The sequence below is a fragment of the Peromyscus eremicus genome, chromosome 1 (genome assembly GCF_949786415.1).
Source record: "Peromyscus eremicus chromosome 1, PerEre_H2_v1, whole genome shotgun sequence".
NCBI classification, from domain to species: domain Eukaryota; kingdom Metazoa; phylum Chordata; class Mammalia; order Rodentia; family Cricetidae; genus Peromyscus; species Peromyscus eremicus.
In genome coordinates this window covers 184039918-184100865 of record NC_081416.1, presented here as the reverse complement: position 1 = coordinate 184100865, position 60948 = coordinate 184039918, and the positions used below count along the sequence as shown (strand labels likewise).

Here is a 60948-nt window from a genome sequence, read left to right as displayed (position 1 = left end):
ATGTTAAATATAAATGAAGTTAATTGTTCAAATAGATGTATACCGTCCAGTGAGATTAAAACATTAGCTAAAAATACCCCAATTTTAAAAATGTTACAAGTCAAATGTAGTCAGTACACAATTCTACCAAGCTTTCAAATAAGAGCTAATATTGATATTGCTCAAACTATTAAACAAAATAGAAAAAGAAAGATCATTTGCTTTGGGAAGGTGTTATTACCCTGATTTGAAAAACATACAAACACCCTATCATAAAATGAAGACAAATTAGAGGGCAACAACTTATGAACATAGAAACAAATAAAATGCTTGAAAACTGAACTCAAGAACACACAAAAGCGAATATATACCATGATCATGTTGGCCTCATCCAGTAGATGCATATCTGGTTCAACACCTCTAAATAAATGAATGTAATCCACAATGTAAACAGATTAAAAGATGGAAAAAATGAATCATCTGGTTAAATGGAGAAAGGCCTCTAACAAAAATCCAACATCATTTCATGATGAAAGTCTAGGAGAAAATAGGGACAAGTACAATAAAGCCTGTTTTCTTATCACTTGAATTTAAGGTGTTATTCATCTCCTTTTCTACAGAACCCAGAAACATGAAGAAAATAACATTGAATTTATACGAATCACTAAAAGTATGGGAATGAATTTTAGCACACAAATCAAAGAACTATGTATAAAATACAAACTTAATAAAACAAATCTTTCCAAATATTATGTTATTCTTGTGAAATGTCATAATATTCTTCAATGTGTGTGGAAATTTGGTGGCTCCAGAATGCAAGTTATTTTCCTCACTAGTGACTAATAATAAGAGAATGAGTAAATCGATCAGAAGGTAACATGCTTGCAGTGCAAATATAAGAACTGAGTTTACATTTGCAGGTCTCAAAAGCCAAACAATGGGAGGGAGCATTGCAGTGCACATGTGTAAACCTGTTTATTTATTTATTTTTTGAAAAAAATTAGGGGCAGAAGTAGAAAAATCCAAGTTTGTGTGCCACAAAAGACCTATTATTAAATACAGATGAAGATAACAACTCCCATTTGTAATTTTCCCTAGTTAGTATCATATGAATGCACACATACCACAGAGAAATGTATATACATATTAAACAACACATATAAAAATGAATTGTTATAGAAATGTCACCTACTATTCAGACAGGTTGAATGGCCTGGATTTCCTGAATTAAGCAATGTCTTAATAACTGGTATCTTGATCAAGAAACATTTTATTTTTGTGGTTGTGCAGACTGGAAGTTGGAGATCTGAAGACCTTATTCTAACTCATAGACAGAATTCATCACAGATATAAGGAAACTGAAACTTTGCTCAAAAGCCTAGAGCTCAAGTCATTGAGAGGTTCACATTCAGGGTTTTACATAGTCCTAAAGAAATAAAACAAGATCTTTTTAAGTAATATAGAAACTTAATACAGTACAAGCTTCTCAAAATATATACATTTAGGAAAAAAATCCCAATGGAATCAGCAAATAACAGGGAAGACAAAGCACCAACAAAATATTTCTCACACCAAAAAAAACCTTCCAATTTTGGGATGGGTTAATTAAGATTTTAACAAAACAGCCCCCCCTGAAAATGCCCAAACAATTCAGGCTACTGCCAAAGATATTGGTTGCTCTCTACAAATTGATGATAAAGCCCCATTGCTGAAGACAACAATACCGGACTCATTGAACTTTGAGAAGTTGAGCCAGTACTGACCTAGAGTCTTTGCTCCTATACACTGTGTCCATGGTACTGGAAGGAAGCCTGCATGCTACCAAAGAAGAAAAGTAAACACCAACTTAACTATAGACCATCCGATCTATAATGATGTCCTGCCTGCAAGATACACTGGTGCAAAATGGCTCAAAGCTTGAGGGACTAAAAAACCAATATCTGATTGGATTTTAGGTTCACTTCATGAGATGGAACCCAACACCTCAGCTTGTCAAGAACTTGAGACAATATAGGCCATGGAACCAGGGGGGAAACCAAATACTATTGTTTTGGTAAAGAAAATTAGCAATAAAATGTCTCCTAAGTACATTCCACTATATTAATAGATCATTGTGTCACTCAGCTGTCATCAGAGATGTTCCCTTCAGCAGTAGAATTCAGTTCTAAATGGGATGTCTTCTTAAAGTCCCTTTCCTCAGGGCTCAGGGAACCTGAAAGAAAAGGAGGTGGAAAGATTATATGAGTCAGAGAAAGTAGAAGACACTGAAGAAACAAGACTTTCTAAACATAGCAGGACTGATACACATATGAACTCAAGAGACTGGGAAGGATGCACAGGGCCTGTACCACTAAGACAGCTGGGTTGCCAGCACTGAGAGAGGAAGTGGACATAAGCCCTCATCTTTAATTCAGAAGCCAACTCCAAGTTGTCACAAGCCTCCATCACGAACCCAGTTGCAAATACAATAACTGGTTTTCTTCAAGGGAGTCTCATCGAGTATACAAACAATTCTTAAATGCAGGCCCCATGCTCAGTAGTAGATGGAAAACAAAAAATAAACTTAATAGCATTTGTGGATGTTAAATTTTTTAAGATTACCTGATTTTTGTGCACAATTATTGTTTCTGATTTCTTGTTTTCATGAATTTCTGTGTACGAAAATGTGTGTCTTTTCCTCTCTTGTGTTTCTTGCCTTTTTTTCTTTGGATTATTTCCTCTGTTTGTTTGCTTATTTTATCCAATTTTGACTTGCTTGTTTTTATTTTCATTTATCATTGATTTTCAACAGTTGATTGTTTTCTAATAAGAGAGAGAAAGAAAGGGTGTGGATTTGAGCAGAAGGGGAGTTGGGGAGAAACTGGAGTAGTTGGTTGAGGGGAAACTGTGTTTAGAATATATTGTATGAAAAAAATCTATTTTCAAATTGCTTAAATATATGTCATGTGTTGTGTGTTATGAGCTTTCCTCCTAAATATTGTTTGACCTTTTATACAGGTCAAAGTTGAGGAATTACCAATGTATTTTGGCCATGATGTTTGCCATTGAGGAAATCAATAGCAATCTCTATCTTTTACCTAATACATCCCTGGGATTTGAGGTCCATAATGTCTCAAATGGTCAAAGGGGCACTCTGGCAACTCTTTTTGGCTCACTTTCAGGCATTGGCTATCACATCTCTAGCTACAGATGTGCAAGAGAGGGCATGTCAGCTGCTGTACTTACAGGACCATCATGGGCAATATCCGAATACATAGCGACACTGCTGGATCTTTACAAATTTCCACAGGTGAGAGAAGGTGATGGTATAAGACATGATGTCACCTCTGCTTGGTGACATTTCAGCTATCTGTGAAAAAAAGAGGGCAAGCTTGAGTAACTCTTCATGGATCGGGAAATAAAGCAGACACAGTTGACACATCTATATTTTTGAAGCTTAGAAGAGAGAGAAGGGTAAGGAAGGGTGGAGCAGACACACCACTATTAAACCTTTGAATACTGTCTCTATTTCCACAGGATATCAATCACACTGTAGTGTGTATGCATTAATTAAGTAAAATCAACCTTGGTTCAGTGGGGCAGAGCCTGCAAATAGTTGCATGGAATTAGCCATAGAGTGTTCTGATGAATCAGGAATACAGATAGAGAGACAGCACAGGAAGGGGTAGGGAGGGACATGGAATTTGGTTCTTTGTTTTGCTTTGGGACGAATGGAGAGACATGTTTATTGCTGGGTCTCCAGTCAAACAGGAAGGTTAGATGCATGCTCTTTGGTCTCTATGATCTAACAGGTTTTCAACCTCACATCTGACTTCTGAGTCTTTGTTGGTAAATAAAATGATAGAGACTTAGTTTAAACCTACATAGAGCAGCTACCTTGTACCCAGGCTAGGGGACTGGAAGCCCCTCCAGGTTGCAGGCTACATGGCTGTTGGGGCACTGACTGTGGGGCTGTGCAGCTGAAGACAGTAATTAAAGTATCAGTAGATTCATGTGCAGCTGCTGAGGTGACAGAAGAACATCACTGTACTGTTCTCATAATCATAGGAAGACATATTTGAACTTCAAAACAGGATTGTCCTAAAGGCTTCAAACCATTGATGTAGAATTGAGTTCATTTTTATGACAGTGTTCTTCTTTCTCCCTACAGCTTAGTTTTGGGCCTTTTTGTGGGGCGTTTACCCAAACACCCCCACAGTTCCCCAGAGTTTTCTTGAGTGCGAGCAGCAGGAAATATTAGATAGAAGGATTTATTGCGGAGAATATCGTGGAGATAAACAGATAGAAAATAAAGGATAGCCTCGAGAGGGCCTGGAACCTATTCCAACGGGCCCCAACTGTCTCTGCCCCAGGGTTTTTATAGAGACGCCAAGGGATGGAGCAAAAGACCTCCTCTCCCAGAACAGCCAAGTGCAGACCATCTCAGACACCTGCACTTAGGCCCGTGGTCTAATCATCCTCTATGCGGACCTGCTGGGGAAAGCCACGAGGAACCCGAGAACGGGCTCCCACAGGTCCCCCTTTCTTAATATATATAAAAAAAATAACTATTAATAGCTTACAGCAATCTCCATAGCTGTTACACCTCCCAGTATGGGAGTAGAGGATGATATAGATGGCATTTCTCTTTTGAATTAGGTCCAAGGTGACTACAGCAGTCTTTGCTGCCTCAAGCCCTTTCTAAGCCAAAAACTCTTAAGGCAACTACAAACTTAAAGAATCCCTTAGCTTCATCATTACCATAACAGGTTAACATAAACATTGCTATACATAGCCACAATTCTCTGTCTTACAACTTTAACTCAATCATTTGAATTTTCTTGTTAACAGAACATAGGAAAAACTTCGATGTATTCACATCAAACTTAAATATTTCCTTAACTCCACAAAACCAGGGTGCATTAATATCAATAGGGTTCTGCAAACATAATTCAATCTCATAGCTCCTCCTTTTCTTTATAATTTTTTAAAGAAAACCTCAAACCTAGTTAGAAGAAACTCATACAATTCCTACAAACCCATATTGAAAAGCAGTCTTCTCAATCTAACCATTAACACTTTGAAAACTTAGCAAAACATCCAAAAGCAGTTTCTTAATAAAACTCTTTATACTTTAAAAGTAGTCTCTTAATATACCCCATTTGCATTTCTTACTAACAATAACATGACATTAATCCACTCAAACAACTTTTGAAATTAGACTAAGGAATATTAACTCTCCCCCTTTTCTTTATAATTTAAGCAAAATCTCAAGCCTAGTTAGAAAACCCAAACTTCTGTTTAAACAGTTCCGTTTGTAACACAAACCAGTTCCATAAGTAATTCCATTTTACATAAACAGTTCCACAAAACAATTCATGAATCACCAGTTAATAAAGCATATATGCATACACAAAACTGCATCTTGATTCTAGATAGAAATAATAAATTTCTTCATTTAAACAGTTCCTTTTTTATGAATAAACTCAAAATTGTCCCATTGCAATGAAATCTCTATTGTTCATTTCATTTCTTAAGTCCCAAAATTCAAATGATAAATTCTGGTACGAGCCTTCCAAATATGAAGAAATCCATAACCAAAATCTTTGTAGTTTTATCTCATTTTAAGTTCAAAAAGTTCAAACAAGAAATAAATTCTAGTATCAGGCTTTCACTTCCAAATATGAAGAGACTTTTTACAACCAAAACTTTTTGTAGTTAACAATTTTAGTTCAAACAAGCGTCTCTGCAACTTTGGTTCTCATAGACCGACCTTTTTAGGTACAGTAGTAGTCTAAACTGCACCGTTTTTTGATGTTAGCTCAGGTTTTTCTGTGTTGCGTCGATTTTCCACGGATCTCAGCTGCGGATGCCTTGTGCTGGTTCTGGCGTCCGCCATTCTTAGCTTCTTAGCGGCTTTTGGAGCTTTTGAAAAACCGCTCAGACTGCCTGCTTTGCAGTCTACTAGGACACTACCTTCTGTGTCTCAGGTTCTTTCACCATATACATTAAGAATAGACTCACACTTAACATTTACACTTTACAAACTCATATAACCTTTTGCCTTGCAAAGCATTTAGACTCACATTCAACATCTACATTTTACAAACTCACATATAACGTATTAACATCTACTTATTTATACTCCTTAAGGAAATTATAGAACTACTTTAGCAAATATATTTCTTCTTATATACTTAACATATTTCTTATTTAAACTTACATTTACAATTAGTATCTTCTTACAAGCTTATTACTACATGTCTTAGACTACCTTAGATATTTCTTGCAAGCTTGTTTTCTTAAAGGAACTCTATAGATCTATTTTACAAACTTATACAGGGCTACCATTAGCATATATTTAACTTAGCAAACACCTAAAGATTTCTTAACACAGATCTAACAAGATAATTTTTACAAACTCACATATCTTCATCTTTTTCTATTTCTTACTCTTAATTATTAGTACTATCTCTATTAGACAGATTCTCTTAACTAGACAGGAAGTATGTACATCATTTCTAAAGTTTAGAGTTTATAGTCAGCTTTGTTATAAAGCACTGGGATTTAGTGAGTGTTGTTGTTATAGAATTGTGATAGTTGTTGCTAGGGGACTGTAACCTTCCCAGGATGACGCCACACTCCAAAGTTGCCAGTTCTCTCAGCCGTTCCGGACCCAGCAGAGATGCACTGTCAGCGGTAGACGGTGTTTAACTAGAGGCTGTCCCTTCACCCAAATTCATAATAGTTCCCCTAAGTGCTTCAATTCAGACAAATGTTTCTATTATAGCAGTACTCTTGGTTTGCTCTACCGAAAAAACTTCATTTCATACTGAGGGTGAAATTACCATATTTAGCTGCTGTAAGGTCTTTGCCAAATACCGCACAGCTATTAGGCGATATAACGTATTTTTCCAAAGGAGCTAGTAAAGCCAAAAGTGGCACAGCTCCGAACTCTATTTCCTCACTGTTTGCATCAACCAGTGACAAAACCTCAGAAACACTGATCGAGCCACTTTCATTCTGGTTCCTTTGTAGGAACGTCATTGGAGCTGACCTTCCTTAGTTCCACGCTCCTTACCAGATGCTCCGGTAAACACCGAGCTTCATTCTCCTCTTGTGAAAAAACACAAACATGTCCTAGACCCCATATTAACACAGGATTAGTACCCTTCCATAATCCCAAGCAGGGTTCTTTCTATTTCTCATTACCCTCAGCTAAAGGACCAGGAAGATTGGAGTGAACTCTAATATGGCCCACAAAGCATGGCAGCTTTCTTTTGTGGAATAGCATCTTGAATTTATTGAAACATTTTGACTGGATTGTTGTTAGTTCCAATATTTTCACCAAAACTGTTACTATTCAAAGGAGTCAAGAACATAGATGTTCTTTCATGAAATATATCCTTCATTAGCTTACTTTGAGAAAAAGCATTTTCAGGATTTAGCATTTTCATTTTATTAGCTTTAACTACTGATGTTATTAGCAGCTGTGATTTAGCATTGATTTCTTATAAGGAACTTTCAGGTGAAGCAACTCTTGTAAGACAGCTTTTCTGAAGTTTGTTTCCCATCTATAAAGCAGTCATTTTTTTGAATGCCTGTTTCTTATCCCCTTAATTAGATTTGCAAAGGAATCACTCATTGCAGGTTCTTTGTTCAAGAGGTAAATAACTTTTAATTTCACATAAGTTTTTTCATATCTAAGACAACGTTCAGTGTATAAACTGCTCTCTCTTGCTGTCTTAAGGATTTTAAAGTGGCTTGTTTGCTCTTAAAGGTAGCCTTTTGTCATCCAACTACCGTAAAAACTTTGCACAGCTATTAGGGTAAATAAGGCATTTTACCAACCCCCAAACCACGAAGTGCCTAGTTCCATATCCTTTCAATATTTCATTGGAACTGACACTTAAAACTCTCAGATGATTTTCCTCCTTATTCTTTTAAAAGCTGAATTTTAAATTTACCATGAACATATTTTCGAGCTGACAAACGTGTTTCAGGGCAATGTCACCATCTTTAGCGGAAAAAACTACCTTTCCCAGAATGCATTTCCCTTATATCAGTCCATAATAATATCAGTCCCTTATATCAGTCCTTTATATCATTTTTCCATCAGTCATTTCCCATAGTTCTTTTCGGGTCTGAGAGTCAACTTCTAAGTTCTTTTTTACCAGACTTGCTTACAAATTCTTGCCTGGGAGGTTTGAACAAAGTTTTTTGCTTTTGCAACGGAGATTTGAACAAGCATTTTACATATTCAGTTATGGCACGTTGGGAGATTTCTATTCTCGCCTCAACTGGCTTTAACAGGAGTTTCTCCTTCATCCGACACTGGCCCGAAATCAGAACCACACCTGCCTCGTTAGCCGGCATTGAGGCTGGCATTTCTGATAGCAACTTTCCTAGGGGCTTGTGTTTTAGCCAGTCAGTGAAAAAGATCACGTACAATAGCTTTTCCATAGCTCCTTCAGAGAGATTTTCTCCCACTGATCTATCTCATTTTGTTTGTTCCTCCCTTCCCCAGATGCAGAGCTTCAGGTATCTGTCTGCGGCTCTGTTCCCCTCCTAGCTGCTTTTGGAGGTAGGGGCCTTTTTTCTCCCCCGGAATCTGCCTCAAATTCTAGCAGCTTTTCACAGGTCATGTATTTTCTGGGGAGGAATATGTCCCTTCTGTTTCTTCGGAGTCTTTTTCCCAGACAGTTCCCTGTTTGGTCTCAGTTTATCCCCTCTACCCCAGAAACAGTTTCCGACACTACAGTGGTGGCTTTCCCTGCTACTGAAGGTAGGGGTTTTTTGTCTGTTTTCAGGGTCTGTGTGGTTAGCGTACAGATTGAAAGTCTAACAAGGGAGGTTTTTGCCATCTCTAAACTCCCACTAGGACAGGTGTTTTACTTCATCAGGCCTTCACCTGACCCAGTCCCCCAGTGGGTTGCGTTTGCTTGTCTGGGTGCTCAAGGACAGAGCTTATGCCAGAGGCAATCACCCCTCAGGGCTAGACTCCCTCATCTCAGGGGAGTCAGTTGAAACAAAGCTTTTCTCAAAGAGGTGTTTTCTCTGACAGAAAAGAAAGCTTTACTCCTGGATAGTTCTGTTCTGCCCTGGCTGGGCTCTTTCCCCAGACAGCGTTCTGACTCAGCAGCACAACTGCTTCAGACACAGTTCAGCTTTACTGTTTTCCCAGAAAGGTCCTTATTCTGATAGGAAAGCTTTTTCTCAGATTTCTTTTTGCAGCTGTAGACCTATCAACCCGGGACTTGTAGGAAAGTGGACAACTGTGCCGTTCCCACTGGCTTTAGCTTTGGTTGTTCATTAGCAATCTTCCCCTGGGTCCTGCACCTTCCTGCCTCAGCTCTGTGCTCCAGGAAGTTTGCAACTGCAGGAACCCTAGTATCCCCGAAATGCACCCCAACTCAGAGATGCTGGCCAGTCACCTCTGGGTTTTTGGTCAGAAGCGAGGATACAATGCTAACAGTTTGCATGCTTCAGGGGATCTTTGCATTAGGACGATTAGGAGCACCTTTTCATTCTGAAATGCTCACTCAGAAACAAAACCCTTGATGCCTCAGCTCCACTGTAACTGAAAAGCTTGGCTTTTTTGCTTTTAAACAAAACCCTTGATGCCTCAGCTCCACTGTAACTGAAAAGCTTGGCTTTTTTGCTTTTCTCAGGTAAAGTTTCTGGCCCTTTTGGGCTCTCTGTAGCTCTTTACCCACACTCTCCCAAGCGTTTCCCTCAGGGTACTATGACCCACTGTCTTTTACTAGCTTGAAGAGACACAGCTTACAAGAGGTTTTTAGGAACTTGTCCCTGCCTCCTGCATTGCAGGGACAATTTTTAAGGCTTGAAAAACAGAACTTAGAGGTTTTGCTGTCTTAAGAGGTTTGTTGTTTTTCCCTTAGAGCTAATCACAGGTGGTCCCCATACTAATCTTCAGGTGATTCTAATTTTTGCCCTTTTGAGAAAGTTAAAGGCTTTAGTTTAAGTTTAAGAGCTTTTGAGAAAGATGAAGGCTTTTTAGAGTTTTTTCCCCCAAATTTTCCAAGAAAAGCTTTAAGAGAAAGGTTTTTCCCCCCAAGAGAAAGAGCAACTTTTCCCAAAACTTCCCAACTTTAAACTTTTTGGCTTTTTACATCCCCATTTTTGCCTCAGGGAGAAATCACTTTCTCCTGCCGCTTGGACTTAGCATTTCAGCTGCCCCAGGTCAAAAGCTTCCATAGGAAACTTATTCTTCCCCATAAGCTCGAAGAAGAGCTTTTTTACTACCCAAATAGCCCAAAGAAAGATTTTTTCCCCCAGTTTGCATTCAGAGCCCCCAAGTTAGAAAATTGACGAGTTTTTCTGTCTAGTTGCCTTACTTATTTTTTCCTACACAATCTTACACTTCTAAGTTTTCCCTACACTATTTTACTACCCTATGCCTTATACTTATTTTTCACAGATAGAAATTGAGAAAGGGATAGAAGATAGAAAATTTTGACAGAAGAGAATTTCGCTGCAGCATCGGACATCCTTCCAGTCCGCTTTCCTTTTCTCTCGAGGATAAAACCCCTGCCTCTCAAAAATATATATATAAAAAATATATATTTTCCATAACACCGGCATGCCTCATCCACTGGCAGGGCTGAACTCAGCACTTTCGCCAAAAACTCTGTAATAAAACTATTATTTTCCTTTATCTTTAGTCCCTATTACTTTGTCTTTAGTCCCTGTTCATTTGTCCTTAGTCCCCCCTTTTTTTAGTCCCCCTTTTTTTTCTTTAGTCCCTTTTTTTCTTTTGTCTTTAGTCCCTGTTCGGGCGCCATTCTGTGGGGCATTTACCCAAACACCCCCACAGTTCCCCAGAGTTTTCTTGAGTGCGAGCAGCAGGAAATATTAGATAGAAGGATTTATTGCGGAGAATATCGTGGAGATAAACAGATATAAAATAAAGGATAGCCTCGAGAGGGCCTGGAACCTATTCCAACGGGCCCCAACTGTCTCTGCCCCAGGGTTTTTATAGAGACGCCAAGGGGTGGAGCAAAAGACCTCCTCCCCCAGAACAGCCAAGTGCAGACCATCTCAGACACCTGCACTTAGGCCCGTGGTCTAATCATCCTCTATGCGGACCTGCTGGGGAAAGCCACGAGGAACCCGAGAACGGGCTCCCACACCTTTTGATACTACCCTGAGTGAACAAAGAAGGTTTTCTTCACTGTACCAGGTGGCCCCCAAGGACACATCTCTGACACTTGGCATTGTGTCTTTGATTCTTCATTTTCACTGGAACTGGGTTGGGCTGTTCATCATAGATGATCACAAAGGTGCCCAGATTCTGTCAGATTTGAGAAGTGAGCTGGAGAAAAATGGAGTCTGCATAGCATTTGTGGAAATGATCCTAGCCATCAGGGGTTCATTTCTGACGACATCCTGAAAAAATCAGGTGCAGATCCTGGAATCATCAGCAAATGTGATTATTATTTATGGAGACACTGATTCTCTATTGAGCTTAATAGTGAATATAAAGCAGAAGTTAGTCACATGGAAAGTCTGGGTCCTGAACTCACACTGGGATCATTCCAAATTTAATGACTATTTCTTGTTAGATGCGCTGCATGGGGCCCTTATTTTTTCACACCATAAGGAGGAGATTATTAATTTTACAGATTTTATCCAGACAGCCAATCCTTACAAATACCCAGAAGACATTTATCTTCATGTATTGTGGCACTCATTCTTCAATTGCTCATTTTTGAGGGAAGATTGTAAAATTGTGGATAACTGTCTGCCTAATGCATCCTTGGGATTCTTGCTAGGGAACATATTTGACATGACCGTGAGTGAAGAGAGTTACAATGTGTACAATGCAGTGTATGCTGTGGCCCACAGTCTGCATGAGTTGACTCTCAATTAAGTACAATTTCAAACTCTTGGAAAAGGAAAAGAGATGGTATTCTTCCCCTGGCAGGTAACGTCACTCCTGTGGTATTATAACATCAGCAACATGCCACTCTAAGGGTTTATAAATGCACTAAAACTAGACAATACATAGATTAGATTATTTTCTCAAAATCCTCAAGAAGACTGTGTAAGGAGGAGTCTGATTTACGTCCATATGTAGTTGTATTGCAAAGGGTCATACAATGTTTCCAGGATAAAATTTCAACACAAAAAGTCCATTAACCCCAGAGATTTGACACAACAGAAAAGGCAGAGACAGAAAATTGTCACAGTGGACATGGATATTTCTAAAATGCTTATGTTACATAGATGAACACTCGTAAAATCATTCATTTCACATAGTGAAACTCAAAATATTTTCAAAACTTAGTTGGATGTTATTTTATGAACATTAGTGATTTGAATGTATGTATATCTGGGTGAGAGGGTCAGGTCCCCTGGAACTGCAGTTATAGACAGTTGTGAGCTGCCATGAGGGTTCTGGGAATTGAACCACTCTCCTCTCAAAAAGCAGCTGGTACTCTTAAATCAGAGCCATCTCTCAGGCCCAGGTATTACTATATTTTAAAAGAAGATGGGAGTTTTCTTCGTGCACATATAGGAGTGCTTCGTTCTAAGTTTTCTAATGGAACTAATTGGAATATTTTAAAACCATCATGATGTTTCCTTTATTCTTGGGTATAATTTGTTATACCCAAGAATATGAGTGATACCTGTATTAAAGGTGCTTTTCACAATAGGGATTAAAATCAAGAAGAGATGTTAACTAATTCTGCCTCTGTTGTACCTCTCTGGAGTTTATGTAACATAATACCATGCATCTCTTCCAGCTTCACCCTTTTCTAAAGAACACTAAACTCATCAATCGTGCTGGAAACCAGGTGGTTCTGGATCAAAAAAGGGAATCACATGTAGAATATGACATTTTCAATTTTTGGAACTTCCCAAAAGGTCTTGGGATAAATGCAAAAGTAGGAACATTTTCTCCAAATGCTCCAGAGGGCTAGAAATTGTCCTTTTCTTCTCACATGATACAGTGGGCCACAGGATTAACAGAGGTGAGTTTCATCTTACTCCATTATTTTGACCTGTAAGTAAATTTCAAAAAACATATTTATGCCCACACAGGACCCATTTATAGACACATAATAACCACCAATATAAAGAATTCTCTTCATATCTAATTTTTCTGGATGAACTATTTATTTTCTAATCTGGCCTTTATTTAATATGGATTTTTATCATTATCACAGATCATCTGACAAAATATTTATTTTGATCCCATCTTGAAAGTTTTCAGCCAATGGACTGTTGGTCTTTTGCTTCTGAGCCCCTATCAAGACAGAAGAAAATGACTGAAATATTTAGATGTGATAGTTGTTTGTTTTGCTGTTGCAAAAAGGCTACTTAACAAACAGTATGGGAGGTTTTCCTTGGGTCAGAGTTTGAGAACATATTCATATACTGCAGGAAGTATTGTTTTAAGGTGGTAGAGATAGCTGTTCACATTGCATCAACAGTCAGGATGCAGAGATAGATGAATGCTACTGTTATCATCCTTTCTTCCTTTACATTCATTAGGGACCAGGACCAATAACTCCAGGTCACCCATTTTAGAAAGATTTTTTTTCACCTCACAGAACCTAATGTAGAAAACCTTTCACAATAGTTCTCCTAGATTGGTTTCCACGATGGTTCTAAGATGAACCACTACAGTGGAAGACTTAACATGGAAGAAAAAAAATTATTTGCCTTTTATCCAGGAGTCAAGGGACAATAGGTTTGCAGTCACCAAGACATACCACCAAGGACCTAAATTCTTACTTTTATGCCTCACCTCATAGTCTTTCAACAATTTTCCAACAAAGTGATGTTATTAGGGTCAAGCATTTACAACATGGGCCTGTGAATGACTCACTTTAGCAATGAAAAACTCAACTATCTGCATTCATAAATATTAACAGTACTATATTCAAAAACACTCTATTAGAGATTCCATAAAACATGACCCTTTGCTAACATTCAATTTATTATTCTCAGATTCCTCAGTCTGTATGCAGTGAGAGCTGTCATCTGGATTCTGGAAAACCCACCGAGAGGTTGAGGCTTTCTCTTGCTTTGACTGCAAGCAATGCCTAGAGAATGAGATTTCCAATGAGACAGGTACATGTCAATCATGCAGAAAACATCACAGCTCTCCACAACTGCAATATCCAAGCAAATTAAAAATATCTGTAAGTGAACTGCAATCAGTTCACATCCATAAAGACAATCACTTTCCTTCCAACTTTAGAAAACAACAGATTGCAATTCATTTTCCCACTGAAATAACACATTCTTGATATTGAAATTCTTACCTGTTTTTGTTCTTGAACCACTGTGGACATGACTGTCTACAGAAAACCACTCTTCTCGAACCAGTGAACTATGCTTCACAACACCATGTGCTTTGTCTCCATTTCTTCTCTATTGCTGTGGAAAGGCACTATAACGAAGCAACTTATAAAAGAAGACATTTAATTGGCTTACAATTTCAGACTGTTAAGAGTCCATGAGGGCACAGCAGAGGCATGTGTGGTAGGTTGAATGAGAAAGGCCCCCATAGGCTCTTATGTTTGAATACTTGGTCTATAGTTGTGGAACTGTTCAGGAAGTATTAAGAAAGGTGGCCTTATTGAAGGAGGTCTGTCATTGAGGGTTGGAATGGAGAATCAAAAGCCTGCTTCAATCCTAATTCTCTCTCTCTCTCTCTCTCTCTCTCTCTCTCTCTCTCTCTCTCTCTCTCTCTCTCTCTCTCTCTCTCCATCACACCTATAGATCAGATGTAAGCTCTCAGCTATTTTTCCAACTCCTTTCTTCCTTCCTGCAGCTTGCCATGTTCTCCATCTGGAACTGTGAGCCTGCAATTATATTCTTTCTTTTATTAGTTGTCTTGGTTATGATGTCTTTCACAGCAATAGAAATTTAACTAAGACAGCATGACAACAGAAACTGGTGAGACTTTACATATTGATCCCCAAGTAGGAGACAGAGAAGACACACTGTGGATGACAAGATCCATAAAAACATTCCACAGCAACAGACCTCTCTCCAAAGGTCCATATCTCCTAATCCTTTTCAAATAGCTCCACCAACTGGGGGCAAGTCACACAAATATGTGAAGTAAGTGGGGGTGGGGGACATTCTCATTCAAATTACTGCAGTTTTCTCCCTGATATCCCTAGACTGGTGAACATATCATAGTTTTATTTTTTATTTAAATTCAATTTTATGATAATTCTATATATTATACAATACATCCTGAACACAGCCACCCCACTCTTCCCTCGGCCCAGCCACACCCTCTACCTCCTCTTCTTTCCCAGATCCACTGTTTTTTCAGTTCCCTTCCAAAATTGACAGCCCTCCCAGTAATATCACCTTATCATGAGACAACAAGATGCAATAAGACTGACCATAATCTCTCATATCAACACTGCACCAGACAACCCAGTAGGATGAAAGAGTCTCATGTGCAGGCAAAAGTGTCATGGACACACCCACTTCCAACTGTTAGGAGTCCCACAAAAATCTCAAGCTAAAATAAATTCAGCATGTATTCAGAAGGCCTAGCACAGACCCACAGAGGCTCCCTGATTGCTGAGTTGGTCTCTGTGAGCCCCTATGGACCCTGTTTATGTGATTCTTTGGGCCATGATCTCATGGTGACTTCAACCTCTCTGACTCCCACAATCCTTCCTCCTCCTCTTCTGTGTAGTTTACCAAACTTCCTATAATGTTTGGCTGTGGGTCTCTGCATCTCATCAGCTGCTGGAGTAAATCTTCCTGAATGATGATTAGGCTAGACACCAGTCAATGATTATATCAGAATATGATTAGAAATCATTTCATTGACTTTTTTCTTTATTTATTTCCTTCTTTTTTCTTTTTGGTAGTGATTGGTTCTCTTCTAGGTCTCTGAGCATTCAGCTTCATGTTCCTGGCCTCCAGGCAGTGTCAAGCATGGGCTGTTTCTCATGACTTGGACCTCAAGACATATCGGTCACTGATTGGCTACTCCATCAGCTCTGAGCCACCATTGCCCCAGCACATCTTGTTGGCAGGGCAAGTTGTGGGTGGAAAGTTCTGTGGCTGGATTGGTGTCCAAGTCCCACCAGTGAGAGCCTAGCCTGGTGAAATAAGATGGCCAGGTTAGGCTTCATATCCTCCATTACTAGGTATCCTAAGAGTTAACCTTATAGCTTCCAGAAAGTATCCATTGCACTAGATTTCCACATAGTTCCCTATATATCCATCTATTCCAGTATGCTCTCCTCATACTCTTTCCCTGTGTCCCTCACTTGGCAACTGATCCCTCCTGTTCTCATCCTCACCTGCCCCCAGTACACCCACAAACGTATTAAATTTCGCTTTCCCAGGGATGTTCATTTGTCACACCTAGTGTCCTTCTTGTTACTTAGCCTCTCTATGTATGTGGAATGTAATGTGATTATCCTCTACTTAACAGCTAATGCTCACTTATAAGTGAGTATGTATCTTGTTTGTCTTTCTTGTTCTGGATTACCTCACAAAGTATGGTTTTTCCTAGTTCTATCCATTTACCAGCAAATTTCATGAAGTCATTTTTTTTTCTAACAGATAAATAATATTCCATTCTGTAAATGTACCACATATTCTTTATCCAGTCTTTGGTTGAGGGATATATAGATTGTTTCCAGTTTCTACCTATTACGAATAACACTGCTGTGATCTGGGTTGAGCAAGTTTCTTTATGGGAGGATGGAGCATTCTTTGGGTATATGCCCAAGAGTGGTATAGCTGGGTCTTGAGGTAGGACATTTCCCAATTTTCTGAGGAATCACTATGTTGATTTTATACTAGCTATACAAATTTTCACTCCCACCAGCATGGAAGAGTGTTCTCCTTGCTCCCTGTCTTCACTAGCATAAGTAGTCACTTGTGAGATTAATCATAGCCAATCTGACTGGTGTAAGATGGAATCTCAAAATCTTTTTAGCTTGCGTTTCACTGATGGCTAAGGATGTTGTACATATCTTTGAGTGTTTCTCAGCCATTTTAGTTTCCTCTATTAAGAATTCTTTGTTCAGGTTTATACCTTATCTTTTCATTTGATTATTTGGCTTGTTGATGTCTAGTTTCTTTTTTTTCATTTTTCTTTATTAAGAAATTTTCTACTCACCCCACATGCTATCCATGGAACCCCCTCTACCCTCCTCCCGTCCTTGAGCCCTCTTTCCCAAGCCACCCTGCATCTCCACATCCCCCAAATCAAGATCTCCCATGGGGAGTCAGCAGAGCCCAGCACACTGAGTCTAAGCAGGTCCAAGCCACTTCTCACTGCACCAAGGCTGTGCAAGGTATCACACCACAGGCACTGGATTCAAGAAGCCTACCCATAGACCAGGGACAGATCCCAATCCCCCTGCCTGGGTGCCCCCCAGACAATTCAAGCCAAAGAACCATCTTCCATATACAGAGGGCCTAGTCCAGTCCCCTGGGGGCTCCACAGCCACCAGTCCACAGTTCATGGGCTTCCAGTAGTATGGCCCTTTATCTCTGCACATCCTCCCATCATGATCTCAACGTCCCTCACCTGCAATATCTCTCCTCTCTCTCATCATTTGGATTACCAGAGCTCAGCCTGGTGCCTGGCCATGGATCTCTGTATCTGCCTCCATCAGTCACTGGACAAAGGCTCTATGATGACAGTTAGGTTATTTGCTAAGCTGGTCACCAGAGTAGACCGGTCCAGGACCCTTTGGATCACTGCCAGCAGACCAAAGTGGGGTCAACTTTGTGGATTCCTCAGAGACCCCCAGCATCCTGCCTCTTCCTATCCCCATGATGTCCTCTTCTATCATGGTATCTTTCTCCCTGCCCTCCCACTATGTTCCTGTTCCAGCTTGACCATCCCATTTCCCTGTGTTCTCATTCCCCACTCCTTGCCCTCTGCCATGCCCCACCCCCAAGTCCACTCATGTAGATCTCATCCACTTCTTCACAGGATAATCCATGTGTCCCTCCTAGGGTCTTTTCCTGTTAGCTAGCCTCTCTGGAGTTTTGGGTGGCAATCTGGCCATCCCTTCCCTCACATTTAGTATCCACTTATGAGTGAGTACATACTATGTTTGTCCTTCTGAGTCTGGGTTACCTCACTCAAGATGATATTTTCTAGATCCATCCATTTGCCTGCAAATTTCATGACATCATTGTTTTTCACTGCTGAGTAGTACTCCATTGTGTTTATGTGCCATATTTTCTTTATCCATTCTTCAGTTGAGGGACATCTAGGTTGGTTCCAGGTTTTTGATATTACAAATAATGCTGATATGAACATAGTTGAGAATGTGTTCTAGTGGTATGATTGAGCATAGCGTGGGTATATGCCCAAGAGTGGTATAACTGGGTCTTGAGGACGACTTATTCCCAATTTCCTGAGAAACCGCCATTCTGATTTCCAGAGTGGCTGTACAAGTTTGCCTTCCCACCAACAGTGGAGGAGTGTTCCCCTTTCTCCACATCCTCTCCAACATAAGCTGTCTTCAGTGTTTTTGATCTTAGCCATTCTGACAGGTGTAAGATGGTTTCTCAGAGTTGTTTTGATTTGCATTTCCCTGATGACTAAAGATGTTGAGCAATTCCTTAAATGTCTTTCAGTCATTTAAGATTCTTCTATTGAGAATTATCTGTTAAGCTCTATATCCCATTTTTTTTAAATTGGATTGTTCAGTATTTTGATGTTCTTTGGAATTATTTGTATATTTTGGAGATCAGCCCTCTGTCAGATGTGGGGTGGGTGAAGACCTTTTACCATTCTGTAGGCTGTCATTTGGTCTTATTGACCATGTCCTTTGCTCTACAAAAGCTTCTGAGTTTCAGGAGGTCCCATTTATTAATTGTCATTCTCAGTGTCTGTGCTACTGGTGGTATCCTGTGCCAATTTGTTCCAGACTACTTCCTACTTTCTCTTCTATCAAATTCAGTGTAACTGGATTTATGTTGAGATCTTTGATGCACCTGGACTTAAGTTTTGTGCATGGTGGCAGATATGGATCTATTTGAAATCTTCTGCATGTTGACATCCAGTTATGCCAGCACCATTTGTTGAATATGCTTTCTTTTTATCCATGGTACAGTTTTGGCTTCTTTGTCAAAAATCATATGTTCATAGGTGTGTGGATTAATGTCAGGGTCTTCAAATCAATTCCATTGGTCCACATGTCAGTTTTTATGCCAGTACCAAGCTGTTTTTATTACTATAGCTCTGTAGAAGAGCTTGAGGTCAGGAATAATGATGCCTCCAGAAGTTGCTTTATTATACAGCATTCTTTTAGCTATCCTAGGTATTTTATTTGTCCATATAAAATTAAGAATTATTCTTTCTGACACAGGGATCGCCCAATGACAGAGAAATGGATTGAGATCTACATGAACAGCCTGGACATGAGTGGGGGTAGTGAAGGGCGAGGGTCGAGGGAAAGAGAGCTTGGGTGAGTGGGAGATCCCAGCTGGATCAACAACAGAGAGGGAGAACAAAGAATAGGAGACCATGGTAAATGAAGACCACATGAGAATAGAAAGAAACAAAGTGCTAGAGAGGCCCACAGAAATCCACAAAGATACCCCCACAACAGACTGCTGGCAATGGTCGAGAGACAGTCCGAACTGACCTACTCTGGTGATGGGATGGCCAAACACCCTAATTGTCGTGCTAGAAACCTCATCCAACTACTGAGGGATCTGGATGCAGAGACCCATGACTAGGCCCCAGGTGGATCTCTGGGAGTCCAATTAGCGAGAATGAGGAGGGATTATATGAGCGAGAATTGTTGTGACTAAGGTCGGATTAAGCACAGAGACAAATAGCCGAACGAACGGAAACACATGAAATATGAACCAATGGCTGAGGGGTCACCAACTGGATCAGGCCCTCTGAGTGGGTGAGACAGTTGATTGGCCTGATCTGTTTGGGAGGCATCCAGGCAGTGGCACCGGGTCCGGTGCTCATTGCATGAGTTGGCTGTTTGAAACCTGGGGCCTATGCAGGGTCCCTTGGCTCGGCCTGGGAGGAGGGGACTGGACCTGCCTGGACTGAGTCCACCAGGTTGATCTCAGTCTGTGGGGATGGCTTTGCCCTGGAGGAGATTGGAATCGGGGGCGGGCTGGGGGGGGAGGGGGAGGGGGGCGGGAGGGGGGAGAACAAGGGAATCTGTGGCTGATATGTGGAACTGAATTGTATTGCAAAATAAAAATTTAAAAAAAAAAAAAGAATTGTTCTTTCCAAGTCTGTGAAGAATTGTGTTGGGATTTTGATGGGGATTGCATTGAATCTGTAGATTGCTTTTTGTAAGATTGCCATTTTTACTATGTTAATTCTACCTATCCATGAGCATGGGAGATCTTTCAATTTTCTGGTATCTTCTTCAATTTCTTTCTTTAGAGACTTGAATTTCTTATCATACAGGTCTTTCACTTGCTTAGTTAGAGTTACTCCAAGGTATTTTATATTATTTATGGGTATTGTAAAGCATGATGTTTCTCTGATTTCTTTCTCAGCCCCTTTTTCGTTTGTATGTAAGAGGGCTACTGAATTTTTTGAGTTTATCTTGTATCCTGCCACCTTACTGAAGGAGTTTATCAGTTGTAGGGGTTCCCTGGTTGAATTTTTGGGGTCACTTATGTATACTATCATATCATCTGCAAATAATGAAAGTTTGATTTCTTCCTTTCCAATTTGTAACCCCTTGATTTTCTTTTGTTTTCTTATTGCTCTAGCTAGAACTTCAAGTACTACATGGAATAAGTATGGGGCGAGTGGACAGCCTTGTCTTGTTCCTGATTTTAGTGGAATTGCTTTGAGATTCTCTCAAATTAATTTGATATTGGCTGTTGGCTTGCTGTAAATTGCCTTTATTATGTTTAGGTATGTTCCCTGTATTCCCGATCTCTCTAGAACCTTTATCACGAAGGGGTGTTGGATTTTGTCAAAGGCTCTTTCAGCATCCAATGAGATGATCATGTGTTTTTTTTTTTCTTTCAGCTTGTATAAATGGTGCATTACATTGACAGATTTTCATATGTTGAACCATCCTTGCATCTCTGGGATGAAGCCTACTTGGTCATGGTGAATAATTTTTTTGATGTGTTCCTGCATTCAGTTAACTAGTATTTTATTGAGTATTTTTTCATCAATGTTCATGAGGGAGCTTGGTCTGTAATTATCTATTTTGTTGCATCTTTGTGTAGTTTACAAATCAGGGAAACTGTAGCCTCATAAAAAGATTTTGGTAATGTTCCTTCTGTTTCTATTGCGTGGAACAATTTAAAGATTATTGGTATTAGCTCTTTGCTGACAATCTGGTAGAATTCTGTGCTGAAACCATCTGGTCCTGGGCTTTTTCTGATTGGCAGACTTTTAATGACCATTTTTATTTCTTAGGAGTTATTGGCCTATTTAAATAGTTTATCTGGTCTTGCTTTAACTTAGGTATGTGGCACCTATCCAGAAAATAATCCATTTCTTTCAGATTTTCCAATTTTATGGAGAAAATTTTTTGAAGTATGACCTGGTGATTCTCTGGATTTCCTCATTGTCAGTTGTTATGTCCCCATTTTCATTTCTGATTTTGTTAATTTGGATGTTCTCTCTCTGCTTTTTGGTTAATTTGGATAAGGGCTTATCTATCTTGTTGATTTCCTCAAAGAACCAACTCTTTGTTTCATTGATTCTTTGTATTGTTCTCTTTGTTTCTATTTTATTGATTTCAGCCCTCAACTTGACTATTTCCTCACGTCTGTTTCTCCTGGGTGAGTTTGCTGCTTCTTGTTCTAGAGCTTTTAGTTGTGCTGTTAAGTCACTAGTGTGAGATTTCTCCAACTTCTTTACGTGGGCATTTAGAACTATGAATTTCCCTCTTAGCACTGCTTTCATAGTGTCCCATAAGTTTGGGTATGTGGTGTCTTCATTTTTGTTGATCTCTAGGAAGTCTTTAATTTCTTTATTTCTTCCTTAACCCATTGGTGACTCAGTTGAGCATTATTCAGTTTCCATGAGATTGTAGGTTTTCTGTAGTTTTCGTTGTTGTTGATATCTAACTTTAAGCCATGGTGGTCTGATAAGACACAGGAGGTTATTTCAGTTTTTTTTTTTGTATCTGTTGAGATTTGTTTTGTGACCAAGCATGTGGCCAATTTTAGAAAAGGTTCCATGGGGTACTGAAAAGAAGGTATATTCTTTTGTGTCAGGGTGGAATATTTTGTAGATATCTATTAAGTCTATTTGAGTCATAATGTCTGTTAGTTCCCTTATTTGTCTGTTAAGTTTCTGTCTAGCAGACCTGTCCATTGGTGAGAGTGGGGTATGGAAGTTTCCCACTACTAATGTATGGGGTTTGATGTGGGATTTGAGATTTAGTAATGGTTTTTGTTTGTTTGTTTTTTAACCAATGTCAGTGCCCTTGTATTTGGGGCATAACTATTCAGAATTGAGACCTCATCTTGTCAGATTTTCCCTGTGATAAATATGTAGTGTCCTTCCTGATCTCTTTCAGTTGATTTTAGTTTGAAGACTATTTTATTACATATTAGGATAGCTACAGCAGCTTGCTTCTTAAATCCATTTGACTGCAATGTCTTTTCCCAGCCTTTTATTCTGAGGTGGTGGCAGTCTTTGAGATTGAGGTGTTTTTCTTGTATGCAGCAAATGCATGGATCTTGTTTTCATATCCATTTTGTTAGCCTAGCCTGTGTCTTTTTTTCTGAAATTAGAGCATCTCTTTAATAACTGATTAATTCTTTTGTGAGTGAAATCTTCACTAAGTGCACAAACATGAACAGGTTTTTGTAGTCTAAGGAAGGTATTTCAGTCCCCTCCTTCCCATGACATTCTTTTTTTATTTTATAATTTAATTTAATTTTACATATAAGCCATGGATTTCCTTGTTCTCCCTCCCTCCCAACACCCCCCCACCTTCTCCCCAGGCAACCCCCCATTCCCATCTCCTCCAGGGCAAAGACTCTCCTGGGGATTGAGTTCAACCTGGTAGATTGAGTCCAGGCAGGTCCAGTCTCCTCCTCCCAGGCTGAGCCAAGGGACCTTTTATAAGCCCCAGGTTCCAAACAGCCAACTCATGCGCTGAGGACAGGTCCCAGTCCCACTGCCTGGATGCCTCTCAAACAGATCAAGCTAATCAGCTGTCTCATTTATCCAAAGGGCCTGATCCAGTTGGGGGCTCCTCAGCTATTGGTTCGTAGTTCATGTGTTTACGTTCGTTTGGCTATTTGTCCCTGTGCTTTTTACAATCTTGGTCTCAACAATTCTCACTCATACAACCCCTCCTTTTTCTTGCCAAATGGACTCCCAGAGCTCCAACTGGGGCCTGGCCGTGGATCTCTACATCTGCTTCCCTCAGTCATTGGATGAGGTTTCTAGCATGACACTTAGGGTGTTTGGCCATCCTATCACCAGAGTAGGTCAGTTCGGGCTGTCTCTTGACCATTGCCAGTAGTCTATTGTGGAGGTATATTTTTGGATTTCTGTGGACCTCTCTACCACTTTGCCTCTTTCTATTCTCATGTGGTCTTCATTTACCATAGTCTCTTATTCCTTGTTCTCCCTCTCTGTTCTTGATCCAGCTGGGATCTCCCACTAGCCTAAGCTCTCTTTCCCTTGACCTTTGCCCTTCATTACCCCCACTCACATGCAGGTTGTTCATGTAGATCTCATCCAATTCTCTGTCATTGGGTGATCCCTGTCTTTCTTGAGGTCCTGTTTTCCAGGAAGCTTCCCTGGAGTTGTGAGTAGCAGTCTAGTCATCTTTGTTTTACATCTAGTATCCTCCTATGAGTGAGTACATACCATGTTTGTCTTTCTAAGTCTGAGTTATGTCACTCAGGATGATTTTTTTCTAGATCCATCCCTTTGCATGCAAACCTCATGATGCCATTGATTTTCTCTGCTGAGTACTATTCCATTGTGTATATGTACCACATTTTGTTTATCCATTCTTCAGTTGAAGGGCATCTAGGTTGTTTCCAGGTTCTGGCTATTACAAACAATGCTGATGTGAACATAGCTGAGCAAGTGACCTTGTGGTATGATTGAGCATTCCTTGGGTATATGACCAAGAGTGGTATATCTGGGTCTTGGGAGAGATTGATCCCAATTTTCTAAGAAAGCACCATATTGATTTCCAAAGTAGTTGTACAAGCTTGCATTCCCACCAGCAGTGGAGGAGGGTTCCCCTAGCTCCACATCCTCTCCAGCATAAGGTGTCTTCAGTGTTTTTGATCTTAGCCATTCTGACAGGTGTAAGGTGGTATCTCACAGTTGTTTTGATTTGCATTTCCCTGATAATTAGGGATGTTGAGCAATTCCTTAAATGTCTTTCAGCCGTTTGAGTTTCCTCTGTTGAGAATTCTGTGTTTAGTTCTATAGCCCATTTCTTAATTGGACTGTTGGGCATTTTGATGTCTAATTTCTTGAGTTCTATATATTTTCTGGATATCAGACCTCTGTCAGATGTGGGTTTGGTGGAAAACTTTCTCACTCTGTAGGCTGTTGCTTTGCCTTGTTGACTATATACTCTGCTCTACAAAAGCTTCTCAGTTTCAAGAGGTCCCATTGATTGATTGTTTCTCTCAGTGTCTGTGCTACTGTGTTACATTTAGGAAGTGAACTCCTATGCCAATGCATTCAAGACTACTTCCTACTTTCTCTTCTATCAGGTTCAGAGTAGCTGGATTTATGTTGAGGTCCTTGATCCACTTGGACTTAAGTTTTGTGCATGGTGATATATATGGATCTATTTTCAGCCTTCCACATGTTGATATCCAGTTATGCCAGTACCATTTGTTGAAGATGCTTTCTTTTTTCCATTGTGCACTTTTGGCTTTTTTGTCAAAAATTTTATGTTCATAGGTGTGCGGATTAATGTCAGGGTCTTCAATTCGATTCCATTGGTCCACATGTCGGTTTTTTTTTTTTTTGCCACTACCAAGCTGTTTTTATTACTGTAGCTCTATAGTAGAGCTTGAAGTCAGGGATCTTGATGCCTCCAGAGGCTGTTTTATTATACAGGATTCTTTTGGCTATCCTGTTTTTTTTGTTTTTCCATATGAAGTTGAGTATTAATCTTTCCGGGTCTGTGAAGAATTGTGTTGGGATTTTGATGGGGATTGCACTGAATCTGTAGATTGCTTTTGGTAAGATTGCCATTTTTACTGTGTTAGTCCTGCCTATCCATGAGCATGGGAGATCTTTCCGTTTTCTGACATCTTCTTCAATTTCTTTTTTTAGGGACTTAAAGTTCTTGTCATATAGGTCCTTCACTTGCTTGGTTAGTGTTACCCCAAGGTATTTTATGTCATTTGTGGCTATAGTAAAGGGTGATGTATCTCTGATTTCCTTCTCTGCTTCTTTGTCTATTGTATATAGGAGGGCTACTAATTTTTTTTAGTTGATCTTGTATCCTGCTATGTGGCTGAAGGTGTTTATAAGCTATATTAGTTCCTTGGTGGAATCTTTGGGGTCGCTCAAGTATACTATCATGTCATCTGCAAATAGGGAAAGCTTGACTTCTTCCTTTCCAATTTGTATCCCCTTAATCTCCTTATGTTGTCTTATTGCTCTGGCTAGAACTTTAAGTACTATATTGAATAAGTATGGGGAGAGCGGACAGCCTTGCCTCATTCCTCATTTTAATGCAATTGCTTTGAGTTTCTCTCCATTTAATTTGATGTTGGCTGTTGGCTTGCTGTAAATTGCCTTTATTGTGTTTAGGTATGTTCCCTGTATTCCTGATTGCTCCAAGACCTTTATCATGAAGGGGTGTTGGATTTTGTCAAATGCCTTTTCTGCATCTAGTGAGACGATCATGTGCGTTTTTTCTTTGAGTTTGTTTATATGGTGTATTACATGGATGGACTTACGTATGTTGAACCACCCTTGCATCCCTGGAATGAAGCCTACTTGGTCATGGTGGATAATTGTTTTGATGTGTTCTTGGAATCTGTTTGCCAGTATTTTATCGAGTATTTTTGCATCAATGTTCATGAGGGAGATCGGTCTGTAGTTTTCTTTCTTTGTTGTATCCTTGTTTGGTTTAGGAATCAGGGTATTTGTAGCCTCATAGAAGGAGTTTGGTAATGTTCCTTCTGTTTCTATTGTGTGGAACAATTTAGAGAGTATTGGTATTAACTCTTCTTTGAAGATCTGGTAGAATTCTGCACTGAAACCATCTGGTCCTGGGCTTTTTTTGGTTGGGAGACTTTTAATGACTGTTTCTATTTCGTTAGGGGTTATTGGACTATTTAAATAGTTTATCTGGTCTTGATTTAACTTAGGTATGTGGTACCTATCCAGAAAGTTTTCCATTTCTTTTAGATTTTCCAGTTTTGTGGAGTTGAGTTTTTTGAAGTATGACCTGATGATTCTCTGGATTTCCTCAATGTCTGTTGTTATGTCCCCCTTTTCATTTCTGATTTTGTAGATTTGGATGCTCTCTCTCTGTCTTTTGGTTAGTTTGGATAAGGGCTTGTCTATCTTGTTGATTTTATCAAAGAACCAACTCTTTGTTTCATTAATTTTTTGTATTGTTCTCTTTGTTTCTATTTTATTGATTTCAGCTCTCACTTTGATAATTTCCTGGCATCTATTTTTCCTGGGAGACTTTGCTTCTTCTTGTTCTAGAGCTTTCAGGTGTGCTGTTAAGTCACTAGTGTGAGATTTCTCCAACTTCTTTATATGGGCATTTAGTGCTATGAATTTCCATCTTAGTACTGCTTTCATAGTGTCCCATAGGTTTGGATATGTCATGTCTTCATTTTCATTGATCTCTAGGAAGTCTTTAATTTCTTTCTTTATTTGTTCCTTAACCTATTGGTGATTCAGTTGGGTATGAGATTCAGTTTCCATGAGATTGTAGGTTTTCTGTAGTTTTTGTTGTTGTTGAAATCCAACTTTAGACCATGGTGGTCTGATACAACACAGGAGGTTATTCCAATTGTTTTGTATCTGTTTAGATTTGTTTTGTGGCCAAGTATGTGGTCGATTTTAGAGAAGGTTCCATGGTGTGCTGAGAAGAAGGTATATTCTTTTTTGTTAGGATGGAATGTTCTGTAGATGTCGATTAAGTCCATTTGAGTCATGACATCAGTTTAGTCCATTATTTCTCTGTTAAGTTTCGATTTGGGAGATCTGTCCAGTGGTGAAAGTGGGGTGTTGAGGTCTCCCACTATTAATGTGTGGGGTTTTATATGTGATTTAAGCTTTAGTAATGTTTCTTTTACATATGTGGTTGCCCTTGTGTTTGGGGCATAAATGTTCAGAATTGAGACTTCATCTTGGTGGATCTTTCCTGTGATGAGTATGTAATGCCCTTCTTGATCTCTTTTGATTGATTTTAATTTGAAGTCTATCTTGTTGGATATCAGGATGGCTACACCCGCTTGTTTCTTAAGACCATTTGATTGGAAAGACTTTTCTCAGCCTTTTATTTTTAGGTAGTGTCTATCTTTGAATTTCAGATGTGTTTCTTGTATGCAGCAGAAAGATGGGTCCTGCTTTTGCATCCATTCTGTAAGCCTATGTCTTTTTATAGGTGAATTAAGTCCATTGATATTGAGGGATATTAATGACCAGTGATTGTTCATTCCTTTTATTTTTTGGTGGTGATGTGTGTGTACTTCTCTTCGTTGGGGTTTACTGCTTGGCTTTATCTATTGCCTGTGTTTTTGAGGGTGTATCTGACTTCCTTAGGTTGGAATTTTCCTTCTAGTGCTTTCTGTGGGGCTGGGTTTGTGGATAAGTATTGTTTAAATCTGGCTTTGTCATGGAATGTCTTGTTCACTCTGTCTATGATGATTGAAAGTTTTGCTGGGTATATTAGTCTAGGCTGGCATCCATGATCTCTTAGTGTCTGCATTGCATCTGTCCAAGTCCTTCTGGCTTTCAAAGTCTCCACTGAGAAATTGAGTGTTATTCTGATAGGTTTGCCTTTATATGTCACTTGGCCTTTTTCCTTTGCTGATCTTAATATTCTTTCTTTATTCTGTACGTTTAGTTGTGTAATTATTATGTGGCTAGTGGACTTTTTTGGGGGGTCTAGTCTGTTTGGTGTTCTATAGGCTTCTTGTATCTTCATAGGCATTTCCTTCTTTAAGTTGGGAAAGTTTTCTTCTATGATCTTGTTGAATATATTTTCTGTGCCCTTGAGTTGGTATTCTTCTCCTTCTTCTACCCTATTATTCATAGGTTTGGTCTTTTCATGGTGTCCCAAATTTCTTGGACATTTTGGTTCATGACTTTGTTGGCTTTAGTGTTTTCTTTGACTGATGAATCTATTTCTTCTACTGTATCTTCAATGCCAGAGATCCTCTCTTCCATCTCTTGCATTCTGTTGATTATACTTGCATCTGAAGTTCCCAATCATTTACTCAGATTTTCTATTTCCAGCATTCCCTCTGTTTGTGTCTTCTTCATTTTTTCTATTTCCCTTTTCAGGTCTTGGACTGTTTCCTTCATTTGTTTCATTGATTGTTCTTGATTTTCTTTCAGTACTTTATTGTTTTCTTCCAGGACTTTATTGATTTCTTCTAATTTGTTTGCCCTTTCCTCTAGTTGTTTATAACATTCTTCCCATTTTTTTGTCTTTTCCTCTACAGAAAGAAGAATCTAGCTTCTTCATGATGTCATTCATAAGGCTGTTTTCTTCTGCTTCTTCCAATTTCTGATGTTCAGGTCTAGGTGTTGGAGGAGGGCTAGGGCCTGGTGATGGTGTATTGCTATTCATTTTGTTGTATGTGTTTCTGCCATGACGTCTGCCCATCTCCTTGTGGTTTGTTTTTGGTCTAATCTGCACACTTGGTTGAGATAGAGCTGACAGATTCAGGAAGTCTCTCTCTTGTCTAGATGGGAGCTCTCTTGTCCAAATTGGAAGTCCGGGGCAGGATGGGAGCTCTCCTCTCTCTCTCTCTCTCTCTCTCTCTCTCTCTCTCTCTCTCTCTCTCTCTGTGTGTGTGTGTGTGTGTGTGTGTGTGCTCCAGAAGGGAAGTTCAGGGCAGAATGGGAGCTGGGGGCTGGCCTCTAAGTCTCAGGAAGAGGCTAGGGGCTTGGGTGGATGGGCATGGGGGCAGGGCGTGGAGATTGCAAGGTCTGCCAGTGGTCTTGGAGAAGGGAATCCTTCCCGGTGGGGCTAGAAGGGAACCTGCCCGGTGGCCAGAACCTGGGGCCAAGTTGGGCAGGTCTTCCCCGGAGTGGCTGGTGCCCAGGGATGGGGTCCGGGCCCAGCTAGGGCACTCACCTGTGCTCCAGAAGGTGCTCTCCACTTTTTATGTAGGCACTTTTTTTCCAACCCTTTAGTTAGACCTAATGTCTATGTTTGGTGTTGAAATATGTTTCTTGTATGCAGCAAAAAGATGGATCCAGTATTCATATCCATTCTCTTACCTATGTCTTTTTATTGGGGAATTTAGTCCATTAATATCAGAAAATATTAATGATCAATGGTTGTTAATTCCTGTTATTTTGTTGTTGTTGGTGGTGGTGGTAGTGGTAGTGGTGGTGGTGGTGGTGGTGGTGGTGTGTGTGTGTGTGTGTGTGTGTTTCCATTCTTTGGTTTTTGTTGGTATGAGAATATCTGTTGCTATATTTTAGTGAGTATAGTTAACCTCCTTGAAGTTTTACTTGGAATTTTGCTTCCCATACCTTCTCTAGACCTGGGTTTATGGGTAGATATGATTTAAATTTGACTTTTTCATGGAATATCTGGTTTTCTCTGTCACTGGTGATTGGGCATTTTGCTGGATATAGTAGTATGGGCTGGCATCAATGTTCTCCTAGAGTCTACATAACATCTCTCCTGACTCTTCTGGCAAATTTAGTCTCCATTAAGAAATTTGTTGTATTATTTAAATTATTTTATTTTATTTTATTATTAAGAGATTTTCTGTTCATTTTATATACCAACCACGGATTTCCCTGTCCTCCCTCCTCCTACCCCCCAGCTTTCCCCCTGAAACCAAACCCCTATTCCTATCTCCTCCAAGCCAAGGTCTCCCCTGGGGAGTCAGCAGAGCCTGGAAGATTTGGTTGAGGCAGGTCCAGTCCCCTTCTCTATGCACCAAAGGCTGAGCAAAGTGTCTCAGCATAGGCACTAGGTTCCAAAAAGCTGGCTCATGCACTAAGTACAGGTTGTGGTCTCACTGCCTGGGGGCCTCCTAAACTGTCTCACTTATACAGAGGGCCTGGTCCAGTTCCATGGGGGCTCCTCAGCTATCACAGTTCATGTGTTTCCACTAGTTTGGCTAGTTGTCTCTGTACTTTTTCCACTCATGGTCTCGATATCTCTTGCTCATATAATCCCTCCTCTCTCTCACTGGTTGCACTCCTGGAGCTCTGCCTGGGACCAGGCCGTGGATCTCTTTTTCTGCTTCCATCACTCACTGGATGAAGGTTCTATCATGATAGCTAGGGTGTTCAGTCATTTGATCACCAGAGTAGGTCAGCTCAGGCACCCTGTAACCCTTGCCACTGGAGTCATCTTAGTGGATTCCTGGGGACTGCTCTAGTACTCTGCTACTTCTTATTCCCATGGGAACTTCATTTATCATGTTTTTCCCTTGTTCTCCCACTCTGTTCCTAATCCAGCTAGGACCTACCACTCCCCTAAGTTCACTTTCAGCCTAAACTTGCCCTCCATTAACCCCCTTACCCCCAGTTTGCTCATGTAGATCTCATCCATTTCTCCATCTCTGGGGTATCCCTGTGTCTTTCCTAGTGTCCTCTTTACTAGCTAGCCTCCCTGGAGCTGTGAATTGCAGTCTGGTTATCCTTTACTTTACATCTCGTATCCACCTATGATGAGTACATACTGTGTTTGTCTTTCTGAGTCTGAGTAACCTCACTCAGGATATATTCTAGATCCACCCATTTGCCTGCAAACCTCATGATGTCATTGTTTTTCTCTGCTGAGTAGTATTCCATTGTGTATATGTACCACATTTTCTTTTTCCATTCTTCAGTTGAAAGGAATCTAGGTTATTTCTAGGTTCTGGCTATTATAAATAGTGCTGCTATAAACATAGTTGAGTATGTGTCCTTGTGGTATGATTGAGCATTCCTTGGGTATATGCCCAAGAGTTGTATAGCTGGGTCTTGAGGGAGATTGATTGCCAATTATCTGAGAAACCACCATACTGATTTCCAAAGTGGCTATACAAGTTAGCACTCCCACCATCAGTGAAGGAATGTTCCCCTTGCTCCACATCCTCTCCAACATAAGCTGTTTTCAGTGTGTTTGATCTTAGCCATTGTGACAGGTGTAAGATGGTATCTCAGAGTTGTTTTGATTTGCATTTCCCTGATGATTAAGGCTGTTGAGCAATTCCTTAAAAGTCTATCAGCCCTTAGAGCTTCTTCTGTTGAGAATTCTGTTTAGATCTATAGCCCATTTTTTAATTGAACTGTTAGGTATTTTGAAGTCTAGTTACTTGAATTCTTTATATATTCAGAAGTTCAGCCCTCTTTGAGATGTGGGATTGGTGAAGATCTTTTCCCACTCTGTAGGCTGTGATTTTGGTCTTATTGACCATGTGCTTTGCCCTACAAACGCTTCTCAGTTTCAAGAGGTCCTATTGATTATTTTTTTTCTCAGTGTCTGTGCTACTGGTGTTATATTTAGGAAATGATCTATGGTGCCAATGCATTCAAGAGTACTTCATACTTTCTCTTCTATCAGGTTCAGAGTAACTGGAGTTATGTTGAGGTCTTTGATCCACCTGGACTTATGTTTTGTGCATGGTGACAGGTATGGATCTATTTGCAGTCTTCTGCATGTTGACATCCAGTTATGCCAGCACCATTAGTTGAAGATGCTTTCTTTTTTTGGTACAGTTTTGTCTTCTTTGTCAAAAATCCTATGTTCATAGGTGTGTAAATTAATGTCAGGGTCTTCAATTCGATTACATTGGACCACATGTTGGTTTTTATGCCAGCACCAAGCTGTTTTTAGTACTTTAGCTCTATAATAGAGCTTGAAGTCAAGGATAGTGATGCCTCCAGAGGTTGTTTTATTGTACAGGGTTCTTTTGGCTATCCTGTGTTTTTTTGTTTTTCCATATGAAGTTGAATTTGTTCTTTCCAGGTCTATGAAGAATTGTGCTGGGATTTTGATGGAGATTACATTGAATCTGTAGATTATTTGGTAAGATTGACTATTTTACTATGTTAATCCTAGCTACCATGTGCATGGGAGATCTTTCCATTTTCTGATATCTTCTTCAATTTCTTTCTTCAGTGACTTAAAGTTCTTCTCATACAAGTCCTTCACTTGCTTAGAGTTGCCCCAAGGTATTTTATACTATTTGTGGCTATTGTATTGTAATAGGTTTCCATTTATATGTTACATTTTTTTTTCCTTTTCAGCTTATAGTAGTTGTATTAGAACATTGTTTTGTATGTTTAGTGTTTTGAATATTTTGTGGCTTTGGAACCTTTTTTTCTGGTTCAGTATCTCTGGTGTTCTGTTAGCTTCTTGTACCTGTATAGGCATATCCTTCTTTAGGTTAGGAAAGTTTTCTTCTATGAATTTATTGAATTTGTTTTCTGACCATTTAAACTGGTATTCTTCTATTCTTCTTATTATTCTTACTTTGGTCTTTCCATAGATTCTAAAACTTCCTGGAAGTTTTGTGCTAAGAATTTTTTAGATTTAACATTTCCTTTGACCAATGAATCTGTATCTTTAACACTTGAAATTCTCTCTTCCATTTCTTGAATTCTCTTGGTGATGCTTGTATCTGTAGTTCATGTTCACTTACCCAGATTTTTGATTTCCAGAATTCCCTCCATCTGTGTTTTTTTTATTGCTTCTCTTTCCATTTTCAGGTCTTAAACAGTTTCCTACACCTGTTTGTTTGTATTTTTCTGGGTTCCTTGGTATTCTTTAAGGAATTTATCTATTTCCTCCAATTTTTTGTTTGTCTTTTCTTCAATTTCATCAAGGGATTTTTTTCATTCCCTCTATCATCTTCATAAAGTTGTATTTAAGGTTGTTTTCTTGTGCTTTAGCACTGTTGAAATGTTCAGGTCTTTTTGTTATAAGGTTGCTGGGCTCTGGTGGTGCTATATTACACTTTCAGTTGATTATTGTATTCTTACACTGGCATTTAGGCATCTAGGATTGTATAAGTTCTACATCTAAATGTTAATTTCTGACTTTGTTGAATGGGTGTTTTGTTTCTTGGTTTCAGTTTCCTCTTTGGTCTTATGGCCTAAGTGGTCAGGGACTCTGGTGACTAGGCAGTTTATAGGTCCAGTAGGGTATCTCTAGTGGAGTTTTGAGACCTGCAAGATCTCTGGGATTTCATGCCAACCTGGTCTCTGTGGTTTCAATAATCTGTGTGGTCTCTTGTGTTCTGGGATTCTGCTTGGTGTCTGGGATGCCTAGTATAGCATAGGCTCCAGTAAAGCAGAAGTTTCTGTGGAATTTGTGTGATTGGATAGGGAGTGCAGGTGTATGTAGTTGGGAGATGTTGGACCAGCTTTGGTGAGTGTTGGCTAGCAGTAGGCAGTGTCTTGCCTTGGGTCTCTAGAACCAGTCTAGCCTGAGGTAAAACAGAAGTCTTCTGCCTAAGGTGTGAGATGGAATATGGAGCCCAAGGGAGAGAGTACAGTCTGGGCCTGTAGATCAGGCATTAAGGAGTATTAACAGATGGTATGGTATCCTACCTGGGGTCCCTAGGATGAACCTGGCATCCAGTAAAGGTTCCAGAGTTGTATGCTGGAATACAGAGCCCAAGAAACATGATGCTGCTGGACTATGCTAGGCATGCTTTAAAGAGTATTAGCCACCAGTAGGCTGAAATGTACCTGGTGTCCCTAGGACCTTCCAGAGATGTTTGCTGGAATATGGATCTGAATGAAGGGGATGCTAGATTCCCTAGAACAAACCTGGCCTTCAGTAAAGCAGAAGACTTCTGGTGAAGTTGCAGGCTGGAATAAGGAGCCCTGGGGAGACAGTAGCCTGGAACTGGTGGGAAGACTGGGGTCCCTAGGACCAGCCTAGACTCCATTAAAGTGCCAGAGTTTGGGGCCAGAATATGGAGACAAGCGGAGATGGTAATATTCTGGGCTGTTACATTTCTTTATTTTCTTCTTGTCTTGTTGGACTTTTCCTTTATACTTTGATTCACAACTTTGTGCTTTTGTGCTTTTGTGGTTTGTGCGTGCATATGTGAGAGAGTGAGTTTATTTAATTGTTGTTTTGTTTAGTTTGTTGTGATTTTGTTTTTTACTTTTTTAAAGAAAGAGAGAAAGAGTGTGTGGTTTTGGGAGGGCATGGGGAGAATCTGAGAGGAGTTGGAGAGTGCAAAATCATGATCAAAATGTATTATATAGGGATTGTGAATGGTAATGTGATGATATAAAGAGAATTAAATATATATGTATCAAAAATAAAAAGTGTATAGAAATATGGACATTATTAATACATTGAAAATATAACAGAAAATCCATAAGTATGAATCATAATCCAAGAGTAGATTGATAAGATATCAGGAACAGGGATTTCAATCATTTGTCCATAAAGACATAAGAATACATGAGTAGTTCTTTATCTATGCAATACATAAATACTACTATACAGAGTGATGAAAAGAGTGTCACTGATGAAGTGGTTCAAGGCTGCAAGAATTTAAGAATTTTAACTCATTTATGGCCCTTCATAGAATAAAGAAACTTAGAGAACACCATGGATTTTATGAATGTAGATACATTTGGAATATAAGAGAACATCATTATAAGATTTCAAAGGACATTCTCTCTATTGCACTGAAGTACCATGCCCTCTTAAGAATGGAGATGTATTCATGAAGAGGCAATGACAGAGTGAAATTAGGTTCATGTGATATATGTCAGTGCTCTAGTGACTTGTAAAACAGATACAACAGTGTCACTCAAAGTGAGGATACCATATGAACAACAACAGAGAAAGCATTGATGCTGCTTAATTTCTGTCAGCATGAAGTAGAAGGCAAATTGAGTTTAATCCTTCTGTGTTTGTATGTCAAACAAAGAAAGGCTGTTCAGATATCATTGCAATGTTCTCAAGCAGGTAAGTGACTTAGAATAAAAGGGAAGACCAGAGTATGCATTCATAATCACCTGCATTTCTGCCAGATATGAATCAGTGTGTGAAGTGTCCAGAAACACACTATGCAAATAATGAGAAGAGCCACTGCCAACATAAGACTGTGGTATTTCTGGCCTATGAAGACCCCTTGGGGAAGATATTAAGTGTCATGTCCTTGGGTTTCTCCTCACAAACAGCTGTTGTTCTTGAGGTATTTCTGAAAGACAGAGACATTCCTTTTGTCAAGGCCAATAACCGCCATATCAGTTATATCCTGCTCATCACTCTCATCCTCTGTTTTCTCTGTCCCTTGCTTTACATTGGCCATCCTAGCACAGTCACCTGTATCCTACAGCAGAACACGTTTGGACTTCTGTTCACTGTGGCTCTTTCCACTGTGCTGGCCAAAACTCTCACTGTACTTATAGCCTTCAAGATCACTACTCCAGGGAGAATGAGGAGGTGGCTGCTGATAGCAAGGACCCCTAATTTCATCATTCCCATCTGCACCATACTGCAAGTTCTTCTCTCTGAAATCTGGCTGGCAACCTCTCCTCCATTTATTGACAAAGACGTTCATTCAGAACATGAACACATCATCATCATATGCAAGAAAGGCTCAGCTATTGCCCTCTATGGCATCCTGGGATACCTGGGAACACTGGCTATAGGCAGCTACCTTATGGCTTTTCTGTCCAGAAATCGGCCTGACACATTCAATGAAGCCAAGTTTCTGGCTTTCAGCATGCTGGTGTTCTGTAGTGTCTGGGTCAGCTTCCTCCCTGTCTACCACAGCACCAAGGGGACGGTCATGGTGGCTATGGAAGTCCTCTCTATCTTGGCTTCTAGTACATCATTCTTAGGCATCATCTTTGTCCCCAAGTGCTACATAATATTATTAAGACCAGAAAGGAACTCACTTCATCACATTAGGGACAAAACATATGCTAGAAGAACAAACTTTAAAACCTAGCTCCCCTATTTCTTAAATTAAAGAGTTTTGAAGCATGATTGTTCTTCACTATCTGAATACTCACATATGAAGTCATAATTTAGCATTTGATCCCATAGGCTATTATTTCTTTAAGTAATCATATAGGGCTAAATGAATTCTGCATCCATCCTCTTATTCATGTAGGGATATAGCCTGCATTTTCAGTCCTCCTCTTACATTCACTATTACTTTTATGTTGTTGATTTCATTTGCTGATGAAATGCTGATTTGGGAATTTTCCACTTGGATCATTCACATATTTCATTAATTTGACCACTAGATTATTCCAAAAAAATTTATTTCTACTGTCAATTACGTATGCTGGTGAACAGATTCAAGAGTTATACATGTAAATATTCATAAACATTTTTTTAAGATTTATTTATTTATTATGTATACAGTGTTCTGTTTGTATGTATGTCTGCACAACAGAAGAGGGCACCAAATCTCATTATAGATGGTTGTGAGCCAACATGTCATTGCTGGGAATTGAACTCAGGACCTCTGGAAGAGCAGTCAGTACTCTTAACCTCTGAGCCATATCAATTGTCCTCATAAACATTTTTAAATTTGACATTCAGTACAACAAATTTGTGTCAATATAGTGTTTTGTTTCTGAAGCCCTTAAGACATTTCTCCAATTTGTCATGTGTTCTTTTCTTATATGTTTTTATTCTGAAGAAATTCAAATTATTCACATTAGATGTAACTTTTCATAAAGACTATACTGTACCAGATCACTGCATAAGGAGCTACATACTAAGTTATTACAAACTTAAGACCTCATTTTATAACCCAACACCAAATGTCAACCAGAACAACCAATGTGCAGTCAATACCTAGAGCCTCTCTTTAAATTATGGTGCCCTGTGTCAAATGCCCAGATGTAACTACTCCCACGGACTCTGTACTCACTTCTCTGTGTTTCTCTAAACATCCAAGCAGCCTTTATCTTGTCTCTTCCTCACAGTCTTTCACCTTTTCCTAAATGGGTGCATATTCCTTCAACTCCTACAGACTGGAAAAGACCTACAATCCAGGAAGGCCATTTGCAGCCAATGAAGTGGAGGCTTCTCTGTATCCAGGACTCCAGATAGAATCAGCAGAAGATACTTGACACTCAGCATCAGAACCGGTCTGTGTGATGCCTGTATGTGAACCAGGACTTCATGAGCCATGTCTGAGAGAGCCAGATTAGTCAGGAAGATAAGAGTAAATAATAATCCATAAAGAAGGTGTGGAGTGGCACACACTCTTATACACAGAGGGTTCCCAAAAGAAGAAGATGATGCCTCATGTGTCTATAAAGCCCCAGGACTCTTCCCATGATGCACTTGCCTCATTCTCATGGAAATCCACTTTGTTCAGTTGGCTGCTCCATTCAAATACTGTGTGTGTATGTGTGTATGCATGTGTGTGTGTGTAAGAGAAAAAGTGTGTATGTAAGAGAAAAAAGGAAAAAAATGGAATAAAATAAAATAAGGGAAAAATTTTTAATCTCATCATAGAAGCTGCAGTGTGAGACAATGATTCACGCCGTGATCCCCTTTGTGCATTTACCTTTACTTGCAAGTGTTCATTGCAAAAAGTCATTGGTCTGGTTCAAGGCCTTTCATTTCTACTATCTTATCAATGCTGGGCCCTCACTAGGGCTCCTCCTGGATATCCTGTTTTTGCCCTGTATTTTAGAAATCTTGAGACTTTAGGTCTACAGGCCAGGTCCCTTCACAAGCTCCAGCAGATCATAGATGGGGTGGATAGTGGAGCAGGTCAAGTCATATCCTTGGTTCTGGGCCTGGGAAGCTGTAGGGTTGGTCTACCAGATGTCAAATGGGGACAACTGTTCCGTGTTTACAACTTTGGTTCTGGCTCACACACACCTGCACTAACAAGGATGGGTCCATTGTGCTGCACTGGTGAGGTACCGGGTATGCTCTCCCAAGTGTTGCATTTGGTGGGGGTCAGGTATAGCTGTCTCACTCTATGACCAGCTCTATCACTTGCCCCATATATTGATGGGCATAGGAGGGTAACTCTCCTCTACCATACCACATCAAGACAGACTCATAATTGGGACAGATCTCCCATGCTCACAATTTTTTGGCTGGCTCATTCACAACCACACTAACAAGTTTGGCTCTATTTTGCTTTTCTCCTGAAGTATGGGGTTGGCTCTCCCAAGTGTTGCAGCTGCTGGGGGTCAGGGATAGTCCTACCACACCTATGACCACAGGACATGCTCTCCCTAGTACCCGTCTGTCTGGTGGTAGCATGGGTGGACATGAGCTTGCTTCCTCCCTCTCCCCTCACCCAGCAATGCCTGGTTCATGTGGAAGAGCTGGCCCTGTGGTCTTAAGAGCTGAAGGCATTCTTTTAATTGATGTCTTCTCTTCTCAGATGACTTTAGATGTGATGACTCAGATGTATCAAGTTGTTAGAAAACTATCCAGTACAAATGACTCCATATAATTTGACACACAAATACATCACTACAAAGCTACCTTTCCTTTCCCATTCATCCCCAAGATCTCACATTAAATTCTAAGTAGGGGCGGCAGAGATGGCTCAGCATTTAACAGCAATGGTTATTCTTCCTGAAAACCCAGGTTCAAGTCCCAGCACCAACATGACAGCTCACAACTGTCTGTAACTTTAGTTCCATGGGATCCAAAACCTTGACACACATACACATTCAGGCAACACACCAATGCACATAAAATAAAAGTAAACAACTATTTTTAAAAACATAAGTAACTTTCAATGTCCCACAGTTTTAAAAGTCCCACAATGGAACACACTAAAATTCCACTCAGAGGTTAAGAGTATTGGTAGATCTTCCAGACGTCCTGAGTTCAACTCCCAGCAATTGCTTGTTGGCTCACTACCAGCTATATGAGAGCTGGAGCCTTATTCTGGCATTCAGAAATACATGCATGCTGAACACTATACATAATAAATAAATCTTTTTTTAAAAATGCAGTCCTGCTGGGCAGTGGTGGCACACACATTTACTACCAGCACTCAGGACACAGACAAAGGTGAATCTCTGTGATTTCAAAACCAGTCAGATCTACAGAGTGAGTTCCAGGCCAGCCAGTACTATACAGAGAAACCCTGTCTCAAAAAAAAAAAAAAAAAAAACAAACAGAAAAATCAGTCCCTTTATCATATCGAGTCTCTTTTCAAACCCCAAAATGTTTTTAAAAGTTTGAAATCTCCCAAGTGTGGGCTCCTAAAAAATTAAAAATTAGGTTAAATAATTCCTTGCTTCTAGAGGAAAAGGCATAAAGCAAAGTCTTTCTCTGAAAAGTAAAATCCACTCTCCAACTGTGTAATAGTTCGATTTCCAAAATCTGCATCCACTTACTACCTTCTGGGTTTCTCCAAAGGGCTGGAGTCACTTCTTCAGCTCCATCCTCTGCAGCACACACAGCTTGTCTTCCAGGCTCAGGATGGCTCCACTCTATAGCTGCTGCTGTTCTTGTGAATCACCCCACAGTACTGACATCAACCGGAATGCTGGGTCTTCTGCTGCAACATGGCTGCACTTTCATCAGTGTCTCTCATGGACTCTCTTCATGGTTCCAAGTCTCAAATTCTCTGTATGACTCCTTTAATTTTGGACCTTCACCTGCTAATGTACTTCCACCTTCACCAATGGCATCTCCTGGCTTCTCACAGTGCCAGGCCTCTGCTGGAATCCGTGACCAATTCATGCCTTCAAAACCAGTACCACCTGGATGACTCTCACACCACCAAATTTGACAGCCAGCATGAAATACAACTGCCTCTGGGATGCAGCATCCTTGTGTCCTCAGGAATCACTTCTCAGAAAATTTCAACTCAGCAATGCTGGGCTCTTTTTTTTTTTTGAGACATCATTTCTCATTGTACTTTTGGTGCCTGTCCTGGAACTCACTCTATAGCCCCATCTGGCCTTGAACTCAAAGAGATCTGCCTGGCTCTGCCTCCTGAGTGCTGAGATTAAAGGCAAGCACTATCACCACCGAGGGCTCTTCTTAATCACCACTAATTTCTCAACTCCAGCCAACCAGCATCCAGTATCTCAGTAAAATAATGGTTTCACTTTAGCAGTTAGATATTTTGTTAATCATAGCTGATTATTCAGCCCTAGATAACCAGGGCCACAGAATGTTAATTCAAAATAATAAATGGTCCAAATAGAGTCTTTAAATTTCCCTCTGAAACTTCACAAGTCATGTTCCCATCTTCTGTATTACACTCAACATTCTTATATTCCAAACTACTATAGAACGGCTTGCTGTTTGATAAACACTCAAAGGATTTTCTTATACAGTTACATAGTCCTCCTACAAAACAACATGGTCAGGTCTGTCAAAGCAAGACCCCACTCCTGGTACCAACTTGTCTTAGTTGGAGTTTCTATTGCTACAATAAAACAACGGGCCAAAAACCAAGTTGGAACGGAAAAGGCTTATTTTGCACACACTTTCACATTTGAGTCCATCATTATAGAAAGCCAGGACCGAAATCAAAGAGAAACTGAGGCAGAGGCCATGGGGAGGTGCTGCTTACTGCCTTGCTCACCCTGCTTTCTTATAGAACTTTCTTATAGACCACCAGCCTAGGAATGTCACCACCCACTTTAACCTGGGCCCTCTGCTAAAGTGAAACCTTTGTTTTACTGAGATACTGGATGCTGGTTGGCTGGAGTTGAGAAATTAGTGGTGATTAAGAAGAGCCCTCAGTGGTGGCGCACGCCTTTAATCCCAGCACTCGGGAGGCAGAGCCAGGCGGATCTCTGTGAGTTCGAGGCCAGCCTGGGCTACCAAGTGAGTTCCAGGAAAAGGTGCAAAGCTACACAGAGAAATCCTGTCTCGAAAAACCAAAAAAAAAAAAAAAAAAAAGAGCCCTCAGTGGTGGTAGTGCTAGCCTTTAATCCCAGCACTCAGGAGGCAGGTAGAATGCATGTGTAACAGTAGATGACCAATAGAAAATGAACTCAATGTCATCTTTCTTTCCATGTTTCTTGTCTCACAATATCATGTCAGGGTATTTTCCTTTTTTGTTTGTTTATTTCTTTGTTGTTTTAATCTTTTTTGTTTTGTTTCATTTTGTTTTGTTTTCTCTTCTTATTTTTCCTTCTTTCATTTTACGCTATTAGTTTCTTTGACTATGTACAATGGCTACCACTTTACACTTTTCATGGGACTGAGAACGTACAATCAAGTAGGTCTCTGATTTATCTGACTTTTCTTGGGCACCTTTCCTTCTTTTTGTTTTTTTTTGTTCAATCTAATGTGTTATTTTTTCTTTTATCTTAGTATATTTTATTTTATTATTATCCCATAAAAATCTCTTTGTTTTCTAGTGATAGACAGAAAAGGTCTGGAATCTGGTGTTTGTGTGTGTGTGTGTGTGTGTGTGTGTGTGTGTGTGTGTGTGTGTGTGTGTATTAGAGTCCTTGGTGGTCCAAAGAGGACATTGATCCCATGAAGATACTGTTACAGGGGGGTGTGAACTACATTTTATGATGGATGTGTATTGAACTCTACCACTTTACAAGAGCAATACATGATTTTGTCTGCTAAGACATCTCCACAGCTTCTGCAATATTCTGCAATATCTGTTTATTGAAACATCCCTCTCACTTCTAAGTTCTACTTTTCTAAATCCAAAGATGCATTAGGATTCTCTAGTCTTCCCCCTACAAGTGATAGCATTGTGTTGCCTTCATCTGCAAACATGAGATCACAAACTTCCTTCAATTTCTCCAATAATTAATTGCTGTCAAAGTCTTACATTCACTAACCTCGGAGTTAACTTCACATCTTATTACATATTATAGACAAATAAAACACTTCCAACAATCACTACTGTTCAAAAGGCAAGTGCTGTGAAAATAGGTGGCTAAGTGGAAGGATATGGGAGACAATACAGATAAAAATAGTATACATGACACTGATAAACAATACCATTAGTAGAAACAGTGAGAGTCACTGGCTAATGAATAACTTTGCATTGTATTCTATCAGGTGGTTCCGTAACAACATTAGATTTACTAGTTAAAATTTATGAAATGTGAGTCCTGGAAAATGTTTTCTCTCTTAACTTTTGAAGAGAATTTCTCTCTGGTCTTAGCAAAATGATGTAGCACTTGGGAACAAAGATGCATCCCAGCAAGCCAGCACTGGAGGCTAAGATGGAGAAGACCTCCACAGCCACCATGACCTTGCCCTTGGTGCTGTGGTAGACAGGGAGAAAAGTGACCCAGACACTGCAGAACAACAGCATGCTGAATGTCAAGAATTTGGCTTCATTGAATGTGTCAGGGAGATTCCTGGCCAAAAAAGCCACAGTGAAGCTCCCCAGGGCCAGAGAGCCCAGGTATCCTAAGACAGAGTAGAAAGCAGTTACTGAGCCCTTGTTGCACACAATGATGATGTGGTCATGCTCAGAGTATGCATCAATGTCAACAGACGGAGGAGAAGCTCCCAGCCAGATTGCACAGAGTATAATTTGGATGGTGATGCAGATGGGAATGATGTAGGTTGGTGCGCCTGATACCAGGAGCCACTTCATTCTTCTTCCAGGAGTATTGACTTTGAAAGCCAAAACCACAGTAATTGTCTTGGCCAACACAGTGGAAACAGCCACAGTGAACGAAACTCCATATGTTATTTGCTGCAGGATGCAGGTGACTGAGTTGGGATGGCCAATGAAGAACAAGGAACAGAGGAAACAGAAGATGAGGGAGATGAGCAGGATGTAGCTGAGAGTGAGGTTATTGGCCCTCACAATGGGAGTGTCTTGGTGCTTCACAAAGACCCCAAGAACCAGAATGGTGAATGCAGACAAACACAAGGCCATACAGGACAGAGTCATCCCCAAGGGGTCATCAAAGGCCAGAAAGGTCACATCTTTGTACAGGCAGTGGTTCTGCTCTGCGTTGGCATACTGGTCCTCTGGACACTTTATACATTGATCCATATCTGATGCAGAAAGCAAAAGTATTGTTAGTTCAACTTCAGCATTTCTTATGGACAGGCCACTCCAGTGTATTTTGGAAACTTTACAACATCCACAAACTTTATTGATAAAAATGTAATTGAGAATTCTCTGAAGAGCAATGCTTCCATTTCATAATGCCTATCTTCTTCAAGGACAAACACAGATCCTATTGATACAGTATAACATGAATCTTTCTGTCTGAATTAGAAGTGATGCCCTCAGGAGAGATGGAGATTTGGTCTTATCCAGGATGAAACCTCTTATAGCTTTTTTTATTTCCATATGATCATCACCAAACCCATGAGTAGCCGAGCAACAGCAAATAGAATCTATCGTGTGTGTGTGTGTGTGTGTGTGTGTGTGTGTGTGTGTGCAAGTGCATAAGTACGTGAAAGCAGTAAATGAAAAAGAATGTTTGAAAATAGTAAATAAAAAAGAGTGATGAGTTTGAGAGTTTTTGTTGCATGTGATGTGTGGGAAATATAATGAGGAGAGAGGGTGGTTTTATAATGTATGAAATTCTCAAGAAAAATTATTTAAATATGATGCCCTTAGTTGTGTCCTCATCAGAGAATAGGGATAGCAAACAGTTTATAAAATGAATTAATCCTACTATTAAGGAAGAAAACTCAATATTACATAGCACCAAGAAAGAAGTCTTGTATCTTATACCACCACCGTAGTGAGCACAGAGCACCTACTTCCTTCCCTAATTCCCTTCTATATGAGACCTGTGTGGGGACCTGCCCCTACATTTTCCCCTTGGGTGTTCTTTGGCAGTTAGGGATAAGATATTTAGATAGAAATATAGAGGAGAGAGAGAGAGAGAGAGAGAGAGAGAGAGAGAGAGAGAGAGAGAGAGAGAGAGAGAGAGAGAGAAACACAGGGTAGCCTCAGAGGGGCCTAGATCCTAATCCACTAGCCCATAACTTTATTCCAAAGGGCTTTTATAACAATGCCAAGGGGGGAGGAAAAGACATCCCCCTTACCAGATACAACTAAATGTAGACCTCATCAAACAGCTAGTACCGAGGCCTGAGGTCCAATCATCCTCTTAGGAAAAGCCATGCTGGTAAAGCAAGCTCAGATATCACTAGGAAACCTCTGTGGGCACCAACAGACCTAGAATCTACTAATGTACTCAATGGTGAAGGAGTTATTGGTAAAACAGCATGAACAAGGCAACATGAGAACTCCCAAGTGAGAGTGGTAACACAGAATATTTGAATTGAGCAATAATACCCCATTCATAAGTTGTAATTTCCACCACAGCAAGTAAGGGAAATATGATTGTAATTGTGCTAAATTGTGGATAATAAATGAGAGCAATGATGTGCTTCCAGGATTTTAAGTCATTCCATGAATAAAACCAACCAGCATTTATGGCCAGTTAAGATTGCATTTTTTGTTTGTTGTTCTTTAAGGGGCAAAAAGATGGCTCAGCTGTTAAGAACATGGTCTGCTCTTACAGAAGGCCTAAGTCCAGTTCCAAGAATATGTGAAGTGCCATATTACTACTTGTAACTCTGGTACAAAGGGCATCAGATACCTCCGGTAGATGTCACATGGACCTGGCCCTGTATGGACTTACTACCCTCTACATATGCCTAATTCAAATATTCATAAACATAAAGTTTTTTGTTTATTTTTTGTTGGTATTTATTATTATAAATGCCCTTTATATTATTATCTTTAATCAATTTTATTACAATATATTTTTAACAGTGTGTGTGTGTGTGTGTGTGTGTGTGTGTGTGTGTGTGTGTATAAAGTGCAAGTTGTCAAGAAGCCATCTTATAGGAGTTGGCTCCATCTCATTCCAGTGGACTTTTTGCGATGAATTCAGGTCATCAGACTTATGGCAAGAGATTTACCTGCTAACTCTTTTCATTGACCCTAAATTGCCTTTTTAAAAAAATTTAGTTATTTACTATGTATACAGTGCTCTGCCTGCATGTATGCCTGCACATAAGTGGAGGGCACCGAATCTCATTACAGATAGTTGTGAGCCACCATGTGGTTTCTGGAAATTGAACACAGGACCTCTGGAAGAGCATGCCATGCTCTTAGTCGCAGAGACATCTCTCCAACACCCTAAATGTCTTTTTTAAATGTTCTTTGCATTATAGACAATAACTGGCAATAAATATCAAAAACAATTCTGGACTCACCTTTGAATTTGGCCATCTCCAAATCAATATCCAGTTGACTTATATGGATTGTGTATGCAAAACTATCATTGGAATAATTGTGGCTGTTTCTTTTCCCTACAAAACTATTTCATCTATATTATTCTGACATTCGCTGCTACTTTGTACAAAAGTCTTAAGTGGGACAGCTGTCTTTCTCTACATCAAGTGACCACACTTTTCCCCATTGTTTTGATATGAAATCAAGTGCTGTCTCGTGTTTAGCTGTTTCTAGTAATTTTACCCCCAGTTACTACTTTTTAGTCACCACAACCTTCAATGGCATCAGTCTCAAAACTCTCTGAAAACCTCCCTCACATGGAAGTAACAGCACTTGCATCCTCCCAAAGTTTCCAAAGCAGGCTCCCATTGCAGCCCTATGGTACCACCCTGAATTCACATCTTCATGCTGTCTTCCCCACTAACATGTCAGCTAAATGACACCATAAAATACTAGCAATTAATCTAATGCTGTATAAAGAGCATGCCCACCACCACACAATACATATTTACCATGCCAATATACGGTGACTCTGTGGTAGTATTGTGTTCCCCAAAATATTGTGGACCATAATAAACTTATCTGGGGTCAGAGAATGGAACAGCCACTAGATACAGAGGCTAGAAAATGGTGGCACACACACTGTTAATCCTAGCATTCCAGAGGCAGAAATGCCCCTGGATCTCTGTGAATTCAAGACCACATTGTAAACAACCAGGAATGGTGACACAAGTCTTTAATCCCAAGAAGTGAGCCTTTAATCCCAAGGAGTGGTGGTAGAAAGCAGAAAGATATATATGATGTGAGGACCAGAAACTAGAAGCATTTAGCTGGTTAGGCTTTTAGGCTTTTTTTGAGCTAGAGTTCAGCTGAGACCCATTCTGGATGAGGACTAAGAGGCTACCAGTCTGAGGAAACAGGATCAGCTGAGGAACTGGCAAGGTGAGGTAGCTGTTGCTTGTTCTGCTTCTCTGATCTTCCAGTATTCACCACAATATCTGTCTCCAGGTTTGATTTTATTAATAAGACCTTCTAAGATTCCTGCTACATGACTCAATATCTTTCTTTGTCAGCAATGTTTGTGGGCAGTGGCCAAAACAAGTTGTGTAGGATTCATGACTTCAGTGGCAGGAGATGACTCAACAGTTAAGAGTGCTTACAGCTCTGCAGAAAAAAAGGGTTTGGACTCAGCATCCATGTGGAAGCTTATACCTGTCTGTAACTCAAGTTCCAGGGGCTTGTAATACACTATTTTGGTCTCCACAATCTCCCACACATAAACTCACACAGGAATACACACATACATTCAAGGAGGGTAAATGAATAACCAACAATTTACAAAGACTTATGACTCCAATCTAGTCTACATGTACCATTACAGGGATATAACCATTGGGACAGATAGAGTGTAGAATTCCCTCACAGGGCTGTTTGATTTTTCAAAACACTTTCTTTTACAAAATACTACCAGCAATGATTTTCCAGTGAGTCAAGGGTATATGTGAAGGCACAGGTTGTTATTTATAAGGACATTATTATTGATCACATACTTGTAAAAGAAAATTAGGAAAGGAATAGATTTTGTTTGTGCTCTAAAAGGGCCAAAGAACTTAGTAGGTCCCCAGACCCTCCCTAGCTCAACTGACCTCATGATACAAGTACCATTCATGGCTGGTGGCATATGCCTTTAATCCCAGCACTCGGGAGGCAGAAGCAGTTGGATCTCATTGAGTTCAAGACCATCCTGGTCTCCAAAGTGAGTTCCAAGAAAGGCACAACACTACACAGAGAAACCCTTTCCCCCCCGCAAAAAAAAAACAAAAGACAAAAAACAAAAAAGGAGTACCACTCAGACTAAAAAACTCACCACCTAGCAGCACCAACTGCCAAACTGAAGCAAAGGCATAATCCATCATAGTCCTTTTAGTTCTGGGAAAGTCTCAAAATGTACTAACTTTGCTTTTTAGCTTCCATGGATCTGCTTTTGGGTCACTGTTCTTGGTAACTGAAGTATGTCAACCCAGAACATGGTTCTTTTGCTTCAAATCTCACCCTGAGAAAGGCTCAGTGCTACACTGGGGTCCTGCACATCAACTGTAGTTGACATCCAGCTGATGAAGACTTTATTTCGCTTAAACCTATGTCTAAGCAGTCTTCTCTGGTGAATATCACACAGCAGTGCAGCACCCTTCCAGACCCCTTCGAAAGTGCAGTGTGGATAGCAGGAGACAGTCAATCTCCCTGCAGTAAACACTTACCTGTCTCATTGGAAATCTCATTTGCTGGGCAGGGGATGCAATCAAAACAGCAGGCTGCCATTCCTTCTTGTTGGAATTTTCTGAATCCAGGGGAACAACCAACACTGCACACAGCAGAGGGCATCTGAGGAAAAGCAGACAGATGCTGGGCCAGGAGTTTGACTACTCCTTCAATAGTTATAGCATCTCATCATGTTGAGTAGTTAACAAGTTTTCTTTCTATACATGACCCGAGTGAAAACATTTCTTTCAGTACTTTATACAAGGCCACACATAAATATGTGAGAACAAATTGATGAAATATTTGGGTGCTTCTGAACTACTAATAGTTCAGGAAATCTAGGACTATATGTTATGTGACCACTGGAATGCCTGAACTGAACACACTATCCACCCATTGTGTAGCTTAGCTTTGTCAACTTGACACAAAGCAGAGATACAAGAAAAAGGAGAAACTTAATCGAGAAGTTGTCTCCATCCAATTGGCCTCTGGTCATATTGTTGATCTATATTTTTTATTTGCTCATTAATTCTGGGAAGCACCACCACACTTGGTTCCTTATCTGAATTTAGTGGAAATGCTTTGAGTTTCTCTCCATATAGTATTATGTTGTCTATGTTTTGTCTTATACGAAGTTATTTTGTCAAGAAATGTCCTTTTTATTTTTCAAGGGACTTTTTTTGTTTCTTTGCTTTCTCTGAAAAGATGCTGGACATTACTCAAGACCTTTTCTATATCTTTTTCAATGAGCATACATTTTCTATCTTAGCATATATTTATGTGACATATTATACTTGATTGATTTGCATATGTTGAACCAGACTTACATCCCTGTAATAAAGTCATCTTGTGTATAGGGACTGATCTTTCTGATGTGCTATTGAGACCTGTTTGCCAGTATTTCCTTGACAATTTCTCCGTCCATGTTCATTGAATTAGAGTACAATTTTCTTCTTTCTGATTCTCTTTTCCTGGAATGGTCTTTTTCCTTTACTGCAGAGACTCTATTCTTTTTTATGAGTGCAGTGTTTACCTTTTAAGCAACACCATATTGTTTGTTTTTTTTAATTACTTCTCTATGTCCTTTGATTAGAGAGTTGGATTCTTCAAATACAGTTATTAATGAAAGCTATTTGGTGATTATTGTCAATTTGTGTTTTTGTAAGTTTTGATGGATTTAAAACCTTTGCTTTTCTGTCTAGTGATCTAGTGTAGTCTATACATTCTTGAGACATCTACTGTTTATCTTAATATTCAGTGTGAAGGAGTGTGACGTGTAAAGACACTCTGGAAGTGTCTTCCTTAGTGATGTTCCAGTAGCTATGTATTCCTGCAATTTGTGGTCACCAAGTTTTTCCATCTTCCTGAAATTATGAGGAACTGCTGTGTATAGTAATTGAAGTTGGAAATTTTGGCTCTGTTTTAAAAACATAATTGATATTCCCTCTTTTTAAAGTGTCTATGAATAAAGCTACTATGATTATAATGGGGACTTTCAATGAAATTGATCTTCTCTCTTGTAACCTAAAATTCCTCTTTATTCTACCTAATTCAGATTTTAAGTAATATTCAAAATTCAAAATATCCTTTTCTGAACCTGTCTGTTAGGCACTCTGACTGCCTTCTCTATCTGGATGGCCATATTTCCTCCAGAATTTGGTAAAATTTTGGCTGTCATTTTATTAGAAATACCTTTGGTCCTTTCACATGTTGTCCTCCTCTTGTGCCTGTGCTTTCTTAATTTGGTCTTTTATTGATGTCCCCTAAGTCTCTTGTGTTTTCTCCATCCTTCCTTATTGTTTTATCTTTGTCATAGTTTGAATTATAATTCACCTGTCTTGTTTCAAGTCTCGATAGCCTGTCTTCTACTTGAGATACTCTCTTAGTAAGTCGTTTTATACAGTTTGTTATTTGAATTGTTGTGTCTTTCATTTTCAGAATGTTAATATGAATTCTTCACTGTTATTGTACCTTTATTGAATTTTTGTCACATTTTCACTCTATTCCTTATTATTTGCATGTGTTTGTGATCTAATTGGATTGTCCAAAGAGGTGAATTTTTTGCTCTTTGACTTTTTGAACATCCTTACAATTATTCTTTGCAGTCTTTGTTTAGTATGCCATTGAGTTCACTGTCACATAAGCCTATGATTGTATCATTTGGATTCCTGCTTCCTCACTGTTTGCAAGTTTCATTTCTCCATTACAATTTGCATATGTGGAATATGGCACATATTGGGTTAATTTTAGTCCTGCCTACCCTTTTGGTTGATGTTTTTGTAATGTTCAAGTTAGACCTGGTAGAAGCAGGCTTGTGATTTCATTGTTTGCCTCTGATCTAGTGGAACAGTCCAGTAGCTAAAAATTCATCCCATTTGCTCTGTTCTCTGAGCATAAGTTTCTCATCACTGTGAAAATAGAATAGTAATTCTTGATTCAACTCTATTTGAGCAACTTGAAATTATCACTTCAAATTAAGTTTGCACACTTTCTGGAAGTAAATCCCTTTCAAATCCAACACACAACATTACAGTAGGCATTGTAGTTCAGATATTATAAAACCAGACACATCAGAATCAATACCTATAATACATCTTGGGAACATATAATGGGATATTTTATTTACAAATTTTCTCAAAACCAAATTATGATGACTATGAGTGCCTGCCCAACCAGATAAGGAAATAATACAAATCCTTTTTATTTCATTGTTTACTTCTTTACTTGTTTGAATAAGTTATGCAAGAACTAAGGTGTAAAGAAATGCTCTTCCAGTGAAGGATTCCTTTAGAAGTTATGATTTAGGGCTGGAGAGGTGGCTCAGCAATCTATCACACTTGCTGTTCAATCCCCCACTCCTACACTTAGGCTCAAATTTGTATTCACTTCCTTGATATCTTAATCCCTCTCCAGGCATAATTAGATACCTCACACTCAAATGGAACACAGACATATACAAGCACTACATCCATATACAAAAAATAGTTTCAAAAACAAGTTATAATTAATAAAATGTCTAAGGTGGCCCATGAAAATGTGATATATTGTTAGAGAAGTGGAGAATTTAGGACCTCCTGGTCAAAGTGCTTCATTAAAATTATAGAATATAAATTAATGACTTGCATATCTATTCCTAGTTCCAAATCTTTCCTTACAATTAGTTTCAGTCTTTTCAGCATGCAGATTAGAGATTCAACAGAAGAGAAGAAAGGCAATGGGCAGCAATCAGAATTGTACCAAGAGAATATTGATAACTTTACTGGGAATAATATCAAACATTGGTCATATCTAGTTTTATATTTGTTTATAAATCAGAGAGTTTCTGATATGATAAAACTATATCATATGTATGGCTTAGATTTTCAAAAAATTATTTTAAAATCATATTTTTACTTTTTTTTTTTTTGGTTTTTCGATACAGGATTTCTCTGTGTAGCTTTGCGCCTTTTCCTGGAACTCACTTGGTAGCCCAGGCTGGCCTCGAACTCACAGGGATCCGCCTGGCTCTGCCTCCCGAGTGCTGGGATTAAAGGCGTGCGCCACCAACGCCCGGCTTAAAATCATATTTTTAAAAACTGAAGTGAAGAAACATCATATAGAAGTTTAAAATTGAGTCTTTACATGACCATCATTCTAATTTCACTAAGTCACAGGGAAACCCAAATGGTCCCACTTGACACTGGTTACAGCTGTGAGGTGTGCATCAGTACATTTTGGTCAGACCCACCTGTCTAGTTCCTGTTGTCCACGCTATCATGTCTTCATATAAATGGAGCTGTTGACCATGTGGAAAATACGGCTTAAACTCTCCTATTTTAACCTTGAGTCCAACACCATGGGGGAAATTACAAATGTGGTAAATCCCATACTCGGCTTGCAGTTTTTCTTTCTGATTCATATTTATTATATCTCCAACAGGATTAATAAAGTGCATATTCTTCAGAAATGGGTACAGCTGAAAGATAGGCAATTTTTAGATCTATATTCCCTTATTTTAAGTCTGAAAATCTGTTCTGATTTTATCCCAAGGCAACTTTATTGAAGGTGCCCAAGGGAGAAACTTAATGAAAGCATGTGAATAAATAAAATCATTCTGTTCATAAGATTTTAGTTCTCTCACACCTACACACACACACACACACAAACACACAAACACACACACACACACACAATTCCACACAGATACCTATGCAGAGGCACAAACATAATACAAGCACACTCGTTCACACACATACACACAAACACACACATACAGACAGACCTAAGCAATCAAATACAGACATAGTATCAGAGACACACAGGCACATAAAGACACAAAACACACACAGAGAAACACACTGATAAAAACATTCACAAAAAGACATATGTACACACAACAAATATATGCTCATATACACAGTTACTCACAAACACAGGAGACATTCATAAACACAAAGTAGCATATCTATACACATACATACAAAGGCACAGAAATGCATTTCGACACCCATAAAGACACAAACACGTACACAGAAACAAACACAAAGACATAAAAACAATCAGACACAAATATACTCACATACACAGCCACACAAGTAGGTATTGAACTGAATCTCAGCACTATTTCCTGTGATACTGTTCTCAGAGAATCAAGAGGGATAAGGTCCACAGAGCTTACAGTGGTATCAGAATCAGTTGACTACACTTATGTAAACCATCTCTTATAGTGAACACCATATATGACAAATATTGGTTTCAGCAAGTGAGAGACTCTTAAAGAATATAGCATTGATGATACCAAGTACCATCCATTGGAATATATAGTACCTGTGAGCAGTCAGAATCTAGTGCTCTCACAGTGTTGATTGGCTGGTTTTCTACTTGTTGAAGAAGCATTTCATGGAGAGCATGGGCCACAGCATACACAGCATTGTATATATCATAAGCATCATCACTGAAGGCCATGTCAAAACTCTGTAGCATTAACCATTCCAGTGAGGCATTCGATGAGCAGTTCACCAGTGTCTTACAGTTAGATGTGGAGGCTTCACAGCTAAAGTACATCCACCCCAGTCCTGCCAGGAATAGGTCTGTGTATTTGGAAGGGTTTAATATCTGAACATAATTTTTAAGACCAGAAATCTCAGCATGGTGGTGTGCAAAAGCAAGAGTCCCATGGAATGAGTCAACTGTGAAGTCTCTCTTACTTGTAGTGACATCCCACTGTGAGGTGGTAACCCATATTCTCTGCATACCCTGTGATACCCACATTCTAAAACACACAGCTAGAGTACTGCCTATGTCACCATAAATAATAACAACATTTGTAGATGATGTCTCAATTTGGTTGTTATACACTTCAGCTCTTGACATGTATAACTCCATGTTGACTGGGATCATGATCACAAAGGCTAAGCAGACTCTTTGGACTTCACTTTCTCCTCTCAGATCTGAGAGAAAATGGAGACCCTGGTCATCATCTGAGATGGCCAGCCCAACCCAGTTCCAGTTGAAATGAAGCATCAAAGAGACCATGGCCAGGGCCAGAGCTGTGTCCTTGGGTGCCATCTGATACAGATTGGGAAATTGTACACGATCATTCAGGATAGGATGGAAAGGTCCATAGGTGAGCTGAAGGACATAAAACGCAGGGAGAAGCATGAGGTAGAGGATTTTCAGAGATCTCAATGAGAGCCCTGAGGTATGTGAAGCACCAGTTTGAAATGACACGAAGGGCAATTTTTTCATATAACTACAGTTATGATACACTGTTAAAAACATGAAAAAAACCACTCTCTACAGTTTGTTCAAGTAAAATCCCCTTGACTGCTAATTCTTCTTCTCATCTACATATCAAACAATGAATTGGAAATGTATTATGATTAATTACATTTGAACTTGATTTACATTAATATGAAGCCAATCTCCCTCTATGCTCTCCTCAGCATCAGGCTAAGCCAAATAATGAGAAAGATTCTATACTTTCCCACCCAAACAACCTCACCTGTGGATATTTGGAGAACTCCAAAAATTGTGCCAGGCTCATGGATGGTGCTAACATTGGTCCTGTAATCATTACAAAGCATTTGGGTTTATCATTACAGATGTAGTTAAGGTGAAGTCTATGCTTTTTTGCAGAATTGTATATGGAATTTTGAAATGTTTGTTTATTATAATTGTCAGTGAACAAGGAAAATACGAGAGACACATTTGGTAGAAGATATAGATTCCTGTTGATTTCTTCCACAGCAAAAGACAAAGGCAGAGCAAACTGGTAGTTTCGAGTTGGTATTCTGAAAATAATGGCACAGGGTATAGTATGGATAAGGCTATATAGGTGAAAGGTTTGTAGTTAATACAAGTACTGTCTTGCATTAAATGTCATGTTCACATATAGCTTGACTAATTCCTCTGTGTTGTAAGGTTGGAAAAACAAGAGATGCTTAAAAGCTTGGCAAAACCCAAAAAGTTGATGAGAGTGAATGTCACAAAACTAAGAAATGTGTTCTTGTCCACTTTGACAGAGATTTTCTCCTTGGCAATTTGAGGACTGGATGCATATTTGATAAATGATATGTGTGTGTATCTGTAGGAAGCTTGAGAATTCAGGTTTCTTGGGGGCCAGAAGAGGAAGCTGGATCCTGCAGAGCTGGAATTTTAAGTGGTTTTGAGGTTCCTGCCAACAAGGGTGGTTGAAACTGAACTCAGATCCTTTGATGGAACAGTAAGTGCTCTTAACTGATGACTCGTGTCTACAGCCCCAGTTTATTACTACTTTCTATATTCTAGATATTCTTCAGTCTAGTATAGCCAGTAGATATTTTTCCATCTGCATAGGCTAAATCTTAACATGCTCATAACATCTTTTAATATAAACAAAATTAGTTTTATGCAATCACACTTTTAAAAATGCAGTCTTATTTCTTGAGTTATTCTATATAGTTAGATGTTTTCTCCATCAGATTCATGCTTTCTGGTCTTACACTAAAGTCTCTGATCCATTTGGACTTGATTATGGAACAGGACAATGGTTGGGAGACACTTCTTTTCAACCTCTGGTTGGCAGGTTTTCCACTAGTATTTCTTGACCCGGCTGTCTCTTCTCCATTTTAAGTATGGGGAGATTGCCTACTATTAAATTGAATATTTTCATTGGCTGTATTTTGATAATGTTTTTCTCTTCTCCCAATTTCTTCTGGGTTCTCCCCAACTATATCTACGTACTTTTACATTGTTTTTTACTCTATTTTTCTTTAAAAACAAAACCAAAATGAGGAGAAAAAAGGCAAAATGAATACCACAAGGGGGTTAGGGATTGAGCTTAGTGATAGAGAACTTGCCTACAAGTGCAAGGATCTGGGTTTGGATCTAAGTTCTGGGGAAAAAAACCATAAAAATGAAAATTAAAATAAACATCAAAAACTAAATAGACATCTGTCTCCATGGGTTGCTAAGTGAAGCGTTTCTTACGAAAATTGGTCTAGACATCAATTTATGAGTATAGCAGAATATCATTAAGAACCCTTCCTTTGACTTTTTTCCATTTTGTTTGGTTCTATCCCAGATCTCTGGGATATCCTGATTCTGAGTCCTGGTCCTCATGAGGGATTTCCTCTCATGGAATGGGTCTCTAGCTGTGTGCCAGTCATCTGTTGGTCACTCTCACAATTTCTGCACCAACGTATCTTGTAGGCCAGACAAATTTTAGCAGCCAAACATTGGGCAGAGCATGGGAAATACTGAAGAAGAGGGAAAGGAAAGATTGTAGGATCCAGTAGTGTCAAGGGCACCACAAGAAAACCCACAGAATCAACTAACATGGGCTCAGAAGGACTCACAGAGACTGAAATGACAACCGGGGAGCCTACATGGGACTGAACTAGACTCTCGGCCTATTTGGTACAATTGTGTAACTTGGTCTTTGTGTAGGACTCCTAGCAGTGAGAGCAGGGGGATGTCTCTGACTCAGTTGCCTGCTTTTGGGACTCATTCCTCCTGCTGGATTTCCTGATCCAACCTTGGTGGAAGAGGAGGTGCCTGTTCTCACTGCAGCTTGATTTAACAAGGCTCACTGATATCTATCCATGGGATTCCTGGCTGTATCTAAAGAATAATAGTGAAGGAGGTTTTGATGTAGTAGAGGGGGAGAACAATGGTATAGGGGACCTAGGAAGAGGGAAGGGAAGGGAAGCTTTGGGTCGAATGTAAAATCAAGAAAATAAATAAATAAAAATATAATAATAAATATGAAAAAAATGAAAAGACGCAAATACACAAAGAAGAACAAAGGAAGGAAAAGATAAAAAAGTCTACAAAAACACCTTTCTATCTATTTTGAGTTGTGGAACCATTCTTGAGCATGGGACTGGTCCTGAAGTGTGTCTAATAATATACTCAGTGAGACTCCACTGGAGGAAACATCTTTTCCTTTTCAAAGCAGATATCTATTTCATATAGCTTCATCTTTAGGGGTGAAATTTGCTGTCCACTTGCTCCTCTCAATTTTGAGACACATGTGTACAGCATTTGAACCTCAACAGGCCTTGGGCATGCTCACACAGTCTGGTTGAGCTTATATATGTCTCAGTGCCATTGTGTCTGCAAGACACTGCTTCCTTGGAGTTATCCATCACCTTTGACTCATAATTCTGTCTGTCTCCTCTTCTGCATATTTTGCTGAGCCTGAATTGAAGGAATTGATGAGACAACTCACTGAAGACAATGTGCTCCTAAGTTCCTCATTCTCTGCACACTGTTCAGTTGTGCAGATTTCTGGGTTAGTTCCAATCTACTACAAGAAGCATCTTTTCTGATGAGACTGAGTGATGCACTGATCAATGGTATAGCAGAATATCATTAGGATTCAATTTATTGCTGAGTTCCTTAAACAGATAATAGTACTAGATTTCCCCCTATGTCTTTGACATGTATACTCTGAGGTTCTGGGAGTATTTATCCATGTCAGGTTGAGTTCCATTTCATGGAGTGGACTTTAAATCCAGTCAGACATTGGTTGGTTAAACCCCGAGTATTTATGCCATTATTGTACTTATGTATCATGCAGGCAGGTCATCACTGTAGATCACAAAGTCTGTAGCTGGATTGGTGGTTACAATATTCTTCTGGTAGAATGCAGAATACCTTCCAGTATCATGAATGCTAGTCAGTGGTGGTGCAGGCTTTAGAGAGCACTAGCTTGACTTCTCCATGTTCATTGAAATAATAAGTGGTGTCTTCTGCAATAAAGCCTTAGAGAAACTTGTGTAGAGTAACCCATAGCCTTGGGAATAGCCAATGATGTTTGGTAGTTTCAATGGGTCCCCTTTAGCTAATGACTCAACAAGATATGTAACCTGTTCCTGGCATTAGATAAATATTTGGTGCAGAAAATGTCTAGCTGGGGCACTGTTACCTCTTTATTTGGTGATTCCATTCAGACTTCCTTTACACATGTAAATACTTTAGGAACCTTCCAAGTAGCAGATTTCCAAATAGTTTTCAACTGGCCTTAAGTATGAGTTGTCCTTCTAAACACACCCACAATTACCACTCTCTGCCATTCCCTCCCTATTTAATCCTCTAATTCTAGTTTGCCCTGTATCTCTGTTTAACAGTATGTTCCATTTTCCCTTCCATGATAGATCCTTTCTACGCTGACCCCTTACTACTTACTTAACTTCTTTGGTTATTCAGATGGTAGCATGCATATCAAAGTTTTAAAAGATAATAGTCACATGTAAAAAAAAAAACACGTATTTGTCTTTTTTTTGGGCGGTGGGGTCTTAAGTACATTCCTCAAGATTATTTTCACTACTTTCAATATTTACTTGTTGATTTCAGCAATTCCTTAAGTAAAGATTATTCATTATTTTATATCCTGACCACAGTTTCCCCTCTTTCCTCTCATCCGAGTCTTTCTCCCACCTCACTTCTTCCCTGCCTTCATCCACTCCTCCTACTTTTCTATTCAGAAAGGGTCAGGCCTCCAACGCTTATCAACAAATTATGCCATATCAAGTATCAGGAAGACTAAGTACCTTCCCTTGTATTAAGGTAGCCCAGGATAAGGAGTAGGGTCCCAATGCCAGCAAAAGTATCAGCGATACCCTCTGTTCCCACTGTTAGGAGTTCTGCAAGAAGACAAAGTTACACAACTGTTACACATATGCAGAACACCTAGGTCATGGCCATACAGGCTCCCTGTTGTTGGTTTAGTCTTTGTGAAATCTTATTATCCCAGGTTAGATGTTTCTGTGGATTTTCTTGTGATGTCCTTGATTGCTCTCGCTCCTATGCTCCTTGCCTTCTCTCTCTCCAGTAGGATTCCCCAAACACAGAACAGTGTCTGACTGTGGGCCTATGGCATTGTTCAGGAATTACTTTTTAAAAAAAAAATTACAACTGAAAAAAAAAGCCACATAGCTCAAATGTGCTATGATTTCATTATCCATTCCTCAGTTGATGAAGTTCTAGGATGCTTACAATTTCCAACAATTATAAATAGAACAAGAACAAAAATGATGATCATGTGTCTCTGTTGCAAGATGCAGAATATTTTGAGTATGTGCCCAAGAATAATATTGCTGGATCTTGAAATAAATAGATTCACAACCTCATGAGGAATTTTCACACTGGTTTCCATAGTGGCTGCACATGTTTTTACCCCCACAAGCAATCAAAAAGTGTTCCCCACTCCTGAAAGCCTCACCAGCATATGCTGTCATTTGTTTTTATTAATCTTGGACATTCTGATTGATGTTAGAGGAATTTTCAAAGTAGTATTCATTTGCATTTCTGTGATGGCTAAGAATGATTTCTTTAAGTGTTATTCAGACATTTGTGTTTAATCTTCTGAGATCACACTGATTAATAGTTTAGCCCATTTTTATTTTGGCTATTATTTGCTTGATGTTCTTATGCATTTGAGATACTAATCCTTAATATTCAGTTTCCTACCAATATTTGTTGAGTAGACTGAATTTTCTTCTTTTTTTAAAGATTTATTTATTTTGTATACAGCATATATGACTGCAGGTCAGAAGAGGGCACCAGATCTCACTATAGATGGTTGTGAGCCAGGATGTCATTGCTGGGAATTGAACTCAGGACCTCTGGAAGAGCAGTCAGTGCTCCTAACTTCTGAGCCACCTCTCCAGCCCCCAAGACTGAATCTTCTACACTAGTTGTTGCTGAAACCTTTGTCAAAGCACAGGTGACTATACCCATGGAATTGAATTATGAGTTTTCCAATTTGCTTTCTTAAAATATTTATATAATACCGAGTAAGCACTGTGATCCTGTGTTACTATTAACCTAGGTTATAAATGGAACACACGTATTGTGATACCTCCAGCACTGGTTCTTTTCTTCACCTGTGCTTGGACTATCTGGAATCTGATTTTTTATGGGAAATTTTGGATTGTTTTTGCCTGTGCTTGTTAGTTATGTTTCAATGGAATTTTGATAGAGAGTACATACAATCTTAGATTATTTTGGTAATGTAACCAAATATTTAAAATTAACATACACATTGATTCTGCAAACCTATCAATATGTCAGATAGTTTCATCTTCCATTGTCTTCTCTTTCTTTCCTTACAGTTACAAAATCTTCACCATGGAGACCCTTGAGTTTCTTGGTTGCATTTATTCCAGGTATTTTATTGTGGGCAGTTATTGTAACTGTGGTTGCTTTCTTGACTTCTTTCTCAGTATCATCATTCCTTGTACACAAAAATGATATTTTGTATCTTGATTTTGTATTCTTCTGTTTTCCTGATGGTATACATTAGGTCTAAGACACACTCCCGGAGTTTTAACCACTTCATGTACAAGTTTATATCATCTCCTGTTGAAAAAATTTTGACTTCTAGTTTTGATTCATTCTGTTCTTTTTTCTGGGCTTATTGTTTTAGCAGAATATGAGCAAGACTTACTTTTGTGATATATAAATGAGCATCTTCCCTCCTTTGGTGTTTTTAAGGGAAAGTTCTCAGTTACCCTCCATTTGATGTAATGCTGGACAAGAGTTTGCCCTGTGCAGACTTCATCCCATTGAGACATTACCCTTCTATCCCTAATGTTTTAGGGATACTGTAGATTGTCAGATGCCTTTTCTGCATCTGTTGAGATGATCATGTCATGCCTGCCTTGTATATTAAAGCTAACTGTGACATTCACTGAGTTTTGGTGTTAAACCATCTTTCCAACCCTAGAATGAGGCTACCTAGTCCACAGCAGATCTTGTGGACACATACTTGAATTTGGATTGCATGTATTTTCTGGAGAATATTTGGTTTAAGTACATCGGTGATATTTGACTTTAATTGCCTTTTTCTTTATTCTGTTTTGATGATTCCTTATCTGGTTCTGGAGTCAGGGACATACTGAGTTTTTAAAATATGATTGTTTCTATTACTTTTCTTTTAATTTCTGAGAATTGTTTGAATGACATTCTTGTTGCATTTTCTTTAGGTATCTGGTAGAAAAATTAAACCAAGATGTGGCAAACACCTTAAGCAAATCTACTCTAATGATTGAGATTGAAAGAGTAAAAAAGCCATCTTCCACCTAAAAATCCACCAGTCTAGTAGTAGTCACTACTAGATGCAAATAAATCTTCCAATAACTAACACCAATGCTATTAAGGTATTAAATTAGTCCATTCAGCAGAAATGAATGAAGGATAATCTAAATATAGATATAAAGGCAGTGTCATTCTGATGTCCAAACAAGATTTATACAAAACAAAACTTATGTGATCATTTAATAAAACACTCATATCTTTTTGAGACAGGGTCAGTTATGTCTCCCTGGCTATCCTGGAATTCACTATATAGACAAAGTTGGTCTTGAAATTACCAGAGACTGCTTATGTCTTCCTCCAGAGTGCTAGGATTACAGACATGCTCTGTCATGACAAGCTATTTGTAGATTCTTAATATAGTACTTTAAAACCAATTAAAGAACACCTTAGATTAAATCATTCACAGTGATCGTAGGCTTCTTTCCAGAGATGCAACAATGGATCAGGATAAGGAAATCTATAAATGTAACATATTGCATAAACGGCTTAAGAAATAAATCACAGTGTCATCTGAACAGATGCAAAAAATACTTGGGACAAAAATTCAACTGCTCTTTGTATCAAAGAACAAAAGAGAAACCATCAACAGGCTTCTGTATTTGAGATCCTAAACACTCCACAGAAAATTATTTACATCAGAATGATAGAATACAAAATTACCACAAAACTCAGTTGCTTCCCTACATACAAAGAACATGATTGCTGAGAAAGAAATTAAGAAAACCGCGGTCACAATTGCCTCAGAAATATTGTAAAGTAAACATAATAAAAACTTGAAGGACATCAATAATGAAAATTTTAAAATAATAAAGAAACTGAATATATCATTAGTAGATGGGGAAATCTTATGCACGTACGTGCATGCGCGTGGACACACACACACACATATATATATTGGAA

The 60948-nt window shown here is 39.3% G+C and overlaps 1 protein-coding gene and 1 pseudogene across 6 annotated transcripts in view; one reads left to right on the top strand and one right to left on the bottom strand.

Annotated features, from left to right (window-relative positions):
• Window positions 1–832: 832 nt before the first annotated feature.
• On the top strand, window positions 833–36021 carry LOC131903310 (vomeronasal type-2 receptor 116-like; annotated as a pseudogene).
• A 6075-nt stretch (window positions 36022–42096) lies between these two features.
• LOC131902640 (vomeronasal type-2 receptor 116-like) overlaps window positions 42097–60948 on the bottom strand; it is a 20791-nt gene continuing 1939 nt past the window's right edge. For 2 of the 6 annotated variants that reach the window (XM_059253647.1, XM_059253646.1), the window contains 5 exons: window positions 53468–53756; window positions 52291–53094; window positions 51212–51439; window positions 47484–47607; window positions 42097–43016 (listed from right to left, as the gene is read on the bottom strand). In XM_059253647.1, the coding sequence (XP_059109630.1) occupies window positions 42097–43016; window positions 47484–47607; window positions 51212–51439; window positions 52291–53094; window positions 53468–53756 (2365 nt within the window). Of the gene's footprint in view, window positions 43017–44909; window positions 44913–47483; window positions 47608–51211; window positions 51440–52290; window positions 53147–53467; window positions 53757–59849; window positions 59874–60948 lie in introns of those variants that run through there. The other 4 variants (XM_059253645.1, XM_059253644.1, XM_059253648.1 and 1 more) reach the window with 4 other exon arrangements.